Raw genomic sequence first — 72,089 nt, 5'->3', positions numbered from 1 at the left:
GACAGTTTATTAAAACATACATAAAACCAAGTGAATATTGTTCATTATTAAAAATACAGAATTAATTTGGCAATAGTTAAAGAAATCACTGGCTTTGCTCACAGAATTATCAAAAACGGACTCTCTGTATACTGCATCTTAACCCTACTGCTTCAGGTACTAAAACCTAATCAAACTAATTCTGGGACAAACTCATAATGGTTAAGGCCAGCAATACTCAGCTTAATTTAGATGCCAACAGCAGCATCTCTCACATAGAACAGTTAATATACACTTAAACATTAAAAACATGCGTATAAATAGTGACAGATAATACACCTCAAGGAATAAAGTACAAATAATAATAATAAGGCTTTGTCTGAAGAAAAACACATTTGGACATACTGCTGCTTGGTACACTGTAGCATGGGTCTTTTGAAACACCTCACAAGGTTAAAAAGAAATACAACCCACCCACCCATACTGATCATGCCGAACTTAAGGTGTTATTCATTTGCATTTATCTGCATTGGATATTTATACGACTATATACACGGAGGTATGTGTATGCTATATGGAAAGGTTATGTATGCTCACATATAGACTGTTCAAGTTAAAGTAGGTTCTAGTCCCTTCTCTCCCCCTAAGCATTTGATAGCTAGTCACTGCTGCTGCAAGGCAGCTCTTATGAAGCATTCAGGAATGGGAGTTCTCCCCATCCGCACCATATCAAAGCAGGGATTGGGGGCAGATTGATCCCCCTGTACTGGAGCACAGTGGTCTGGAGCACTGTGGTCAATTCCAGTGGAGGGGGCTGAACAACTGTCTTCTCCCCTTGGAAATGAATTGCCTCCCCTGAGTAGCCAAGCCACAGGAGTCTGCTGAGGTGGAATTTTGATGCTCAAGCAAGATGCTTGCCCCATCTGGCTGCCCCCCCCCCCCCCCCCCCACCATCCCATTCTTGTCTCCAGGGAAGAATGGCTTCTCCCATGTCCTTGCGAGTCCACACCCACTGCAGCTTTTCTTGTGAGATATACAGAATCATTTCCTGGTGCTGAACATTCCACAAACAGGTTCATCATTGTGAGCACCATGGATAGCACCAATGAAGCTCACAGGGAAACTGCAAAAGATGAGGACCCCCACTGGCACAGGAGTCACCGGCCAACTGTGCTGGTCCCAGTTCCATCCCCGAACACAGCTCCCTCTTCGTCAAGGAGAAGCAGCCTACTTTGGGGCTTGCCATTGGTGGCTGTGTCCCAGCAGGAGCAGACCACTGAGCCCGTTGGCTTCCCTATACTTTCTTTTAAGCCCCAGGAGAGCCTAAACATGTCACTGTGTGGCCAGCATCCTATCAGTCTGGATCGTGGGAGTTGAACTGCTATTCCACGGCTCCAAGGCAGTGCCATTTTCTACTCATAAGCGTTGTGAGTAGATCCTCCACCATGATCTCCGACACAAAGAGATGTTGCAAACACCGCAACTCGTTTTGTGAAGAAGAGGACAAAGAAGAAAATAGCAGCTGTAAGAAACTCCTACTGTTTAGAAGAAAGCACAGATGAAATGGGGAGATGCCCTGTGAGCATGTCATGTTTTCTAAACATGTACTGCCACCAGAGCCACTGTTCACTACTTCATCAGGGATCCCAGGATAAACATTTCCCCCTTGCCCTGAGGGCCAGGGCAGGCTGCCTGGAGGTTCAGGAGAATCAAGGCATGTGCTTCCCTTTCTGGAGATGCCAGTCCTGGTCCTGCTCACCGAAATCAGGGGGCATGTGCCTGTGAAATCTTCCAAGGGGAGCACCCATGCCCAACTTTTATGGCAACCCTAGATCTAGTGTGACATTTTTGTATCAACAGGTTAGCTCTTAAGATGGCCACTAGCCATGTGATAGCATCTCTTACGGACAGGTCATGAAGACCACTTGCTTCCAGATGAACTCAGCACCTGATACTCCCTTGCATGTCGCTAAAATCCTTCCCTTGCCATGTGTCTGCAGCTACAGCAAGCCAGCCTGGAGCTACTTCATGGATATTACATAGGAACGGGCCCTCAGATACCATCTTGAAGGATATTGAACTGGTGGTCCATCTGCCCATACATCATGGTCATGTTGTTCCTGGTTTTCCAAGCATTTTATCTCCATGTTCTTTAAATCTCTTGGAGCAGTTAAACATTTCTAGCTTCCAGCTATCAGCCACCTGCATATTTATAACGGGAACACAAATAGAAATATTTGATAGAATAGAACACTCAGTTGTATGGTAAGTGATGATAGTTAAACATGGATATCTTGGGCTGTTTTTACCCAAGAGCAGTGCTTCCAAGGAGGAGTAAAATGTCTCTGCTACACAGTCAGAGCCATCCTTTAATGGTATGTTATAGAAGCTATAAATTATCTTTAATGAGTTCTCCTGCTGCAAAACAAGAGAGCACTTACAATGAAAAGGCCCAGCCCTCTAACTTTATATGGCTCCCCAAAAAGCTCAGTGAGAATCACCCTAACAAAAGCAACACGGCACGTTGAATAAAAGCCATGAAAAGCAACAACAATTATAAATGACTTTGCTACTTTGCTTATCCTCTCACCAAAAGCTTCACTCCATTCTCATAAGTGAATAGATCTCACCGTCCTTCTGTGAATGAGTAAAACCTGAAGCTCTAAACCCATAAATGCAAGCAAAGCTGCAAGCGAGAAGCACACTTAATCCATATTTTAAGGGTTGTCACATAAGTGTTGATTCCCCCTGCTCTTTTCTCCTCACATATGTCTGTCTAGTAAAATGTCAGAGAGCAGCATGGAAATATAACGGGTAGGAGCAAGCACTTGTGTGCCATTCTTTCAACATGGCTAGGAGCAGTTGGCTGCATACTGCTGTACTTGCTTGAATCCTTCAGTCCACTGAGCAATCTCAGAATCGACACAAGGCATGTTTCACTCGTGCTGCTACTAATGAAGCTGCAGAAGGACATGTTGAAGGCAAGCTTCAGACATTACACACATGCTTGGAGATACAGATGCATGGCTTGTTTGTGTGCCCTATAACACCCAGCCTCCAATTTTGTCATGCATGATGCAATGCTTAATCCAAGACTGACAGAATTACTCCTATTTTAGATTAATGTAAACTGCACCTCGAGAATGTTGAAAAGTCACTGTGAAGGAGCAACAGAGGCTGAGAAAGTGCCTGGTGATGTGCAGAGGTCAAGAGAAACTGGGAGGTGATGTAATCCAGAGGGACCACTGGCTGATGTGCCAGGGGAAAGGTTGATGTCTTTCATATGGTGGTGTGGAGTGCTTGAGATGAGCCATTTTTCTTTACATGCAGCATTGCTAGAGCACTCTGGTATTATAATGAAATCAGTCTCTTGGAGAAACAACCCAAATTGTTTTTCACGTGAAAGCAGGTGCAAAGATGATATCTGCTTAGACCAAAGTAGCAAAGTGGGGACAGAATTTTCCAGCAGAACAGGGACATAAGACAGCAGGAAATATCAACATCAATCATTTGGTAAAAAATAAAACTGAGATTGTACACATTTTACATTTAGTCACCAATATTTTAGCCATTGGGGCTTGTATTCGCATCATTACAACACATTCGTATGAAAAAGGAAATCTTATTTACATCTTATTTACAGTTCGACAATAAAATCTAATAGCTTAGAATCAATTTTATTTCTAAAAGATTTTAATTTCCAATACAGTGTCAACAGAGACTTGTTAACTTCATTGGACTTTAATTCATAAATATCACTTTCCCTTAATAACTTAAGAAATCTGCTTGGGCAGAGAATGGACAGTCATGTATACCCAAGTAGCTTCACTGAGGTCCTATCATATGCATTTCAAGAACTACAAAAAACTTGTACTTTTGAAGAGTTTGGTCATTTGGTGACATTTTAATGAAAGGCTGATCCCAATAGCTCCATTTCCAATATGTTATATCATTATGAAAAATACTGGAAACCCCTAATCAAATAAAATATTGCAAAATGTAAAAAAAACAAACAAACAAACAAAAAAACCACTTAAAAAGCTAGAACAACCCTTACAACCAGTATATAATTAAAACCTTTCCCATGTGCACTCTAAAGTTTATTTATAAGGATGAAGGTCCATTTTTGATTTTTAACGTGACACATTTTAATAGGAGACAATCACCTTTTTCAACTTTGTGAAATTTGGGTTGGTGGAAAACTTCAGTATGAACTTACTGAATTTCAAAGTTTAAAACCAATACATGAACTGGTTATCTTTCAAAATTCCCCTTCTTATGATTTTGCAATGGGGTTCTTCAATCAAAATATGCATACAAATTATGTATATTAAGGGAAATATATACACAAAATGTGTATATTAGGCAAATTTGCATACAAAATGCATATATTAGGAGAAATGCACACAAAAATGCATATGCACTTTTAGGAGAAGCATTTTTATTAAATATCAATGTTCAGAACTAGTCAAATTTAAGTTTGAGAAAATGCTGAAAGTTCAGGATAAACTGAATTTAAGACTGAAAAGGGATGAGAAACTGAGACTGACAGGTTCTTCCTACTCTGTGAGAAATCAAGGGAAGACATTGACAGGTCAAGTGGATCCTTGAATCAGGTACAATCAAGAGGGCACATCTCTAGGGCAGAATTTTGACACCTGGGATGCGGCATGTCAAGTGGAGAGAAGGAATGGGAATTGAGAGTGGTGGGCTACTGGCAATTTTCAGCAACCCTGGAAACTGAAATTAAAAGGTGAGACCGTGGAGATCTTTCTAATCTAGGCCTTGGAAATAATCTGCTTAGTGTGTATGGAAGATGGCATGAGTAAGCACATTGGAAGAGCTGTGCCACACAAGACCAAAGGTCCATCCAGTTCAGCATCCTCTTCACACTTGCCCAGGACCTGTGTGTCACAGCATCCTCCTGCCCGAGTTCCTCAGCAACTGGTGCACACGGGTACACTGCCTCTGTACAGGAAGTGGCAGAACAGGGAAACTGCCACAATGGACAGAGAGGCGTGTTATTGGCAGATTTTGCTCTATGGTCTCTTATTCTGTGGATGTTTTCTCCTTAACCATCTTAGTGTCTGTATACTTAAGCATTATCACGGGGCATCAAGTTGAATGGTCTTTTCAGTTAACTGACCAATAGTTAAAAATTAAGGCAGAGTATATCCAGAATGGACTAATTCTTAGTACCTAGAAGTCAGAGGTATATTTTGTTTCTGGGAGATGAAAATTGTGCTTGTGGCTGCTGTAACTAGTTTGAACTTACTGATTATCCAGTTTCCCCAAACTCATTTTAAAGGCATTTATGGAAAAGATCTTTTCTGCAGTCTATGGCGAAAAAACAAAACAAAAAACCAGACACTGATCAGACGCTGTTTAAAAAGAGAGCACAAGAGTGAGGGCACATTCATGTAACTCTTGCCCACAGGCTGAGCCTCCAGATAACGCTTTTGGCTTTTCCATATAAAGTCAACAGGAGTTCCTAATCAATCATCTTGTTAAGTAAGTGGACCACAAAAAAGACATTCATCTTTTAAATTAAACATTTCCTAAATCTGATTTGGTGTTGAATGTATTTGTGGAATTCATGCAGAGGCACAGGAAAGGAGACTTTGCATCGTTCCTAGTTTGTCAGAACATGTGTGATAATTCCCCTGTAGCCACAAAAGAGCTTGCAGGAGGAAGCCTCACAGCTGTTGCTTATTAGCATTAGCGTGAATTTTACAAAGCAAATTGCAAGCAGACTTGTTTCCATAATATTTAACTTATGGCAATGAATAAAAGCTATTTTTTTCCTTCAATTCAGGCAAACTTCTGGTTCCAAAAGAATCCATTTCCAATTGCCCATGAACAAATGTGTACTGCAAAGCCCTGTGCTGGGATTTCCTAGTGCCTATGTAAAAAAGCAAAAACAAAAGCTTGTGCACAATTGAGAAAATATTTCTTATTGTTTGCATTTGTCATTTCTGTCAACACCTTTGACCTAATACAGAATGCAAAAATGACAAGACTTGGCTGAATATTGGGAAAGGTTACTAGGATTTCTCAAGCAGAGACTGGTTCCATTTTTTATGGTTTCCCCCAGTTTTGTGGGATAAGCAACTCCTACAAAACTGAAAGAACGCCATGGAAAAGCAAGTGGCTATTGCGTGACTTGTTCCCATCAAATTGTCAGCAATGTTTCTGTACACTGATCTTTGCACACACTTTGGAATAGAATGTAGATAATATAATTAAGTAAATATAAAGCGACATTTTGGCAGCTGATCATGATATGAACTTTCTGGAAACAGCGTATCTTTCTCAACTGTTTTGAGCATTTCTAAAAAATATATAACTATTTTATACTGCTTTCTTGTAAACAGCTGATGCTGTCACTTATCCCACACAATCATGTCTTTCCTGCCCATAATTTTAGCCATCCCTCACACATGGTAGTTTGTAGGTGCTTTACACACTTCATCATTCTCCAGGGCCTCTGCCATGCCTTGCAACCATTTGCACAGCTTATTTTTAGATCTCAGAAAGGGTACTATTATTGGAAATCAAAATATAAGAAGCTTATATGTTTCCCAATCCTGCTATACTCCTGTGCAAACTTATAGTTGTCTAATAGCAGAGAAAGAAAAAAAAAACCCAAGAGAAAGGAAACATGTATAAAGGAGCTGGTCTTGATCCTACAAAAGGTTAAGAAGTTGAAAAACAATCCAGAAACAGAAGCCTCAGGAAAGCTCTCATGTAGAGGAACCTCACATACAGAAATCCTTCATCTTTACAATGTTTCTGTTAGCAATCCCTCATCTGATCTAGTCATCCAATCCCACAGCATGTACTAAACATAGGAATTTGCCTCACACTGGGTCAGGCCTTTGGTCCATTGAGTCCAGTACTGCTGACTCAGACTGGCAGCAATGGCTCTCCAATTTTCCAGGCAGGGATTTTTCCAACTTGAGGTACTGGGATTGATCTTAGAGCATCTGCATCTAAAGCAGGCATTCCATCACTATACTATGCCCCTTCCCTAAACATGGACTGAGAAAGCAAAGAAGCAGGATTGTGATAAGAGGTCCTTTGTCAGCAGTTTGAAAATGCCAGGGGGAAAAAAAGCCCTCCTATCATCATATAGACCTTTGGCAGTTCCTTGTCCTAAAAAATGCCAAAAATATAGATCAGGTCAGGGAAAACTTTCAGCTCAAGGAACAAATTCAATTTTGGACAAGTTCTAGGGAGGGCACATTCCAGTTGTGAGGAAAGGCAAAAGGGATGAGCTCAAAATGAGCCCTTTTTATTCAAACATCATTTTAACTGTTAATAGTACTTATTTATTTTATTCTTTGGCCAGGGCGACTTATTTTATATTGTTAACTTGTTTTATATTGTTAATGTATAGTATTTTAATTGATTTATTTGTGAGCCGCCCCGAGGCTTCGGCGAATGGAGCGGCATAGAAATTTTCTAAATAAATAAATAATAAATAAATAAAATGCCAGCAGGTTTTATTTTAAAGCTCTTCCAATTTGTAACTAATCCTTGGCAGAGGCATTTCACTCCTTTGGAATGGAGGAACCCCTACAAGAAGTGGAACACCACCAAAGGTTCAGTCATCGGGAGAAGGGCTGTGGCAATCTGGGGAACCTGAAAGAGCCAGATTAGTACCTAAGATTTGGCCCCAGGATCCACATTCCTTCCACTTACCCCACAACCCTGTTGCACTGACTGAAGAGTGACACTTCTAACAGTTGATATGTCATGATGGGGAGCCAGGTGAGTGTTGTTCATTAGATGGCGAAATAGCCATATCATAAGCTCTTGCAAAACATCAAAATTTTTAAAGCAATTCTTTCACCATTTTTATAACAAAGATCTAACTTATTAAAATTAAATCTTAATATGTTAAACAATTTGAAGTGCCTGGATAATTGTCAAGATCCCTAGGGTTGTATCTAGACTTAATTGTGCTTATACAAGACCATGGAACTCAGGTTAATCATGATTTAATCAAGTCTAGGTACAACTCATAGTCTAGAAATACTGGAAGCCACATAGAGGTTATTCCTTCTTGAATATAGTGGCATAATACTACCTGAACTCTTTTCCTTAAATCTTTCTAAATAGATGGCTTATGTTTTTTAAAAAAGAAAAGAAACAAAACTGAAACCTTAGGGAAGCAAGCAAAGTGATCATCCTTTCCTTTCCTTTCCTTTCCTTTCCTTTCCTTTCCTTTCCTTTCCTTTCGTTTCCCTGGCTAGAGCCAGGTTGATAGAATCCAATCTTAGATCATATAGGTTTTCAACATGCCACATACAGTGTGCTGTTTATCCTCTATATTTAAAACAAACAAAACAATGCATTCTTTATCCATCAACTCCCCCACCCCTGCAATTACAATTCTGCTACAGCCTGCTGGACCAATTACTCTGCAATGCAATTTAGCTTTCCACTTGGCTTGTTGTCAGCATCAGCCTCAAGAGCTTCTACTGCTCTCTGCATGTTTTTTTTTTTTTTTAATTAAGGAAAATCTGGCATTTTTGTGAATGGTGGTAGGAAACCCTGATGCAGTTCTGTTATTCTACAACACCACCTAGTGGCTATGTAAAACAACATATAGAAAGACTTAAATAAAATAGCATGCATAAAGGAGCTGATCATATCCCTAAAAATAATATGGAAGCAGAAGCGTTGGCAAAGTGCTGAGTTAAAAGCCTCGTGCAGAAAAGCATTAAGTGCTTAACCATACTGTGATATTGCTAGCCTGTTTGACAAGCCCCTGAAGTTAAATTATGGGTCTGCAAAAAAAAGTGTGTGGGGATAACAGTCTTGTGTGTAAATTCAACCCCAGAGGAACTCTTAAAGGGCTGCCTTCCAGTTCTGGGTGGAAAGTGTGAAAAGCAAAAGGTGAAAAGTGTGAGGCCAGAACACCAAAATTCTGTTTAAAGCTCTTACTCCCAATAAGTAAGTCTAAGGAGAAGGATTTCAGAATGGTGGGCAGGGGGCACCGAAACTGGAAAACTACCAAATTATTAGGGGGTGGGAGGGGGTGGGGTGGGGTGGGGAACTGGAAACCACTTGGTGGCATGAAGAAGGGATGTAGCTTCCTATGGAATCCCAGAGAGTTTGAATGGGAGCCCGGGATGGAAAACCCCCAATTTAAACAATGCCTTTTGGCATTCTCAGGCTATTTTGGTCTACTATAAGAAACATATAAATTAATAAATGGCTCAAAAACAAGTAACAAGTTTTAATAAGAGTTCTGCCTAGAAGGAAATCAGTTTGCACTCACATTTTACAAGAGCCTGCCTTGACTGCTTAATTGCATGCTTTCTTGACAAGGGCCTATTTCTGAGAATATTGTTTGCAGTGTTGCTCAGGTGCCTGGTAGAAAAATGAATGAGTGCTGGGGCAGCAACTAAGAAGCAGTCCTTACTAAGAACTTCAAGGTGTTGGTGATGACCTATAAAGCCCTTAACGGCTTGGGTCCTGGTTACCTGAAGGAGCGCTTACGTCCATATATGCCTGCCCGCCCCTTGATATCAGCAGGAGAGGCCCTTCTCTGGGAACCCTCCATGAAGGATATCAGGAGGGTAAGTACTCGGAGGAGGGCTTTCTCTGTGGTGGCACCCGATCTGTGGAATGCGCTCCCCAGAGAGGTCTGCCTGGCGCCGTCGTTATTTGTTTTTCGGCGCCAGGTGAAGACCTTTTTATTCAAATGTTATTTTAATTGTTAACTTTATTTATTCATTTTATTCTTTGGCCAGGGCAACTTAATTTATACTTTTAATTTATATTGTTTTATTGAATTCTATTTATTTATGGTTTGTGAGCCGCCCCGAGGCTTCGGCAAATGGGGTGGCATAGAAGTCCCCTAAATAAATAAATAATAAACTTGTTGATGCAAACCTATACACACCTGCCTATAAATAAAGGTCATGGGGTCCAACAGGATTTAATCCTATATATGTGAGTGTAGGGGTTGCAGGATGAATTGCTTAAAGAGCTTGGACTGAATGGTTTACTTCTGTGCATTTATTCCCAGGGATTTTAGAACAGTGACAGAGGGAAGGGACAGAAAATTTCCCAGATGAATCTACAAACCAGAGCAGTGAAAAGCTAAAGGGTGTCACAAAATTGAAAAAGCAAACACTCCATGGGGAGTGGGGGGGGAATCCAGACTGTGGATCTCTGAAACATAGACTGGAAGTTCAGATCTGAAGCTTCTTGTACCAGCTGCCCATTCCAGCATTAGACAGAGGTCAGAGAAACAACATGAACTTTGAAAAAGTGGGAAACAGATTAATCCGTGCTTTAGTTGCAGAATCACAAAAAGGACACACAGACACCCCCTCTCTTGCATTCTGTTGGAAATGCAATGTCCATAACATTTTAAAATTGTTGTAAGCAAGAGCTCTTGATCTAGCCCATTCCTTCATAAGCTAAAACAAGCACAAATAATTGCATTGGAGGATCCAGATCCATTTAGAACAAGTTAAAGGCATGACTTGATTGGCTACAATCTGAAGTGAAAGTGAAAAGGCTGGCCTTACAAGCAATGCAAGTTATACAAGCCATGTTTGAAATAGCACCTCATTTAGAAATGAATGGTAGGAATTTTCTGACTCTTCTGCATCATTCACAGTAAAACATCTGACACATTCGTATAGAATTGCAAGTTAACCAATGCCATTTACAAGGCTCACAAGGAGGAAGAATTGCAATAATTGCTGTATTGCTGCTTGACTTTTTGGCTCTAAAATACATATCAATTTAATATGTAAGAACATGGTCCTGCTAACAGTAAAATCCATTAAAGCTTGCTTTGCTTTCCTTGGTCCAGAATAAAACTGATTCACTATAATAGTTCAACAAACCTTCACCATAGCTTAAAAGTAGCACCATTTAATGTCTGTACAAAAACAATTAAGTTGTGTTTTAAAAAATTGTGCACAGTGATTATAAAACCTGCTTGCTGTCCTACAGCTCAGAAATGTGTTTTTGTTTTCCATTGCTTGGAATGAAGCTTAATTTGGTGAATAAAGTGGACATTAAAAGGAAGGCAAAAGAGCAAATCGTTTTTATGAGAACAAGAGGCCATATACTCAGCAGTAACTAGTGACCTCTAACTACACTTCAACTTTTGTGCATATAAATGAAAAGGATTTATTTCCCCCATTTTCAGTTCATTTGAACGGAGCATTGTTTTATTGCAGAACACTGATCAAATCAAACATGGGGTGCGAGGCATTTGGATGTCAGAAGAAACATGCAAGTACAACAAAAGCTTTTGGCCTTATGAATGGTTCTCTACTTAGCACTAAAAGAGGCAGATGAATGGGCAGTTTACCAGCCTTCTTGAACCTGGTTCCCTCCAAAAGTTTTGGACTCTGGTTTCCATCTGCCCCAGTCAGCATGGCCAATGCTCAGGAATGCTGGGAGTTGTATTCCAAAACATCTGCAGGTCAGTAGTGTAGTGGTAAATTTTGAACTCCTGGCATAGCTATGTCTCCAAGGAATACCAAACACCAAGCGGCTGATTCATATCAACCAAGTGGTTGTAGCAGTTTTCATCTTTTGTAAAACGAATGACTCTTAATTGCTCATTCAAGACCAGGCTAGCCCAAAGTCCTTCCTATTGCAACAGGAAACAATGTCTTGTTGCTGGGAACAGCATCCATTGCCATTTTCCACCCACTTCTGTGGGGACTGCAGCTAAGCTAAGAAGGAACCGGGAAGGATAGGGAGGCAGGTGATGTAGTCGTCCCTGTGAACCCTGGTTCCACTGCACCACTGCTGAAAGCCACCAGGTTGGCACACACTGATCAAGTTCTAGTCATTTCAGTGGAAAACACCAATGAACCAATCCGCAAACTGGCACCTGCACTTCCCCTCTTTCTTTACTGATGATGACAATGACTATAGTATGTAAATACAACTCCAAAGCAAAGGAAGTGCTGGCATGTGGGAAAGGAGATGCAGACTGTCCCTCCTTAGACACACAGCATTAGCCAGTGGCTGGCCATAGTGAACCAACTGCTTCAGCCTCGTTCTTTTGCATCTTCTGTTTCTTGTGGCTGGCAAATAGTGCCCTGTATTATTCCTACAAAGAGCAGACCCACTGAAATGAATGTGACTAACTCAAACTTCACCTATTTCAATGGGTGGACTCTATATACAAGTAATGTGGAGAGTACCTGATAGCTCCCAGGTATGTGCACCATTTTCTTCAAAATATTGTGTGGTTTGCATTTTTCTTAAAAGACTGCCACTGCATCTAAACAGGCTCATCGGGTTTGTTTAAAGAGGTAGTCATTTCTTACCCTTGGCCTGTGCACAGGGCAGTTCTCTGCAATCATGATGCATTTTTACATTTGAGTTTATCAGGAATATATCTACTAAGCACGGTGCATTGCCCTCTCAAATAAGTATGGATATGAAGGCACCCTCAGTGTCTTAAGGCAGCAGCTGGGACCGTTGAGTTGGCAGTCACTGGGAGCAGTGAGGACTGTGGGAACAGGTAGAGTGAGAAGAGGCTTTGCAGGGCTGCTGTAGCTCCTCAGCCATCTGCTGCAAATGGGGAAGTTGCAGGTCCAGGTCCAGAGGAGACAAAACTGCTTTGTAATGCAGGGCAACAAGAAATCATTGTAATCTTGCCTTTCAGCTACAGTTAATCAGATAGGATGACATCTCACAATGTTTGGAGATGCATAGCGTTTCAGAGAAGGCAGAAAGGGATCAGGATCTGAGATCACAAACAATCTGCTATTCTTAAGGAGAGACAGAAAGCTTCCTTCAGAAAAATTGCCTGCTTTGGAGAGCGTGTAGAAGACAAGATTGTCACAGGATTTTCAGAGCACATCATTACAGCTATATTAACTATATACACTCAGATTCAAGAAGACACAGAAGATACAGAACACTTTTGTTTTACCACAAATAATCTGGCTCTTTAAAAGCAACAACTGTGCAGAACTGTACGATCTGTCCGTGTGAATATAATTAACCTATTTCCAGGTTAAAGGAATTACCCCATGTGCCACATTAGATGCCATGTGCCATTAATTGACCTAACATTTTACTGCTTTAGTAATTTTTCAAGCATTTGCTATGCCAATAACTTCATCCATACATTCCAGTTAAGCAGACATTTGCAAATGTAACCTAGATAAAATGTGCTCCCCAAAACAACTTAGGAACCCCAGCCTTCAGCATAATCACGTATGGCTCCAATCCAAGGGAGGAGGGGAAGCACATGGGAAGAGCTTGCTGCACGACAGTTGCTCCTCTCCAGGCAGCAGGCTGGTGTGGGACATATCCAGTCGTCATGCCAACAAAGTCCCAAGCCAAGCTTCTCTGAGCAACATTAACTGTGGCTGCTACCCCACCCTGAGGTTGTGCCTGTCACACACTCCAAGCAGCCTAGGTCCCTCTCCTGCACAGCATCTGTCCAGCAGCAGCAGGAGTTTAGGTAGATCCACAAGAACTATGGACTGCAGCATAAAGATGTTAACAATGGACAGCAGAATAAGACCTCGAATGAATACACATGTCAGGTTGGTTCTACTACTCTACACCAATTGTCTGTATATTCTGCAAGACATTTGGTTTCACATTTATCGACACAAAAAGAATGGAACAGCACGATGTAAAGGTTCAGGAATACATTCTATGACAAAACACCAGTTTCTTATGAAAGGTCATTGCTTAGATATACATTTTCAAAACAAGAACAGGGTAATATACATCCCCCAATATACCTCTTACAGTTCTACCTCCTGCCCTCCTCCAACCATGGCTTTATTACATATTTTTGTCATGTGAATTGGTTAAGCAATTGGGGATTGTGCATTTCGGGGACTGAGCGCTATGCATTTCAGTTTTATAGGACAGCATGTTGATTGGCAGTTAACAAGGTTTTCTTCAAGTGCAGCTTCAGTTGCAAGATAAACCTAGTCAAAACCTATAGTTCTTCTTGATTCATTGTCACTGTGAGTCTACAAAGAAGATCTTCCCTCCTTCCTTCCTTGCTCCTCCTACCTTTTCTTTCTCAAAATGCTTCACAGAACATCTGTCCAACAGGATTGCATTGAGAAAGAATGTGTCTGGTCAAGATGCTTGTTTACTTTGCGTCCTCTCTACCTCCGAGTCCTGGCAACAAGGCTTATTAGCCCTTGAGGCATCAACCCAAGAACATTCTCCAGGGCTGGAGGGCAGAAAGCCCTCTCTTTGCATCGGGAAGACTTGATGAGAGTGGGAGAGCCATTTGGTATTTGACTGAGGGTGAGAGAGAACTCAAGGAGAAGTTGCCCTTTAGAAAGCGATGCTGCCATCCGAATGCAAGACTGGAGTTTATTAGCTTTGCCAGTCCCTCTAGTGGAAAAAGCAAGGTACTTCAGTTTGGAAGAACACCCACTTCTTATTCCCCTGAAAGAATTCAAGTTTTCCAAATACTGCAAGACATCAGACAGGTTTCCACACAAGATAATAGGTAAATGGGGAAAACATTGGCTGTATCTCACCATCTCACTGTCGATGTGACAGGATCAGATGGTGGGTGCAGGATAGCCTTTCTTAAGTAAAGAGCCTCAAGGCCCGTGATGACTACTTTCTGCACCAGTAATGTGGCTAAAAGAGGAATGCTGTTAAAACTGGGTTGCAGGCAGACCTCCACAAATGTGGGTGCCAAGCTGCCCTGAGTGATCTGGTCTGTCCTGAACCAGGATGCTCAGCAGCAAGTGGGACCCTCCGTTCTCCCGAGCTATGCACACATTGCAGAGAACTTGGGGAGGGGTCCCCTGCTACACCAAGCTTTGGAACAGACAGGTGCTTAGGCGCATTCCACCAAATGTGGCTTCCTGGTCTCCTCACAGTATGAAATAGGAGGCCTTCTGCCTATCAGCGGATGCCAGAGAAATTGGTAGGAGTGGAATACTGGGGAGACCACAAAGTGCGGGTCACCACTAATCCCCACCAAAATTTGTGAAACCAGTTCCAGTGATGTAACACATTTATCAGACAATGGATTCAAACAATATTGAGTTTGCAGCTCACAGATATGAGAGGTTTAGCAGTGGCCTTTCTTCTGGACCATTTTTATTGATCAAAAGAGCTGGGTCCAGATGCTGGGGAATCCTAAATCGTTTCCTGATTTCCCATTCCTGCTTTCAGAAGAATGCAGTATACCTTGCAAAACAGATCACGTGGCTCAAAGTCTTCATATATATTGGGGAGCACATGACAGTATCAGCTTGGACCAGCAGGGAAAGATAGGAAGATCAGCACAATTGTGGAGTATCTCTCAAGGACCAGTTGCTATGCCAACATGCCCAAATGCACAGTAGGTCTCCCCTGTTGATGCATACCTATTTCATGCCTATGTAAACAGTACTCCAATCTTCATATTCCCAAGATATACTCTGTGACCTACTGAGGTCACTGAAATAAATGAAGCTGGACCTCCTGGGACCAGGAATGCCGCTGATTACATGGCAAACTTAGTTTACAAGTTGACTCACACATGTGTGCACATTACTAGATTATTCAGCAATTGATGACTTCTGCTGAATGTGCTAATAGACAGCATTGAAAAGCTATGTGTTTGGGGTTTATAAAAGTCCTGTGACCTTTATTACACATTAACAAAGGCAAGTCACCTTGATGCTGGGCCGATCAAGTGAAGAACTTGCGAAGCAGCTCAGAGAAAGGTTTGAGAACACCTTTCAAAAACACCTTTCTCCAAAAGTAGCAAAGTTCTTTTTGTGTCTGATTTTCCACTTGTGATTACAAAAATAGGACCTAACAATAATAATATTAACGATAATAACAATATGAATAATACAAAATAATCATCATTATATACTTCTTGGAAAAATTATTAACACAAACCAGCAAAACAGATTCCTTGCCCCCTTGCCCTTCTGTTGGATAAAAAAAGGTGAAGATGTGCATTTGTATAAAGACCAAGTTCTTAGTACAAAAAGAGGAGGAAACAGCTTGAAAACGGACATCTTTGTGTAAGGCAACATGTTACCTTCATCAACTTTCTGGAGTTATCTTGGGATTGTTTGTTGTTGTTGTTTTTAGAAAATGTCAGAACTTAGCTTGCTTCAGTTTATCGATGTGATAACAGAGTTTCAGTGCCGGTCCCAACTTCAGGCCCAAATATTTCATGATCATGTCACTTTTCAGTAGCAACAAAGCATTGCCATCGATTTCCTATTTTAAAAAGAAAGAAAGAATCAAAAGCCAGGGACTATAAGATTGAGTTATTTTGCATGGAAAGAAAATGGCTGTTGCAATGAACACAAGACTGGTTTATTTTGGCATTTCTGGATGTCAAGCTATCATATATTCAGTGATGAGAGTCTGACTGAAGTGAACCTTTGGAAGAAGGTGACTGGCAGTGTATCTGGACTTCTTCTGAACCATTATCAATCAATACTAATATAAAGGTAACACAATACAGAGTTCTCAGTACATGGAACATTATCCAGCAATGCTTCACCTGATACAACTGAACTGTTGTCAGTCTTGTTGGAAAGGGTGGGGACAGATTGGTTAATACTTTCATCTTTGGTGGGGATATTCAGCAGTGCAGGTGCTTTGGAACACAGCTGCTGTGAGGAATGTTTGCACCTTAGATTGGTAATTCCTAAAGTGATACTCTTTAACCTAATGATCCCAGATTCCTGCATAAAGTCCTTCTTAAGCGACTGTATACAGCAGCAAAGTCATGTTTAGCACATAATTGGGTGTTTCCAAACCAAGCAAGTAAACTGTGGCGGGAGACAATGACTATGCTTGGCAAGTGCAGCAAGCAAGAAATCCCAATTTTAAGAAAGAAGCTGTGGCTCCATGTTCTCCATTTATTTCCTATGCTGGAGCCTTTCAAACTTTAATCATATTTTAATCAAGTACAGTTACCAACATAATTTTCTTACTAATGTATACACACATGTACACACACTCATATACACAAAATAGCACAGCACTTATATGAATTCCTTATATATGCTATTTTCATTCTTTCATTAGATTGTGCAGTCCTACATGGGCTGTTTTACTGTAGATGTTCCACAAGCATGATAAAGCAATATATGTTTTAGTTTCTTTAATGATCTTGTTATAATCTTCCATATGGGTGTATGTGAGGAGGGGGGTGGCCTTTTTATCTTTAAAATAAAATACAATTTCATAACCAAAGAAAATGGACTGGCTTGAAGTTACTCAGATGGTGTCGAGGTAAATGAAATGTTGGTAACATTTAAAATAAATAAAATCATTTATTAATTGATTGGATTTTCACCCAGCCTTTCTACCAAGAAGGTGGGAGAAATCTAGCAAATGGAAACCACACATTTGTGAACTGGCTGCTGCCTCTCCTATTGAGATACTATGAATTCAAAGGGGATTTATTAATTTATTTAGAATTTTTGTATGCCGTCCCATTCGCATGAGCCTCAAGACAGCTTACATACAATAAATAAACACAGTACAAATAGTGCACATAAAATCCAGATTCACCCTGGCTGCAAAATGAAAACCTATAGATGATAAGAAATTAGTTTTATCCCTTCTGTGGTTAGCACAAGTTCAAGGTTGACTTCCAAAACCCTTGTAGAAATGTAGACTGACACAAAGACAAAGCAATTCTCCTTCCTCCATTATATATTTCTAAGCTCTTCCTTATTCATTATTTTTGTGTATTAGTGTGCATTATTTGTGTCACTTCGGCATAAGTCTCATAACTGGCTGCAATTCAGTGTAGATACAGGTTAACTACAACCGCTCTCTATGTCAATGCATTGTTAGATGGTTGGCCCCACATTCTAGAATATTTTCTCAAGTGATTAAGGCTGATGGAAGGTGGTAGAATTATTTGCATTTGCATCAAAACAATCACATAACGAGTTCTCTGCACCAGTAAGTTAAAACACAATGATCAAATTTAGTGAAGCTGTATAAACAGAAACAACAATAATATCAAAATTCTAAATATCCATGAAGCCACAAGCAAGCAATGCACACGTTTTTATTTCAGTAATTTCCCCGTGAAAATTGACACTTGCTGCAGTCAGAAGAGCGCAGGATCTCCACCCATGTATATTTTTAAAGGGCAAATGCCACAAGGTAAGCGTGGGCATACTCTCTCTCTTGATGGGTGATCTATTGTACACCCAGTATTAATATACCTATAGAAAAAGGAACATCTGAAATACCTTCCAAGTACATATTATCATAGTTTCCTGATCACTAATTGCATTCATTCCTCCATCTGTTTATGATATATATAACCTTTCTCCAACTGAGCTTGAAGCAGCTAATACTCATGAATTAATACAAAGGCAACAGTTATAAAATAATAGATAAACCCTAAAACAGCAGAATAAAAACATAAAAAGTACATCTAGCTGTTAAAAACATCTTAACCAGGCAGCACTTAGAAAGTTATACCATTTCAGGGCAAGCAATCATTATACAAAATGATTCCTCCCCTACAACCCAGAAAGGAATTTTAGCTGCCTGGAAAAAAAGACATGAAAGAGGAGGCAGGTAAAGCTGCCCCTTGGAGGGCGCACTGGGCTGTGAGCAGCTATTGGCACAGCCCTGCCTGTCCCTACTGCCAACTAAGTGTACTTCTGAGGATGATGGGACAAACTGAAGGGTCTCTTCATTTTACTCAGGACTACATGGATTTTAAATGGCGTATGTTCTGCAAAATATAGCCATGCACAGCACTCACTTGATAGACATACACATGCGTTTTCTAAGATTCACGTATATTATCTCAACCAGAAAATCAGAGTGAGTAACAAGGCTAACTATGGCTGTGTGTAATGGTCCCAGTACTGTGTTTCAAGATGCAAAAAGCAGGGTAACTACAGGGTTGGGGAATGTATGAGCCTCCAGATGTTGCTAGACAACAATTAGCCAGTCTAGCCAGTAGTAAAGGATGATAGGAGTTGCAGTGCAAGAACATCCGGACTGCACACATCCCTGTCTCACAAAGCAGAAAAAGCACAGCAATCAAGAACTCACCGTAGACTCCCCTGAGAAAGGGTTGGTTCCATTATAGATCTGATCTGTATTAATAATTTCTGCAGTCATTTATAACTGCCACCAGGACTTATGGCCAATGCTAGTTTCTCTTTGCTGGGAGACTGCAAGAGTATACAGCAGCTGGAAATATTTCATGTGGCTTTATTAAGATCTAATCCTGTGAACGCTGACCACAGAGCCAAACATTTCAAGCTCAGTGTTAAGCACTGTGAAAAAGCCCCACTGACCCGCACAACCAGACACTAAATCAGAAAGCTGTCTTCACTGTGACTACTTAAGGTACAACATACTATGCTGGTAATGAAACTGAAATGAAAGGATTGCTCTGCCAAGGCAATTTCTTTGTCCTGTTCTCCTGCTCCCATTTTTATAGGAACTAAATAGGTTGACTTGTCCAGTGGTAAAAACACAACTCAAGAAAGAAGGTAAATGGCGGTCAACTAATTGGAAGAAAGCTACAATAATCAATACAGAGATAGCTCAGCTGTACGGCACTCTATGCTTTCTCTTCTAATATCTGTCCTTGAAAGAGGCAGGACAGAATTGTGAAAGAGCCATTTAATTGGCCTCAGCTACAAAGCTTCACTCTTCCTTCAATATTCATTGCCCAACTACAGATCAGAATTAAAGGAGCAGTCCAGCTGCACTGCTTTTGCTCACTCGTGGGCAGGCGTGGTGTAGGGAGGAGGTTCGCTTGGGCCGGAGCCCCAGACCCTCTCACTGGAGCCCCAGACCTCCAGGGGGGCATCAGGCTCGCCACCTGGCTGCCAAGGGCGCTTGCTGAGATAAAGGCACAGAGCCGCTGCTGCTGCATCTGATCCCACTGGACTCGCTGGCATTTTGCCCACCCCTGCTGCCCCCTCGGCTGCCCTCCCTCTTTGAACTGTCTGCCTGAGATTCTTTCTGAAATCAATGCCTCCTCTCTCCTGCCCATATATCCCTCTTTACAACTGTGGATGTCCTTAGTTGGCAGAGTATTTTAGAGACACATGCAGAGAGAGACTTACGAGCATGTGCAAATGTGTGCCTTGCTTGCTTTTTAATCTTGTGGGCCTGAATCCCAGATTCTTTTGGCGCCTGGCACCACCTCTGCTCTTGGATTGGCTTTCCTGTTCATAATTCCTCTCTGACCTTAATCCAAATTCCTTATTCCTTCCTTTATAAATTTCAGGTAGGTTCCTTTTCTAGATCCAAACTCTCTTCTGTACCTCCCTCAGACATGGGGGCGGGGGCAGTTACCTCACCATGAAAGCATCCCTGGCCGAGGCTGTCTCTGTTTGCATCCCATCCCTGGAGTAAGGAGACATGACTTGATTTAGAAGCATTGCTACTAACATAACAGAGAGCTTCTTTTGATAAGCACAACAAAGAGTCTTGTGGCACCTGAAAGACTAACATAAATGTTTGTGGGTGGTGTACACTTTATCAGATTAAATGTGTACAGCTTTAAGGTGCTGCAAGACTCTGTGTTGTTTTTGCTGCAGCAGTCTAACACGGCTACCCCAGTGGAAATTCAGTAAACAGGTTGTTGGTCTCTAGTAAGAAACACTGGGGAGTTACATTCAGAGGGGCCATAACCTCTTGTTCTGTAATCCTGGCATGTCAGGGCCAAATTAGCTGGCTGAAAAAGCAAGGATTTGGGGTGCTAGCTGGGAATGTCAATCAGTGCCCAGGGCTTCAAACTAAATTATGCACCCGCTCAGTAGCATCATTTAATTCGCAGGAAGACGTAGCTAAGGTTAATGGAGTAATCACTTGTCTCTCACCTCTGGAGTCTTCCTGCTAATCCAGTTTAGATATGAAGGCTGAACAATCGCAGGGAAATGAGTAATTCAAAGGCATAATTGAGCTGAATTGTGTGATGGCCTTAATCAAGCATCAGACCTCTTGTCTGTTTTCCTGTGAAGCTAACTGAATTATAAGCAGCAGGTTAGTGGGTGCTTCAGTATGGAAAATTTAGAACCAATACATCTTTTAATCCACAGCACAGTGATCAAGGGTGGTGTTGCATCCAGTACTAGAGTTCTGTCAGGCTGCTTTCAGAAGATCATAACAGAGCCTTGCTAGGGAAGGCCATCTTGTTTCACAAAGTGTCCAGTGCAATGTGTCTGGGAAGCCCCCAAGAAGATTGCGGAGGGAGTCACTTTCTCCTTTAGTGGGTCTTTGATGGCATATTGCCCTAGAGCAGACCTGGGCATTGTATGGACCACGGGCCAAATTCGGCCCAATGGCTGACCCTGACTGGCCTGCAAAAGGTCACTGACAAAGTAAAAGTCAATGCAAATATATATCGTCGTAATATAGATGCAAGCAATACAACTGCACTGCTTTTATTTTGAAGGATCTGCTAAACTGAATTGAATTTATTGCTTTTCATGTAATGTTAATGTTTTTGTGAATATTCATTAAATAGTGCTGTTCTGTGCTCCACTTTTTCATTGTTTCATTGTAATGTTTCATTTACTGTTTTTATAGAGATATATATTGAGCAGAGCTGTAAGTGTATTGGTCCGGCCCTTAACAACTGTCAAAGTTTCTCATGTGGCCCCATAGGAAAATTAATTGCCCACCCCTGCCCTAGATCCTCTGTCTGATTACTGCAGCTAATACCCACTGATAGATATCTCCCCCAAGAGAGCAATCCTCCTTTTTAAAGCCCTCTAACCCAGTGGTTATCCCACATCCTGTGGGAGTGAATTCTATACATGAATGATGCTTGTGAGAAATAAAACACTTTCTTATTTCTATCCTAAATCAATTGCCTGTCAGCTTCAATTAAACTTAATGATAACAGGTTCTAGTCCTCATCATTTTGACTGCTCTTTTCAGCATTCCCTATTTTTGCAACAGGAAAACAGAACTTTTCTGAACATGGTATTCTGTTTTCTGAATATTCTGAACATGACAGTTTACTAGAACAATTGCTATTTTATTTTTAATCCCTGCCCTAATTATCCTTAGTGTGGCATTTGTGGTTCCCTTGCATTGCTGACATGCACTGTGTTGTTCCTTTAATGCATCCCAGGACCCTTTCAAGTTTCAGATTCAATCAGTTTCAGTGTGCATTGGGTACTTTTCCCAACATACATCACTTTTACACTTAATTGAATCTCATTTGTCATTCTGATGCCCATTTACCCAGTTTGGAGATATTCTTTTGGAGATCTTTGCAATCTGCTTGGATCTTCAGTGTCTTGCATAATTGGTTTCATTTGCAAGCTTGCTTTCCTTACTGCTTATCCCTGATTTCAGATTATTTATGTGCAAGTTGAACAATACTTTGGGAGATCTGTCCTACTTACTTGCCTTTGTTGTAAGATCTGTCCCTATTCCTCCTAATCTCTTGGAAATAGTGCCTGTTACTTTATAAGTTCAAATGCTGGAGGACAGTGTTCAGTTCTGCCCCACTTCTTTGTAGAGTATCCTGCAGCTAAATTCTATACACACAATGGCATAAGATCGCAAGAAAAGAAGAGCTTGGTTGGACCAAAGCTTGGCTACTTAACACCAGCATTCTAAACAGCATCTGATGCTGCCCACCTGCCTGTAGGACCCACCATTAGTCCAATGGAAAGTCAGCAGTTCCTCAGCTGACTGAAAATGAGTCAAAACGCTTCTCACCAGAACAGAACAGATCAATGGAATACAGAGAAGGGAGTTCTGATGATCAAAACTCTGCTACCAAAATGAATCTTTAAGTTCATTTCCAGGTGTGCTTTAGGAAGAACTACATTGATAATGGATGCCACTTGCCCAACACAATCAGTGGATGTACAATGACTTTCTTTGTTTGTTGATCAGTCTTGTTTATATTCCACATTAAATGCTATAAAGCCATGAAGGCAGTGTGTGACAATTTAAAACAATAATATCCTGCAACAATAAAGGAAGAACAATAGAGGTGGTAAAAACATTAAACATTAAAAACTACACATTTTAAAAGGCAAGATTGAAAAGATGCATCCTTACACCCTTTCTAAATTCCAGAAGAGGAGGGGCTGGTTTTTGTAGAAGAGCTTCCTACAATTGAGGGCAGCCCAGGAAAGAACCTTTTCTTGTATGCTTGACAAGCAGAACTCTGTGAGTAATGGTGCTCTCCGAAGAGTTTACTACTCAAGGAAGTTCATAGTGGTCCTTTAGATAGCCCAGTGCTAAGCTATCTAAGCTTTAATGCTTAAGACCAGCATGTTGAATTAAGACTGGAAAGCAATTGGCAACCGGAGCAGGCCTTTCAGGACAGGTGTAACATGGCCATAAGTACGTAAGAAAAGCCATGCTGGATCAGACCATCTAGTCCCGCACTTCTTACAAATAGAAACAACCCAGCTCCCCACAGGATCACTCAAGCAGAATGAGTGCAAGACCTTTGCCTGACTAAGCTCCTTAGCATGCCAGCTCTGGTGAAGGAAGTAGCATTTAGCCAGAAATGCTAGTGGCCACTGATAGCCTCTTCTTCCATGAATCTGTCCAATCCCTTGTTAAGCCACCAAGATTCATCACCATCATTACTTCCCGTGGCAGCCAATTCCATAGCTCACCTATATGTCATGTGAAGCAGTGCTTCCTCGTGTCTGTCTTAAACCTTCCCCAGTCGCCTTCATGGGATGACCAAGTGTTATGGGAGAGGGAGAAAAATGGCTCCTTCACCATTTTCTCTGTGTACTAGTTAGCAGCCTAGCTGCCTTATTTTGCACCCATTGAACTTTCTGGGCATTTGCCAGGGGTAGCGTCATAGAGCTCATGCTGCAATAGTTTAACTGTGACAAACCCGAGGCACAGATAACGATTGCCAAGTCAGCTCTATTCAAGAAGTGTTGCAGCTGGTGCACCAAGCGTGGTTGCGCAAGCCTGTTCCACCTGAAGATCCAGGGACAGCATGGGCTCAATGCTCCTCACCTACCAACTGATCCTTCAGGAGACTGGAACCCCTTCCAGAACAGGTTGAATTTCTGCCTCCAACTCAGGCTTTCCAGTGACCAACAACATTTCTATCTCATCTGAGTTTAACTTGAGCTTGTTTACTGTCAGCCAGCCCATTATGGAACTGACACAAGGTTCAGGGGTTCCATCTACTTCCTTAGTGTTAGATGATAAAGAATAAAGTTGGGTGCCCTCAGCATATTGGTGGCACTTTATTTTAAAGCTCCAAATGAGCGCTTGAACTAGTTACATGCTATAATGATCATCAACATGGGGGCAAGATAAAATCCTGTTTGATACCACAGACGAAAGGCCATGGAGTTGAGCAGTGAAGCCCAGTGCTGCTGCCAGAAAGGGCTGGTACCACTGCAAAATAGCATCCCTCAGGGCCAGCCCCACCAGCTGTCTCAGAAGGATCCCACAGTCAGTGGTGCTGAAAGCCACACAAATGTCCAGAACAGGGTTGCACATTCTCCCCATCCAGTTTCCAGTATAGGCCATCCATCAAAGTGACCAAAGCAGTCTTGGTCCCAAATTCTAGCCCCAAGCCAGGTTGAAATAGCGAGTTGTGGGACCGAGACTGCCACAGATAATCAAAGACAGATGCAGCAACTTTTTCCATTTCCTTAGCCATCTGTGGTACATTTGGGACTGGCCTACTGAGAGATTTCCTGGAGTGCTCTTTTTATGTTCTTTTTTAAGCAAGACAGAACAGCCTTCACAAACAGGCACTGGCCAGTCCTCTAGCTATGGCTTCAGTCCCACTTCAGCAAATTTTGTCAGGCAAGAAGGGCAAGTGCCAAGCGCAGAGATGCTGGCCCTTGCCATTCCGGATATCCTGTTCATAGCCTCAAGATCCATTGCTCCTTGAGGTCACACAGCAGCTCCTGGGAATCCCACAAGGAGATGAGCACAGCAGGATCCCTCCTGCCCACATTCCTGAGCAACCGGCACATAGAGACATACTGTCTCCCATACCAGAGGTTGTATTTAGCCATTATGACTAGCAGCCATTGAACACATCCTCCACAAATTTGTCTGATACCCTTATGAAGCCTTCCAAGCCTTCAATACATCTTTTGGTCACAAATTCATTAACTGTGTGCTGTCTGAAGAAGTACTTTCATTTCTCTGAGCTGAATCTCCCACCACTCAGCTGAGAGACCTTCTCTATTGGAAAGGCCTACAAATTGCCCAGACAAGAGGCCTCTGCCCTTTAGCTAATACTAACACAAGGATGATTGGGTTGAAATAGCATATAGCAAGAGCAGCCACATCATTTTTAGCTGCAAGTGTTGTGCCAGCTCAGAGATCTATGGGTTTCTTACAAACCTGTGCAATTTCTGCCTCCATGACCTAAATGCAGCCCCTCAGTCATATATTGTGGCCCGCCAGGGGCTTCATGTTTTGTCTGTTTTCACAGTCCCAAGCAGAGATAAAACCAGCGAGTTTATCAATGATCTGGTAGATTGCCATATTCTCCAGGCTTGGCGCATCATAGCTTGTGCAAGCCTGATTCATCCACCTGAAGATGAGATTTGGATAATCTCACTCCAACATGGACAACTTCCTACATACATGTTTTCTGAAGAGTTCCACGTGGGGTCCTAAAGCATGAGGGTCAGCATCCTTAACGAACCAAACCACATCATCAACAGTCCAGGTCAAAGGATTCTTGCTTGTGGGCCGTGAGGCATCTTGTCTTTCTGGTGAAGGACTTGAGGCTATTGGTGTGAAAACAAACAAACAAAATCTGTATTACACACTGGCAGACTGATGGAGGTGTTCCACTAGCAATGTTCCACCTTGCTTGTACAGTAGAAGCAGATTTGTCATCCCTTTAACCAATGCCATGTTCACCAAAAGAGTGCTTCAAGATGAGGTTTTTATCCCAGTACTATCCTGCCTCATTCCCAAAAATTTATTGGGAGATGACAATGTCTTCTAATTTAGACAATGGAACAGCTTCCCCACTGTTTTTGCTGTCTTTTTTCCTACCAGGAAAAATCCATCAAGGAAAGAAGACTGTGTGATGCTGTCCTGTGCTTAGGATAACTTTGCCTAGAAAAACCCTAAGTTTACTAACGTAATCATAATATTCTTCATTCTTGAGCTTTTCAAATGAAGAAGTTCAAGTTGTCCTCCAGAGCCTCTCCTGTGTTTTCCAGCCATTTTCACAGCTTTTCTTTAAAGCAAAGAACGTCCAGTATTTTCCTAGCTAGAGCTATTATTCGTTATAAAGGTTAGTGTACTTTTGCAATTCTGCTCCACCTTGTGTTGCATAATGCAATACCCAGGAATATATTGGAAGGCATTGAGGACCCCCTTCCCAAGGGGAGAAGCGTTCCTTGTGAGGAAAACAAAAGAAGAAGCTTCAGTAAAGTGCCAGGTTCTATGTCTCCTGCAGAGAAGCCCAGAGGGAATTAACTAAATCTTTTAAAGCACAGACAGTCCAATCTCCACTCTTCCAGCTTCCTGCTTTCCCTTTTGCCTAGGAAATAACTTGCTGCAGGGCTGTTTTAGGTCCCCTGCCAGGGAGCCCCATAGAGCACTGTTTAATGCGTTCCTTATGTTACTAACCCCTGTGAGAGCCTGCCTGAAGATTTGACAAGCAACACGGAAGGGAGTCCAGGGCTTCCACCCACTTCCTCAGTGCCTCTGATTCAACATGACAAGAATGCAGTATTCTTTTGCTAGGTTAATTCTGGCACAGCCATTTTGGCTGGTGCAGCTTGTGACAAAAGCCACAGGAGTTTGTAGCAGCATGGCGAGTGTTATGGCACCTGAGAGAAGGCGCACAGTGAACTGCGTGGTAAGAAGAGCCGGGAAGAGCTCTGGGAAGGCTGCACGTGATTTCTTCCAGTGTGGTCTTCCAAGAAAGCAGGAAGAGCCACCATTAAAAAGGGCCTCTCGGGAGTCTCCAAACACATTTAAATGAACTTTGATTTTTCTGCTTTATGGTCCATTCCTATTCAAGTTTTCTTGAATTGTCCTATGGAATCCGACAGGGCTTACTTCCAAATAAGTATCTATGGCAAAGAGAAGGCAAGGGGATGGGAGGAAGGAAAACGGAGAGGAAGTTGGCCATTTTGTATCTGCTTAGCTGAGGCCAAGCTGCTCACTGGTGAACCAGGTTATAAAAATATAAAGGCCTCAGTCTCCTGCTGGGGAAGGAAAATATGCCAGCTGCCATCTTCTTAATGGAATAACCCCTGCTATCATAATGAAAGGCAGCCGGAATCATGGCACAAGAGAACAACATCTTTCCATCTGGAAGTAAAAGCATGACGATGTGAAGCAAACCAAGAAAAGTTAGCGGGCAAAGTTAAAAGACAAAGCAGAGCTTTAGTCAATTGAGTCTTTTGGTGTGCTGGTAACATTTGGGCTGTTTCACAAATTATATTCTTTTCTTGAGGAGAACAGAGAAAAATGACCTGGGTATGAAGTCGCTTAAGATATGTTTGTTTTCCTTGTTTATGTATGTGTGGAACTTTTGATGAAAAAGATATTTCCTGGATTTTCTATACGTGATGGGATCCCTGTGGGCACTGTTCTCCTGACACTGATGTTTGGTCTGTTAGGAAGGAAGGAAGGAAGGAAGGAAGGAAGGAAGGAAGGAAGGAAGGAAGTCTTCTCCAACTTAAGGATGTTTTGCTGCTTAGTAGCCTCCTAGTCACTGGCTTTTACAAAGACGTGTCCCCAAAGGATGCCTATCTGGAGAGCTACTAACACGGCACCAAGAAGAATGCTGTGCATGTGACGTTTTAGCGGCATCAAGGCAGGGGTGATTTAAGGTCGCAGCAGCCACCTTCAGCATTAAATCAAGTTGATAAAGCATACTGGGACAGAAGAGCATTTATGTTTTTATGTTTAGTCTCTGTAGAATTATATATTTTGATTGCTATATCTGCACCTGGTTCTCTTCCTGAATGCTCCCCCTGTATGTGTTCCTCTGTGCTTTCAAAGTGCTGTGTTATGTCAGACTGAAGAATGCCTGCTTGGTTTTTGTTTGTATGTCAGACATGTCTGTCTATGTGCGTGTGCCTGCCTGGAGAAGGGAAGGTGGATGGACTCGGAGGAGGGGACATAATGTGAAAAAGGCCTTGTTTGTTTGGCATGATTTGCTCCATCACTCCTTGCTATCATATAAGTAAGCAGCTGCTGGAAACAGCAAATGCAATTTGCACAGGGCAGGGGCATGGCGTTTGTCGGGATTTCTGCTATGATTGCTGCATATATTAGCCTTGTACTTCCTGTGGCTGGCTATATGGACTGCCGGGGCTCAGCAGATCAGCACAGGGACAGGTGGCTTACAAGAATTACAAAAAGGCTTTGGCAGAGCATTTATTATCATCACCTCCCCACCACCACATTGCACTGCAAGGAACCCGAGGTGGCTGAGGTCTCCTCTCCATTTTATCCTCACAACAACATTGCAAGCTAAGTTAGGCTGAGAGGCAGCGACTGGCCTAAATTCACCCAGTGGGTTCATAGCTGATCTGGAATCCACTCATCCGGAATCCCAGCCCAGCACCCCACACTGGCTACAACATTTTGACTGCAAGAGCCACATCGAGTAACTGCTGGGGTGCCGGTGGCTCTCTATCTGTGTGCATGTGTCCACATGCATACACACATGTACACGCACACTCTCAGTCACACTCACACATGTATGCATGTACCCACAGGTTCATCCACATTTCCGCCATACACACCCCCAGGGGTTTTCCTTGCTAGCCCCGGCAAGGGAAACAGTTCCCTGGTCTTCCATTTCTGATGCGAGAATAAGGAGAAAAGAGCTTCGCCTGTTATTGTTTGCCCTAGTAAAGGAAATTCCAGGCTTCCCCCAGGGAAATGCTCTCTTGGGATGGCTGAGGGCTGCATGCGGCACACGTGGCATAGCAGCCCTGGCATATGCTTTGCATGCAAAAGCTCCTAGATTCAATTTCACCCTTTCCAAGCAGGACTGGGAAAAACTCCTCTCTGAAATGCTGGGCAGCTTCTTCCAGTCAGTGGCAACAGTGCTGAGCTAGATGGACCTCTGCTTTGATTCAATATAAAGCAGATTCTTCTGTTTCTTGATGCAACAAAATACCCAAGCTGAGCAACACCAGAAATGCAATATGGTAATGTCATAAAGTCATTTTTTAAAAAAGAGCCAGCAGGAATGAGAGTATAGGCATGCCAGACTCCTAGGCATGGACAAATTGTTTCACTTCAGTTTCTCTTATTTTCTTAGTTTTAGTTCATACTTATCTTAAAGCATTTTTAAAAATATGCATAAAATATGTATGCATTTTGTGTGTTTCTTTTAACAGATGCCTTTATGCACACAATTATGCCACATATACAAGCAAGCACATTTTGTAACATATTTATAACATTATATCCATGAATGTATGCATATTTGTGCCCATTTTCCCTTTTTTATTAATGGTGAATTCCACAACAAATTTAAAATTGTAGGGGAATATATATATTCATCTCAATAAAGGAGAGGTTCAGTAACTGGTATTCTTCTCATGTGCTTACAGGGGTTTGAAACCTTTATTATTCTCAGCCTCCCCTACAAATAGAATTGATGATATATAGATGGTTGTGAATATAAACATATAAATAACTGAAATTAGTGTAATGAACAGTTTGTGTACAATGATATACCTCCATAGTAAAATGTATGATGCTAGGCTGGTGCACACTAGCTGAACATCTGTCTTAATGTGTTTAAGAACCATCTTATGCATGCTGCAGTACTATTTTGCTATAATAACTAACATTAAAGCCAAACAAGTTATATTTTTGAATTAACTGAACGTGCTGCTGGATTTTGCAGTGCTATGGATGTGCAAATATTGACCGATGGCCCCTTGTATTGGGGACCTGAAGAGATCTCTGTACTAGGAATAAAGGAGTGGCTGCAAATCTTTTCATTAGAGAGCTGTGAGTGCTGCTCACATTGTGGAGTTAGGTAGTTCTCCACGATCGTCAGAGAACTAGGATGCCCTGCTCGAAGACAGTCTGGGGTTGTTGCCATTTAGCTATCAAATAAAGAGGAACCGTTTAAAACTAATGCCACCACCTGATCCTTAGTAATACTAAATATCTCTAAAAGTCTAATCCGTATATTGAGAGGTGGGTAAGGGCAAGATAAACTTTAATAAAATGGGTAGTTTATCAATCTACAAATTGTACCAATTTTGCTAGCATCAGTATTCAAGGGGCAATTTATTTCCAACAGGCTTAATGCTATCAATTGCTAATGCTAGGATTGTGGGGATATTTTCTGTAGGTAGGTAGTCTGCCACTGCACTTATAAATAGAAGCTCAAATTCCACTTTATTTTTCTTCTATAAATATGTAATGCAGCTCAAGGAAGAGAGAGTCCTTCAACTTCATATGAATCTGTAGGAGAGCAGCATGCAACCCTCAAAATGGTGCTAAATTACAGTTTCCAGAAATGTAACAAGGGAAATGGAAGCAGGTGACTAATCAAGATATTTTTCAGAAGCTGTAGAAAATTTAAGCATACAAAGAAATCTTGTATAAGGTCATTTGTAAGCTAGAATTTTTGTATTTCAGATCCAAGTAAAAATTTTACATGTAGAACAGAGACTTTGACAATTGCTCATGGTTATGGAAATCAAACATTTACTACTTTTTCAAGTTTACACAGCAGTGAGCAATATGCTAATATAAATATATAATCCAAGCCCAGAGTTAAATATACTCTCTTCTTCCAAAGCATGTGCCAGTACATATAATTATAATAGTCAGCCATTCACTGACTATTATTCCTCAAATGCCTATAAACAGGGCCAGCTTAACAACCTTTCTAAATTTCTGCAGGAATGTATTAAGAGAGGACTCAATACCTGAGTATTTCTAAGAATCAGAGCCAACACAAATAAGTCTCTGCCATATTCCTTACTGAACTCATGGAAACAAACATTTTTAAGTGGGGGCTTCCCAGATAAATTGTCTGTAAATTGTTCAGATGCCAGATATATTGGACTGACACCATAAAATCAAGTTAAAATCAGAACCTTGAATTGGGTTCAGAAGAGAAACCAATAGAACTTCTGAAAATTGGTTAGTTCCTTAATTCTTCTTGTGCAGTTTATGTGGCTATTTTTTCCTGGAGGAATACTATCTGCATATAAATCCTGGAATTTATGCATCTGAAATTATTCACACCACGGATTAAATACATTAATAACAATCTCATCTCTCACATGTCAAAGGTATCCTCAGGCATTGTGTCATCAGAATTAATCAAGATGATAAAGAATGCTCAGATTACAAAGGGAGAGAAGTGTTTGGTACCAATAATTATCCTTAAAGATAATAATTTAGGTAAAATCCAATTTCCTGGCTTTGGCAGGTGGCAAGAAAAAATGTAAATGAACTGTAGGATGCTTAGAAACTCAGGAAGCATTTCAGAGGGAAAGTGAACCTATTTCATTGTTGAGTTTAAACAGCATGGTAACATCTGGTACTGGTTGGGGAAACATTGGATCTTGGTCACTCAGCAAATGCCATCTCAAGACCTGATGGAACAGCTAACGCTAAGGAGAGCATTTTCCAAATGATGTCATTTGCCTTTCTGTAGTTAATGCTGATTTTATCTTAGCATTTGGAGACTATGCAGCAATAATGAATGAGCAGCTCCCCTGTCATCCCATTCCTCAGAAGGTCCTTCTATTAAAACTACTTGGAAGCAAGTTCCACTCAACATGAATTCAGTGGACCTTACTTCTGAGAAAACATGCCTAGGATCAATGGGCATTTTCCACACCGGCATAACCCCAACTTAACCCATTTTCATTATTGTTTGTTTATTACTCATGCAGTTATACCATGAAATAGAAAACATTAAGGAACAAAGGAGATCACTTAGGTGGTGGGAGAAAGGATCTCAAGGCTCTTTGGATCTGCACTGGGTTCAACGGGTTAACAAGGGGGAAAAGGAGGATCTGAATTGAATGTACTTGTTTACTAGAGTTGGGGGAAGGAACTCATGTGACATTAATAACTTGAGAGGGGAGAAGGGAAGGGGTGATGTGCTCTGCTTTTAGCCGTATTGGATGTGCTGTGGATTGGACACACTGAAAATCCAGAAGAAAGGTGTAAAAGAAGACCGCAAAGGTCTGTTGTTATTACCAAGGGTCTTTCTAGTCCAGCATCCTGTTCACATAGCATCCAACCAGTTGCCCACAGGATTCCACTAGCAGGACATGAGCGCAACAGCACCCTCCTACCCATATTCCCCAGCGACTGGTTTACACAAGCATACTGCCTCTGATGTCAAGACTAGTAGCCATTCATAGTCTTCTCCTTCAAGAATTTGTCGAGTCCCCAATACCTGTTCCACTGCCTTTTCCCTAATCTGGAAGATGATTGCTGATTTTGGAAGTTATTGACCATACTCTCTATATATAGTATGAGCAGTGTGTGTGTGTGTGTGTGTGTGTAATTTTTTAAAATAACTAATTGCCATAATTTGAATTTTTTGCCATATTTTATTGTTGTTTTAATTGTTTTAATTGTGTTTTATCTTGTGGTTGTGAGCCACCCAGAGGTGCTGTGACACAATTGGGTGGCACACAAATGTTTTAAATAGTTAAAAACAGCAAGATGTAGCTCAGATTCATTCATCTGCTCAATAAACTGCACTGTTTTCTCTTACAGAAGAAAACTGGTTTTGTGAAATTCCACCCATCTCAGTTTTCTGATTCCCTCTTCTTTTTTTGTAATAGTGGGGTCTTAAAAGTGAAACTTTCAATTCTAAACCAGACAACACTGAAGCATGTTCCAATCTCCTTAAATTTAGTTGCTCAGTTTAACAACCGCTTTCCCAAGAAGGTTCAGAAGAGAGTCCATCACGTTACCTACCATACTTCTGACTTTGCTCCCAAACCATAATCCTGATCCCACGTGCTCTCAAAGCAGCAGGAAGCAGCAGCACAGGACCAAGTCTTACTTCATAATAAAAAGTTCCATTAGAATTCTGGTCCTCCAGGAGAATGTTTTAGGATAATGCTTCCACAAATATTTGGAGAATTAAATTGTAATTGCACCATCACACTGATAATAATGTGCATCTCTGGCCAACATCTGTCCCCACAAATCATGTATAAAATATAAATTACTAGGATTAGATCTGGGTGCACATTTTTATGCATGTTGCTGCTAAGCAATGGAACAGCCTGGGCTTGCAGCCAAAACCAAGTTGTATCAGTCTAATTGAATGGGCAGTGGGGATGCGATGGAAGACCCCAAACGGCCTCCATCACACAATGGAGTCTGACTGACTCTGCAGCAGCACAATGATGCAGATTCGGATCTGCTGAGATTACAAAGCCCTTTCAAGGGAAAATAAGCATGCCTAAGTGGGGAGCAGTGGAAAGGGACAAGTATAAGAAACGAAACAAAACAATGCAAGGAAAAGTGGCTTTGGTTTGTGTTGTCTTGCAAAGACTGTCCTCCCCGTAGCAACTTTTCTGATAAAAACTGAACCTCACAGAAATTTGGCACAGTGCTATGCTGGAGAAGAGTCTCGTGCCAGAATTCAAACACTCTTGCTACTAAATTAGGTTGTTTTTGTTTTTATTCTATTTCGAAGTGTTTTACTTCTGCTTCCTCAAAGAATGTGTTCTCATTCCCTCCTCAGATGATTCATTTCATTACATTTTAAATGGATGCCACACTGAAAACTCAAAAGATTTTGGTTAAAACCTTGGGATTGTATACAGCCTGAAAACTCCTGCAAATATTGACCATCATCCTACTGCAAATATTGACATCAGCATCCTAGAATATGTGCCAGTCCTTGCCAAGAATGATCAAGCACATCCTCTGCCCTCTGAGTTACAGCTCAGCAAATACCCCGGCAGGGAGAAGGAGAGGTGGCCGCCTGCAGGGTCTCTGCCAGCCCTTCAACTGCGCCTTGCTACTTTAAGGTAAGGGAAACTCCACTGCTCGTGCTGTGGGCCACCCGTGTGGTGGCCGCTTGGGCCCGACGGCACAGCCTGAGGAGGAGGACTCCTAGTGAAGCTGTCCTCACTGGCAGCTTCTTGTGCGTGGACTGCCATAGCCCCCTGCCTTTCTCTGCCCGTTCCTTCAAGGTGGACAGGTTCAAAGGAGGAGGCCTCCCACCCGGAAGCTAGCACTCTGTCCCTCCAACAGCTGTGTGCATTGGCACTGCAGGTCCATGAGGACGGACCACAGGCTGGGTGGGATGGCCTCCTGCTGGTTAATGAGGCCGGGTCACTGCTGGGCTACAGGGACATGGCACCTGCTGCTGAGCTCTTCCTGTGCACAAGTTTCTTGCACATGCTCCATAAAGGTAGAACAAATGCGTATAAGGACAGGGAGTTGTTGTGGTAGCAGACTCCACCCCTAACCTGGGCGTGGCTCTAATAGCATCCACGAACTCAGTCTCTCTTCAAATGTTTGTGTGAATCCATGTAAGTCGGAGTTCCCCAGCTTGCTGCCCTCCAGATGCTTTGTGTTACAATTCCCATCATTCCAGACTACTGGCCATGCTGGCTGGGAATGATCCAGGGAGTGGCAGGTCAAGAAAGGCTGATTCAGGTCAAGGTTGAAGAAGGCTTCTGCCATCCGCCCCCCCCTCCCCTGCTGCCCCCTCGTCCTGCCCGGGTGCTGCATTTGAGGGGGAACTGAAACGAATCTCGCTGAAACTGGACAGAAAAGGAGCCTTAAATCTTGGCTGGGCATTCTGAGAGAACAAGCCTTTTGCTGCTTTCCTAATTACACTTGTAACTACACACCCCATGATCAAACTGAGGGCAAGACAAGCCTGTGCTTTCCCTAGGACTAAATCAAGCACCGGTTCTCAGGGAACTGCCTTCAATGTTTAATCACAGCAACCTGTTTCAAGGAAGCATCCACCTCATTAAAACTGAGCAACGTGGAAACTGGTGAAGAGCAGTAGTGCTCGGGAGGAAGGTCTCCATGTTCATTAATAGCATGACTTCACTGGGGTTTCCTTTGGTGAATTTTCCTTTGCTCGTGCTACATGTAATTCCATCAGATTTGGGGAGGGGGGTAAGCTAATAAATAGAGTGATAACAAAAAGCCATTTAAGTTCAGCATAGAAAATGGCATGTCGAAAGTGAAAGTTGATGCTGTAATATTAACTTGGTGTAATGCTATTTCAAAAATCCAAGACAGTTTTTTTTTTCTTTTTAAAGGTAGGTATTGCAGTTGGGAAAGGAGGTGATATTGTTGCCCTCTCCCAATTGTGCCCGCCCGGGTATCTGGTTCAACACTGTTCACGCCCACAAGGGAGGGGAGGGGGAGTCGCGTTGGTTCACAGAGCCTCCATCTCTCTCATGGGTCTTCCGGTCCCTTTGAGACCAGAGCTGGAGTGCTTCTACTTGGTGTTGGGCGAACGAGACAGATTGGGGATTCTATTGGTGTACCGTGCACCTTTCTGCCCAGCAGTCTCCCTATCTGAGCTGACAGAGACCGTCTCGGACCTGGTGTTGAGGACCCCCAGGATGTTGGTCCTGGGGGACTTCAATCTCCATGCCGAGTCTGGACTGACCGGGGCGGCTCAGGACTTCATGGCCTCTATGACGGCCATGGGCCTGTCTCAACATGTCATTGGCCCAACCCATGAACGTGGACACACTCTGGACCTGGTATTCACGACGGGGCAGGTAGAGGATAACCTGAGGGTGAAGAACTTATGTTTGACTCCCCTGTCATGGTCAGATCACCTCCTGGTGAGGTTTGTGCTCGAGAGCGGCCTCTCCCTCTATAAGAGTGCAGACCCGATTGTATGGGCCCGCCCCCGGAGCCGGATGGATCCGGATGGATTTCTGAAGGCCCTGGGGGAGTTTCCGGCTGACAAGACTGGTGCTCCTGTCGAGGCTCTGGTCGAACTGTGGAACGGAGAGATGACCAGGGCTGTGGACACGATCGCTCCTAAGCGTCCTCTCCCACCGGGCAGAGTCCGCTCTTCCCCTTGGTATACACCTGAATTACGGGCGATGAAGCGAGTTGGGAGACGGCTAGAGCGTAGGTGGAGGAAATCACGGGATGAATCTGACCGAACACACTTGAGAGCCCACTATCGGGCCTATGCTGTGGCGGTGAAGGCGGCGAAAAAGAAGTTTTTTTCCGCTTCCATTGCCTCTTCACAATGCCGTCCAGCGGGGCTTTTTCAAGTGGTGCAAGGCCTGGTTCGCCCGGGTCCTAAGGAAGATCCGATGCCACCCTCGAAGGCCTGCTGTGACGACTTTGCCAGGCATTTCAGGGAGAAAATCGCTCAGATTCGTCACGAGCTGGACTCCACTAATGAATCAGAGGTCTCTGAGGAGTCGCCAATGCCACCGTCTGGTCCAAAATTATTGGAGGAATTTCAATTATTGCGGCCCAATGATGTGGACAAGGTGCTTGGAAGAGTACGTCCCACCACTTGCCTATTGGATCCTTGCCCGTCTTGGCTAATAAATAACTCCAAGCACGGTATTGGGACCTGGATCTTGGAAGTGGTTAACGCTTCTCTGAGGGAGGGTCGAGTGCCTGCCCCTTTAAAGGAGGCGGTAATACGACCAGTCCTGAAGAAAGCGTCACTGGATCCAGAGATGGCCACTAACTATAGACCTGTGGCCAACATCCCGTTTCTGGGCAAGGTGTTGGAGCGAGTGGTGGCGGGACAACTCCAAGCACTCTTGGATGAAACTGATTATCTGGATCCTTTTCAGTCCGGCTTCAGACCCGGGTACAGTACTGAATCTGCCTTGGTCGCCCTGTACGACGACCTGTGCAGGGAGAAGGACAGGGGGAGTACATCCCTGTTGGTTCTTCTGGACCTCTCGGCGGCTTTCGATACCATCGACCATGGTATCCTTCTGGATAGACTTGCGGGATTGGGGGTTGGAGGCACTGCTTTGCAGTGGTTCCGCTCCTATCTCAACGGTCGATTCCAGAAGGTAGTGCTGGGGGACCATGTCTCTACGTCATGGCAGCTATGCCATGGGGTACCACAGGGCTCCATTCTATCCCCTCTGCTATTTAACATCTATATGAAACCGCTGGGAGAGGTCATCAGGAGGTGTGGGCTGCGGAATCATCAATACGCTGATGATACCCAGCTTTACCTCTCGTTCTCCACTAATCCAGGTGAGGCAGTGGCTGTGCTGAACCGGTGCTTGGCCGAAGTAAGGGAATGGATGAGGGCCAATAAACTGAAACTCAACCCAGACAAGACGGAGGTCCTGTTGGTTGGCGGATCGGGTTTCGGAGAGGGTGGATTTGACCTGGTCATGAATGGTGCAACACTCCCTCTTAGGGATAAGGTCCGCAGCTTAGGAGTACTCCTCGACCCGGAGCTTTCTTTGGAAGCTCAGGTGACAGCGGTAGCGAGGAACGCCTTCCTTCAGCTTCGGCTGATTAATCAGCTGCGCCCCTACCTGGAGTACGACTGCCTGGCGACAGTGACACACGCGCTGGTGACTTCCCGCCTAGACTTCTGTAACGCGCTTTACGTGGGGCTTCCCCTGAAGACAGTCCGAATACTTCAATTGGTGCAAAATAGAGCTGCCAGGTTGCTGACGGGGATGGGGCGTTATGCTCACATGACTCCAGTCCTCCGTCAGCTTCACTGGCTTCCCATTGAAGCCCGGGCCCAATTCAAGGTGTTGATTATGACCTACAAAGCCCTAAACGGCTTGGGTCCTGGCTACCTGAACGAGCGCTTACGTCCGTATATGCCCGACCGCCCTTTGAGATCTGCGGGAGAGTCCCTTCTCCGGGAACCCTCCATGAAAGAAATTAGGAGAGTAAGTACCTGGAGGAGGGCTTTCTCTGCGGTGGCGCCCAACCTATGGAATTCACTCCCTAAAGAGGTCCGCCTAGCACCGTCGTTACTGGTTTTTCGGCGCCAGGTAAAGACCTTTTTATTTAAACATCATTTCAATTGTTAAAACATATGATCTGGCCAGGGCAACTTCTTCTTCCTTCTCTTTCTCCTCCTATATTTTTATTTTATACTGATAATTTTAATTTTATTTTTGTAAATCAATGTATTCTTTGTATTTTTATATTTAATGGTAATTTATTATGTACTATTGTATTTCAATGTATTTTATCATGTTGTAAGCCGCCCCGAGGTTTTGGCAAGGGGCGGCATAGAAATGCTATAATCATCATCATCATCATCATCATCATCATCATCATCAGAAAGTCCTCTAGGGCAGCAACCAAATAAAGCAACTGTATCCAGGTCCCCACTGGGGCCTGCCTAGCTAGTCTCATCCAGGGGAATGGGGTTGTGGGGAATAGGCCTAAGGAAGGTCACCCAATAGCAGATTCCTCAGAATGCTACTCTTGCGGCCTTTGAATAGTCTTAAGCAGGAGCTTAGCTTGCGGGTCTGGATCCCAGAAATTCCTGGACAGCAGAAACATTTCCTCTTCCCCAGATCAAAATAGCAAGTGGGGGTGAGCACATGTGGGCACGCCTGTCTCACATAGCCTCTTGGACCAAGGCTTTGGGGAACTGTGCGCTTGCACAATGACAGGGTTGGCTCTCCTTAGAAGAGCAAATATTTACTGCTTTAATATTTATGCAGCACTTTACATCTTGAAAGAGTTTACTGGATTTGTTGTTGCTATGGTTAACAGAATACTAGTATTTATTTAGATTTTACATGATTGGATTGAGTAAAACTGCCCAAGGCCATCCAGTGGCTCCACAGCTAAGCTTATATTTGAGTACAGTACAAGAACCACACTGATTCAAAAAAGGAAATGAATGAAGGGTCAATTAAAAATAGGTGAATAAAGCTGCCATGGCAATTATGAAAATAAGCAAATGTAAGATTGATAGTGAGGTGAAAGGCAACAGCAAGCTACTGCCAACCAGAAGGATTGTACGGTACAAGCAAGACATTTTCCTGGATATGCTTTCAATATATCTAATAGGGAAGACATATTAGGTGTTCTAGAAACCTGTTAATAAATTAGGAGAGAGAAACAGGAATGACTTAAACATGGCTAAGCAGGATCTCGTAGCTCCAAAGCTGCTGTGCCTTGCCCTGCACTGCCCCTGAAATGCTCCTGTCTGGGACTTCCCACCGGCACACGTTTATTTATTTATTTTATTTATTTATTAAAACACTTTTATGCCACCCCATACGTTCCCTGTATGTGCACAGGGTTCAGTCCTGTGACTGCATATAACTTAATGCCGTGCTCCCATTCCCATGTACACACATCCATTGTATATGGAAATCATCACTGTCTTTAATCCTTTCCCATGAAGCAAATCATAAGATATATGAAACTCAAGGACATGGGACACAACACAACCTTAGCATCATCAGAGAATATGAATATAGTATGTTACCACTTATGTTTCCTTCTAGATAGGTTCCATTTCGGGTTGGGCTTGATGTCTGATGCCTCAAGCTAGCAGTTGATGGCCCTCCAGAAGCCATCTGACCAGAACGATGGCTACAAGAGGAAGATGATCCACCACCATGACGTCCATCTGCTGAACTTTGCCTCATAGAATACACAGATCCCATACAGTTAAAGGCAGAATCTGAGGGATCTGCGCTGTAGTGCTTTGTGGTCACTGAATCAACCAGGTAGTCTTCAGGTATAACTGTTTCTGCTCCAAAGAAAAGGATCAAGGGTTAATGAAAAACAATCATTGATTTTCTACCAAAGCAGAATGAAGGGTTTGTTAAATTATCTTTTTCTGTTTTCATTCAGTTTTAATATCAGAGAGACAGCTTAGATCCATTAGAAAACTGAAGTGTGAACAGAATAGAAAATACTGTATTATGCGAAATTTAATTTATCAACGAGGATTTATAATAGGAAACGGATTTAAATTAATTTCTGGGACAGTAGCTCTGTAGTTCTGAAATTAATTAATAATATATGTAAGTCAACTTAACTCAAGTCTTTGGTTGACTGCAGTGCTTGGTTTCCTTCTGAATGATTTTTATATAGTTAGAGAAAGTATATTATGAGAGAATTGTGTAAACTGAGAAGGTTCCCAGGCAGGTGAGACACAGCTCAGATTTATCTAATGACAGTCTAAATCACAGTGTAGCTAGCAGATTATTTTACCAACATCTGCCCCACTTGTTTGCACTTTCAACAGGAAGGTAAGGATAATATGATAAAGATAATAATGATACTAATGATGACAATGGTAATGACAGCTAGGAGGAGGAGGATAGGACATGCAATTTATTGGTAAAGGACTCCTGCTAACCAACGAGCTGCTGCAAATACTAGGAGTATACAAAAGGCTCTTGTGTAATTTTCCGTGTTTCACCACACCAACTATACTTAACAGGGTTCAGAAAAGTCCGCTTTGGCTACCTGAAGGGACTGACCAAATTTTGAAGGAGCATCAGATTTTTCTCTGCTTTCAGTAAACAAAGCATGCTGATGCTGTGACGGCAGGCTTTACAGCCTATCACACTGCCTGGCGATGCTGGCCACCCCTGCGTGGGGCACAGTACCCCATTTCTGTGGGTGAGCAAGGCTCAGGGCCTGTTGGGTGTGGGCACCACACATCCTGCAGAGATCAAACGTGCTAAGCTATCACAGTGGATTTCTGAACCCCCCCCCCCCCCGCCCCGGTATGTGACCCAATGTGTGCAGGAGCCCAGTCAAGCCTGGCTCCCAGCCTGGCTACCCGGCAGTGCTAGCAACCAAGAACCAGATTAGCTATAACATTAAATGTGTGACTTGAAGTACTTCCCTTGTTTGTTAATTAGCGAGAGCTGCAGGGAGTGGGAGCAGCATTTGCACTGGAAACACAGAACAAAGGAAGGAGAAGAAAGGTCATCCTTTCCTCCCTCCCAAGGTCCCAGTGAAAATCAGGCACATCATTTAATAGCTGCAGCACTCCAGGTTTAATATCATATTTCATTTGCCCCTAAACCTGAAACTTTTTATGAGAAAAATCTGCATCTTGCTGCTGAACTGTATTAACAAACAACCTGGGGGTTTGGCAGAGGGTTTCCCTGAATTTGGGAGACGGGCGCTTCAGAATCCAGTGTGTGTCCCTGTGGTAGACCAAAAATTATAAACTTGTCCCAGCATGAGAAGTTATGCCATCTGATGGGAATGGCCCCCACCATGATGTTGGTATATCCTTACTGATTGGCTGTGGGCAAGCATGGTCGTATCGCCAATGTGCCAAAACCTTTTGGATCATAACAAATGGACATGGCACACAGAAGCAGGGAGGAGGAGATGGGGCAGTATTCTTTACTGGCAATTTGCCAGCGCTAAACACACTGCTCTAGTGGGCAATTTGCCAGCGCTGAACATAACCACTAGTGCAATGGGAAGCTGGCATTTGCTTGTGCAACCCAGCAGACTAGCCCAAATTACCATTCCTGGAACAGGTAAAGAGAGCCGAGCTCCCTTCTGTCAATTCCGCTGACTTGTTCCATTCCCGAAGGGCAGTTTCAGGAAGTTCCTGGTTCTGCTACCCAGCACTAACTTCCCATTGCACTAGCAGACATTCATGTTAGTATAATGTGCTTAAGGACCAGCAGATCGCTAGGCCCAGATACTGTCCTATGTCCTCACTTCCCACATCTGTCTCTTGAGATTTTTGTACACGAGGCATGCATTTGGTGCTCTTGATTCCTTACTCCTGGTTGTTTGCAAGTTCTTTAGAAAATGGTGTGCTGTCCAGTTTGGCAGCTGTTGCTACAATTTCTGAGCACTTCCCCATGGAATTCATTTATTAATTTATTTATTGAACAGGGGAAATGGGGTATTCATTTAGAAATGGGGAAATGGACTGAGAGTAGAATCAGTCAATACAGGTTTGAATAGAAAAGCTGTCAGGCTTCTGTTTTGCTGTCTCTTATACTCCCCTCTCTCTCTTTCACTCACACACACACACACACACACCTCCAGTAGGCAACTATGCTGTCTAATGCATGGACATCAGGGAATGAGGCATGCATGCCAGAGAGGGGTGGCAGGTGGAAAAAGGCAGCGCTTCATCACACGTTTGATCAAATGTGTGCATAAGCAATATAACTGTACAGGGCCAAATGGCCACTCTTTAGTGCTCTGCTAGAACATTAGAAACTGTCCACTGCACACAGGAAAAAAGTCCCATGCCTTCTATTTTCATTTTGTTTATCTCAGTTTTTGCAGTGTTTCAATACTCCAGCTATCTCAGTTCAATGCCTCATTAATATTTGTTCAGGTCATTTTCTTTCTTTTTTCCTTTCTTTCTTGTCAGTGACACTGCTCATATTATTTCATCCTGAAATCACCCCATGACCCCATCCCTGTACCTTTTTAAGTGCTATAATATTTTTTCTTATAATGGGTTGACCAGATGTGACCCATCCATTTTCAGCATCATGATCTCACAGTGCCCAACCTTTTCTTCTACCTTAGTTATGCTGCGGGTTCATCTAACTGTCTGCCCTGCTTCCTAGTCATTGCTGAGTAGCTCCTACCAGCCCTAAAACCTGGTTTTAAATCTGCCTGAATAATTAATACTTTTCATTGTGTATGTAATGCTGAGACTGATTTAGCATCTACCAGGTCTGATCTTACCCTAGGACAGACAACTCCCTAAAATTCTCATCAGGCAATGCTCTAGAGAAGAAACACCTGGCCATGTTTTCCCTTTCATAACTACAAACATCAAGTCCAACTGATCTTTGCTGGTGCTTTGAATCTTCCAGGAAGTACATGACTTTGACCTGGTAGCCCAGATGTACCAGAACTGATTCTAGCCACCCAGAGGACATTCCTCTGGAACTGCAAGAAGAAAATATAACTGGGCAGCTTCACATGTCATGCTAACCCACCTGACAATAAGACATGGTGAACTGGTTGGTGTCTCAGCAACTCATGGTATGAGTCTGACCAACAGACAATTTGTCTCCCTGTGGCTTTCTCCACATTTCCCCTCTGGGAACCCAACTGTCAGAGGTGGAGGTTTCTTTCATGACAGGGATTTTGACGTGGCTTCTCAAGGTGGTTTTGGCAGGGAAGTATACAGATTTCATATGTATGCTCCTATGTCCAATCCAACCTTCCCAGAACTGCCTAAATCACTGTGTTCAAAGAAGCCTGTACCTTTGATACCTTTGACTGATGTCAAAGACAACTGTTAATGAAAACGGAGTGTGGAAATATTTCTGCCTTCCTATCCACCTAGTTTTGGGAATGAATGGACCAGCTGGAGGCACTGGAACCTAGGAGACCTGCAAAACTCTAAGGATCTCATTGCCAAGCGGGTGATCTACTGGCCACTTCCTTTTGTGAGCAAGGATCACTCAGCATCATGTTGACTGGACTGCTTCCATTTTGACAACTGTCAGGGAAAAGCACAGTGAAGAAAACAACACCACTATCAGGGCTCTCGCAGGGTCAACGTCCAGTTTACTACCTGCTTCACTTTGACAGCAAGAATACTCAGGACACTGACAGCCCCTTCATCCAGGCACTTTCAAGGGGCTGTTACTGAATTTGAAAAAAGTTAAAGAGGGGAAAAGCTGTGGTGAACAAAAAAGGACTCATGATTAAGGCAGGGGGCACTGAGCCAGTGGCGGTCACCCCAAAGTACTACTTGGGCATTTGTGGGGTTGGTTGCTGCTGGTGGAAATGCGGATGAGCTTGGTGAGAGTGGCAAGGGGTTTTTGCGCTTGCTAACAAGCTCACTAACCATGCCCTGGCGTCCATGATAGGGTTGGTCACCTGGGTTTCGTGTGTACAGTTCCATCCTGGGTTTGGCAGTGGTTTGGGTCCACACGAAATGACAACCCATCATGGCTGCTCTCCCATGATGTGTCCTCATATTGTGCGAGTGCAGTCATTTTTTCTCCCCGTCCCACCTGTCTTATTTCAGGTTTTCATGTAAGGCACCAGATGAATGACCCCCCCTTCCCACCCAGGATAAAAGTATAGCAAATAAAATTAGTTACTTCAAGAGGAGAATTCTAAGATCCTGCTTGTTTACCTAATTAAAACGTTTTAATGTCACAATTCAACCAAGTGCAATACCCCCAAAGTGTAGAATAGACAGGCAGGTAAAAGCACTCCAGCATGTTAAAAAACCTGGGCAATGAATCCCTGAATCTCTGGAATCATCTACCCTACCAACCTTCTGTCATGGGCACTTGCGGAAATAAAGTTTTAGGGGCCCTAAACATTGGCTTAGCTGGCTTCTTGCCCATGTGTGCTGCACCTCTTGCTTCAACTTCCTGGAATTTTCAGCCTGAGGGGGGGTGGTTTCTTGAAATCAGATGCCCTGCTCTCTCCTGTTCATATGTCCCTTTTCATGAATAGGGATGTCTTTTGCAGATGAGGACCATTAAAGAAGGACAGAGAGAGAAATACTTTTGAGCATATCCAAAATAGCATATGCAATTTGTGGGAGTTTCCTTGTGCACCTGAGCTGCAGATTTTTTGGGCACCTAGCACTGCTCAGCCTAAATGGAAAAGTACCTGCTTTGCATGCAGAAGATCAAAGGTTCAATCTCCAGCTTCTCTGGCTTAGGGATGGAAAAAAAACCCAGCCTGAAGCCCTGGTGAGCTGCAGCCAGGCAGTGTTGACAATACAGGGCTAAATGGACCAGGTCAGCTTTCTCTGGTTCTATGACTATTGAGGGTAGATCGCAACATTCAGTCCCTGCATTTGAACACCAAGTGTCTTCTTCCCTCCTATGTCCTTGGTCTGCTGCCTTCCTTGCCTGCTGGATTCCCAGACAGGTCAGGAAGCACTTTGACAAGAATCTTGCTTGGGAAGGAGTGATTAGTCTATTTCTAGTTCAGTTTTGCACACGTTGATTCATAAATCCATTCTGTCCTGTTTTTGCTTTATTCTGTGAATATGCACACACACACACAGACACACACAAATGCACAACACAAACAGTTGCATTTAAGTACATATTTTGAATATTTTTCCACCAAATATGCATTTTAAATGTATTTTTCTCGAAGTATGACATTCTAAAAGTATTTTATCTTACAATATGCATTTTCATGCACATCTCAGTGTGCTTTTTAGCTGAGAACTGCAACATTCAAAGAAGTGGGAAATTGGAGGAAAAACTGCACTTTTGAGCTGCATGTTGGTCAAAGAGATGGGAAATCGATCAGTTTGTCTCAAAATCCTTGGGCATCCTTCATTCCAGCCACCAGGAAATAAGGAACAGTCACTGGTTATACTAGGGCAGGTGGCTGTATTGGCCAGAGGAGGCCCAGCAAGCTAAGATGACACAGGAAGAAAGGACTCCTTTCCATCCCATGGGCTCGCCTAACCATCATCCGTGCAGGGGACTCAGCTGCCCCTTGAACTGGGCCAGCCGATGTATCAGAGTTCTGTTGCCCATGACTAGGTGAAAGAGTCAGCCCTGCATTCCTGCAAGCATCCTTATCAGCTGTAGTGGAGCCGATGTCTCTCGAAGGTGGGATCATGTACGCTGCATGACGGCATGCAGTACTGGCATTCTGTGCAGTACTGAGCACATGAGCTGTGAGCCAAACCCAAAAGCTGGGCCACCTCAGGGCTTGCTATTAACAGTCCTGCCTGGTTTGAAATCTACCAGGGAGCCTCGCAGTGTGGCTCTACAGAGACATAAGACAGCTGTCATAAATTGAAAGCAGTGCAGTAAATAAATGCCAGTTTCTACTTTGTGCAAAGTAGATGTTTACAAATGGTATATTATGCTAATGTAATGCCTCCTTCACTGAATCACTGTCAACCGGTGCCTGAATTGGGGGTGTAGAGGCGGCAGTGCCATAACCCCACTTTTGACTGTAGCTCAGCTGTCAAAAAGAATGAAAAATCCATGTATACAATCATCACGTTCCATCTCATTTCAAATGCTGCAGACAACATAATGACCTCCTCGCCACAAACCTTTTTAGATCAGGCAAATAGTTTTCTATTAAATTTTGTTGTGGTTGAGTGGATTGCACAGATCTTCCATTCCCCCTTTAAATTTGACCTTAATATTTTATTTATTGTTTAAGGGATAATGTTCATGGCAGAGGAATATATGAGGCAATAAATGGCTTCTGCAGGTAATTAAATGCTGAACCAAAGCCGGGACTACTGATAACCATAAAAGCCATTTATTTTGACTATGCTCCAAAGAGGTGCACTGCAGTTGTTATATGGAGGAAGGCAGGATAGAGTCTGCCACAAAACTGAATGAGAAAAAAGCAGACACAACGCATTTATTGCATTTGAGGGATTTTACTCTTGTTGCTTTTTTCCCTTCAGAAGATCACTTCGAAAACAGGAAAGAGACATCCATGACTATTATGTCCAGCCATTATAATGTTTTTAATGAAGTCTTTGATGGCTTTTAAAAATTAATAACTTTTTATGATAGAACAAAATATTCAATGACATTACAAAGCTTAATTCTCAAAGCACATTTTCTTAGCATAGGCTTAGAGATACAAGGGTCTGAGAAAAATCCCCAAAGTGAAGTGGAGGTGGGGAAATAGGGGGGAAGGTTTTTCTGTGTGTTTTTCCTGACATTTTTGGGAAGTCTGGGGCAAGAACACACACCCCCTCAGTATTTTTTTCTAGGTTTCTCCCAGATTTTAAAAAAGACCCTTCATATTTCAATTTGTGCCACAAAGTTCCAACATTTGGCAGATCTGAAGGACTAAGCACAAAAGGCGAATCAAAATTCATACTGCAACAAACTGAAAGCATCTTTTCATGCTTGCAAAACAAGGCTGAGCTCTTTTGTATTGCTGAGGATTATAATACATCACATGAGGACAAACCTTAGAGAGTTACATGGAAGAAAGCCCATATAAAATAGAAAGCAATCAAAGGAATCTGAGCAGCACGCTCAAGAACCCACAGAAGTGGCGTGGAAGCAGACTTTACGCAAACTGTCTGGCTCCCCATTCCTGTGTTTGTCTCACAGCACTAATATGGGATATTCTGGGAGAGAGAATCAAGAGGGAAACTGCTGGGCAGGAGGAGGTGTCTATCCTTCCCCGCAGCCAGGGTTTCTCTCCTCCAAATCTCCACCAGTCCTATTTTGTTTTTCCCTTTCTGCTTTTCTCTTGCTTGGTCTCTCTGTGAAGAGAAACATCATTTGCTGAAGAGCCGGCACTTACGGAGAAGAGCCAGCACAGGTGGGAAGGCTTCAGCACCCACTGCCTGCTCCTTCACTCTTGAATGTGCCTCTGTGTCCATGCCAACCCATTCTCACACATATGGAAAATGAGTTTGCAGATGTATATTTTGTTCTGCAGGAAGCAGCCTCTGATTTGGGGGATATACCTGTGATCCTGAAAACTACTTACGGATATTCATGCAGGATACTCCCTATACCCCCTCATCTCTCAGTAGTTTGTATTGCACATTTCCCCCTACCCATCTCCCAGATGGGAAGACTGATACCTCTATTTATTATATGGCACTTTTATTATTGAAAACTACCCTAGTTTCACAGAGAAAGGTAGGTGCATGGCTTTTGAATAAATAAGGATGAGAAGGAAGCGAGAGTGCAGCCTTAATACATTGTTCTGTCTTTGTATATCTGCTCCTGAGCCTCCTGTGACTTAGAAAAGAAATGCGTTCTTGGAAGTGGCATGCAACATTCCTTAGACATTAAATATAAGAGCCAGTGCGGTGTAGTGGTGAAGAGCACGGGACTGGGACTCAGACGATCTGGGTTCTAGTCCCCGCTTGGCCATGGAACCAGCTGGGTGACTCTGGGCCAGCCACAGACCTCACAGGGTTGTTGTGGGGATAAGATAGAGGAGGAGATGGAAGCTGCCTTGAGCCCTTTGTAGGAAAAAGGCAGGATATCAATCAATCAATCAATCAAATATTACAGCTGGTAAGCTGCATAAACTTTCATGATTTTTTTTTCTTACACAAACTGAAAGTCAGCTTTAAAGTATTTCCTTGATAGCGGACAAAACCTACCTGATTCCATTCGCCCATTTTCATACTCTTCTGGGTTTTCAGAAGTGTTGTATTGTGGAAAAGGCTGATTACTGAAAAGATTGTCACACAATAAGCTACGGCAAAGCTTTTTGAGGAACCGCAAAACATAGCCAATGCTGTTCACCACTGGAAGGCTCAAGAGGTGCTGTTTTCCATCAAAAGAAGCAGAAACTGGAGAAACAATGGGAAAACATTAGAGGGCTGTTCAATGTACACAGGAGCACCACATATAGAACAGAACTAGTACTGTCCTCTTGTTGGCCTCACTGAAAGTTGCATGGCTTTCAAGCAAATGCTGATAACTGCGACCTCTTGGCCTCTGGGCCATTCGCTACATAAATACATGAAGGATGAAAGTAGCCCAGCTCGGCATTGATTGCTGCTGCTCTAAACGAGTGATTCTGAACCTTGTCCATGCCCCGCACCCATAGAAAATTTTTGATTTATGTTCACACCCACTACAAAAGCAATATCGCAATTGAAGATGAAGAAGTCAAATTTCTAACTTTTGAACCACAAATTGAGCTGCATGCAGGACTGTGGGGCAACCAACTAAACTTGAAAAAAAGAAGCTTTTAACTCAGTGCACAAAATTCAAACATAAATTGATAAATTAGAAAAAATGTAAACAGTAAAATCAATCCCAATTGTGAACATAAAATTCAATGACTTCTTTGCTCCTTATTCTAATTCACAATTTTGTCAAAATGTGGAACTTTCTTGCTGATTGTGATCTGCAAGTCTCCCTGTTGATTCAGGCGGTTTCTAGATTTTAACCTGATTGACAAAAGAGAACTGAACCCAGTGCAAACAAAATAATAATAATTTTGATGAATTGCTACGCAGCCTTCCTCTTTCTTGCACCCTCTGGGGATGCAGGCAACCCAGGCTGGGAACTTCTCTCTAAACACTTTGCCAAAAAGGGTGAGTCCAAATTTTCCTTCCAATGCCTCAGGGTGAATTGCCTCCAATCCATATACAAACTTAGCTGTTAGTTCATCTCTTTGTGCTGAGCTAGACTAAATCACCAGAATCTGATGAAAACTGTAGTCAGAATGTGCTTCCCTGCAATCTTGCAACATGGACTAATTTTCACAATTAGAAATTACTTCTGTCCACCCTCTCCAAGCTGTAGTGGCATTCTTTTTGTTGTTCACATAGGTGACAAATAAAAACATGCCACTACTAATTGCCTTTTTGAAGAATTTGTGGTGAACAATAAATCAGAGCTGAAAGCTTTGCAGAAGCTGGCTAGTGTACATATACACACAGCCTCTATTTCCCCCTTACAGCAGAAAATGTCACAACAGAATGAGGAACCAGCCCTGTAATAGGTTGTGTCTAACATTTCAATGGTTGGGCCCACACCTGAATTGGGAGCGAGGAAAACCTTGTATTTTTCATGTAGTTTAGATTAAACCTATGCCAACTACCATTGTAGCCCTGCAGAAGTCCATAATGTCTGTTTAGACACACAGGAAAGTAATTCTGTTTTGTTATTGTCACACTAGCATCACTGCGATTGCATGTGTCCCGTGGAAGACAAAACACTGGCGACAGCTCCCGTGCTTCCTATGGTGCCAGAGGAAAACTCTGATCGTAATAAATGAATTTATCTTTCAGCTTTGAGTCTAGTCTTAGGGACCAAAGCAAGTGCATTTGGTGCCTGATCCCATGAGTCTGTCAATGTATTAATGGTAATGGTAATTCAGTCATATTCATACTAGAGAAAAAGAGTGAAACCAGTTGGACTCAATGGATTGGCATGTGTTCAGGAATTAATTTTCAAGCATTTTGGAGCATGTGTCCTTCTGTTACTTTAACAAGGGTATAAACTGGGATCAGAGAGCCTTCAGGAGAAACAGCATTTAAATGTTGCACAGCAGGATAAAGGTCGGGGCTGCACAGCAGGGAGGGCCCCAGTGACACAGTAGAAATGAGATGCTTGCTGCAGCAGAACAGGCTCTATCTACATCCACTGTCTGTGAACCCAGTAGTTATTATCGTTCCTCATATTTATCTTCATAAGATGTCCTAAAGCTTTTAATCCCTGATTTCAAAGCAATTTGATAAACATGGACTGCTGTGTGTGTGTGTGTGTTTAAAGCAAATAAGCAAGAACCCATAACCCAATACAAAGCAAAAACACATTAGCAAATGAACAGTATCATCCTAGTTTTATTTAACTACTTATTGCATTTGTATACCATCTGATAGCTGAAGCTTTTGGGGTGTTTCTCAACAGTGATACTGTGGACTGTGACCCTGTGATACAGAGGTGCAGACATTTCAATGTAAGCCATGTTCTATTCATCTCAGAAAACTTGTCTGCACTCACTCAGATTAAAAATAGGGAAGAGTTTTATAGCACTTAGAAAACCAGCAAATCAATCATCACACGAGCTTTTACGGGTGAGTGTCTTCTTTATTAAGCAAAGTGTTATTCATTGGCATAGACTCATGAGAGTAAAGGGAGAAAAAGTTAACAGTGAGATTGATCAGGTGGAGTGCGATGTGAAAAATCTGGTGTGTGACATGTATGCAAGATACACACAGTGACCACCCCGAAGAAGAGCAGTAATTGATGGTGACACAGTTGTCAATTAGGAGGCAATCCTATGCAGGTTTAAGCACAGAACAGACCTAAAACCCACAACATGCTGGCTAGGGCATGCTGAGAGCTGTAGACTTTCTTCCTCTCTGAACTTGTATAGGTTGTACCTTCAGTTATTCATAAAGTTGTTCGCTGTTACTTCATTTCTTTCTCAAAGCAGGACACACATGGCTTGGGAAGAGCCCAGAAAGGAGCCTGGGAATGTCTTCTAGGAGGCCTGGGCCTTCTAGAAGTCTAGCCTGGTCTTCCATTCCAGAACCTGCCTTACATTTCAGCTAAGGGACCATACCTAACTGGTGGAATGAAGTGACACCTCTGCTTTGGTTGGCCATTTTGCATTCTATTTGTTTGTCTGCTTGCTTCTAATGCAGAAACAACACTGAACAGTGATTTTGAAATGATGTACACAGTCAAGGCACTACTCTATGTTGCAAGTTCAAATACTCGATCAAGCCACTCAATCTTCGCCAAATGCAAATTGCAATACAACACATGCCCCTTGAAGTCTGAGATATTAGAGTGCTCAGAATACCATTGGCATTTCAAGAATCAAGCACAGCTCGACCTCCCCACACGTATTTCCAAGGGAGACATGAGGGATGCAAAACATCATGCCATGTGGTAGCTTCTTTGAAGATTGCAACATATGAATCTTGGTGTCCATGCTTGGAAAGACATCGTACAATTCATGTTTTCAAGGGTTCAAGATACAAGGCAATACCACATCTGAAATGAAGTCCCAGCCTATGGCCTTTGTCAATGCTTCTACAAACAAGGATGATACTGTCACAAACACTCTTGTGTGGTTTTACCTGACACCATTTCACCTCCATAGCCCTGTTTGACAAGTGAGAAGACTGTCTTTTGCTGGTGTGCACAGTCAATGCAAGCCTGAACTGCCTGCTGTAGCACCATGGAAGGTCGTTCCGGTCCAAAGTGGTCTGGAAGTTGCTGTACTTTCTTTCGTTCGAGGTATGGCCCCACATTGGCTTGCTTGTTAACATAAATGCAGACTGCAGGCAAAAAAATCCCAGTGGGGTTATCAAAAGAGGCTTGAAAAACATCAACAAATGACATCTCCTTTGTTGTTTGCATGCATGGACAGGAACAAAGGGAAACAGCACTGGGGTAAGTTGGGGCCAGGCATTCTTCCATGCACTCTTCTCGTAAAAGGAGCAGGTGCTAGCAGAGTCACAAGATCAGAGCCCAGAAAGCAAATAATAAATACTGAATTAAAATGCTAAAAGTGGAGGGTGCACTATATTACCCTGTGGTGCCTACTGTTTCCTAAGTAATTCAGGCTGAAATCCTATATCCACTGGGAATAAGCCCCACTGAACTCAGTGGGACTTTCTACTGTAAATGAAGCACTTAATTTGTACAAAACAGAGTGCAGATAAGACTGTTGATAGAAGAATATATGGAACAGCAAAACTTAATGTACTGCTCACCAAGGTTGCTCACCAATAAAAGTACACTGCCTGGACTTCAGTTCCTGCCTGTTTCCAATATATCCCATATTCTGTGGCAGTCCTATCACGTTTAAGTAACTGGAAATTAGTCTTTTAGTTGTTTGAAGTCATTATCTTCCATCAATGTTCTGCATGAACTACATCCAAGCATGAACCCTTCCCTGCAAAAGGGCTTTTGTAACTGGTAGGCACTGGAGTTCAGTTACAAAGAAATTATCCAGTTCAGCAAGGGAGAATTTCCAGCTGTGGCCAGAAACGTCTATGTTTATAGAAAGCAAGCTGTATATTCTCATTTGTTCAAGTGTGGAGCAAGGGCGAACAATTTCAGTTTCAAAAAATGAAGACGTCTAGAAAAGGATTTAACAGTGCCGTGGCACTAGTGCTATTAACATTGTGCTAGCATAAACCAGTACTAGCCACATAAACTTTTCTGGCTTTTGTTTTCTGGCTTCTGTTTTCTGGCCAGGTTTACTGTAGCATATCATCAACAGAACAGCACTAGCACTGTGACACCATTGGATTCTTCTCTGGAAGTATACACTTCTGAGAGCCGATAAAAATAAAGTGTTCAAGAAAAAGATCAAGGCTGGCCTCCGGTTGAGTAGGCAGCCTTGTAGTCCGAGGGTCACCCTATCTTTGATGCTTCCTTACACTTCACAAAAGCCTGTACAGTAATTCCATCTTCATTTATCGGTTTGTTCTATATTATGTCCTTTCAGTGCTTAACAGAGGACTTAATTAAGGCTAAAAGGACAGAAATACTTCAATCTAACATTGACTCAGTAAATAATTAATCTGATAAAATGTTTGTAGCACAATTGTGCTTCTTCTGTAACAAGAGGACCCATGTTAACATGTTACATATCCGAATCTTCTTTTTTAAAAATGATAACAGAGATTCCAGAGGGTCTGGTTTGTGTGTGCTTATAGACATGGTCTTAGTCCGTCTAAAGTAAGACACATTATTATTGCTGGCTGCAAGTGTGCTAGAGTTGTCATCTTTCAGAACATATAGCATTACCCTGTGACAGAAATCAGATAGGTGACAAAAGAAATTATAACAGAGCGAAGGACGTGGCTGATGGCTGTGCAGTGTTGGGGATAATATACAGTTAGTATCACCATAATGAAAATCTAGTGCTTGAAGTGTTAACAGCCACTCAGGCTGAACAATAAAAAGACTCAAAGCAATCTATTCTGGGTAAATAGGACTATAATGGCAATAATAGTTAGCATTACATGGCACTTTAAGCCATCAAAAGGCCATACAAACAAACAGGAGAAACCATTACATGCACGAATGAGGGACACAAACTGAGTTACAGAGATCTGATGACAAATTTATTAATACAGAATAGCATAGACTTTGCTTTGGTCCACAATGCAGTATTTCTTAATTCAGAGTCAGCGTGCATTGCTTATGTATGTACTGTTGTTCTTCTGCCACACATAGCCATGATAACAAAAACCAAATCCGAGACAGCAGAGAGAGAAGACTTCAGATGGACTGCCAGCAAACAGATTCACTGGGTCCAATGAAAACAATATAGTTTTGCATTTTAGAAGGTAATCAATCGTCCTACTTTTGTAAACTGCTCTGGGCAGAAATTTATTAAATAACTACAGTTTTACACAAATGTTCCCTTTTTGAACTATTTGTTTCTACATACCTGTGAGAGCTTGTGGAGCTGCTGAATTGGGGATTGTGGCTGCATCTTGCGGGATTGAACTAATATCTGGTTCTGGTGTGCTTCTCGGTGGGGAGATTGCTAAAGGAGTCATTAGAACACGAGATTTCAGCTGGAAGACAGAACCAATTTGGGTAATGAAAACACATTCCGAATCTGTTCTATTACACGACATATTTGAGCTTCTTGAACTCCCACACTTTAGTAAATTGCTACGGTATCACATTATTTCTAGACACATTAATGCTTCCACGGAAAATGGAATACAGAAAATGGAAATAGTTTGCATTATGCATTAACGTTTATGTTGCAAGATACAAAGTATTAAATGCAATTCACAGCATAGTTGTTTACACCTTGGGAAATAACTAACACAATATTGCTTATTAAGAGCTTACTTACTTGCAGAAGAAAGTGCGATGCAGAAATATTAGATACATTCAGGGTGCAACCCTTTTCAAGCTTAGAGAGAGAAAAGCCCTAGAGCTCCCAGCTGGGACTTTCTGTGAGCAGAAGGTCTTTTTTTCTGTCTAACCTTACACAGGACTGCACCTTAAATGATATAATGTTCTCATTTACTATTTGACCCTTAGCCAGACAAGTGTAACTATTACACAGTTAAGCAATTGCTTTGATAAAATGTCTCTGTATTTACACCGTTTCAACTACAGGCTGGGGGGTGGAGTGCATTTTGTAATGAAGCCTTTACAGGATGAACAGAAAGATGGTCTTAATTGAGAATTAGTCCCAATTAACTTTAGCTGGATCTGGACCTTAGTCTTTCTAACTTGCAATGGGCTGGGTTCAAAGGATGCCTGCTGAAGCGGAAGGCACTTGAAGGTTCTGAAATTTTTGCCCATTTCCTCTTGAGCATCCTCTCCCATGCCATGTCCCACTCCATTCCCAGAGGACTAGTCACATCCAGGATCAACTGAGAGGGGTGGGGATGGACAGTCCTGGTCTGTGAGCACAATGTCTCTCCTTGTGATTGAGCTCTAACCCAGAATGTTTTAGAAGCATACAGTAGCCTGAACACCAGTTCCCATAAGATCATGCCATCCCTGTGGCTAGCAATGCAAAATAAATGCTTGTGTAATCCAATGTCAATTAGTCATTTCACACTTCACATGAGATGGCTGATCTCCTTTCTTCTGAAGTTCAAAGCTAATTCACAGCATGGATTGAACTTTTTCCAGCATTTCTGAGAGTGAATTTCACATTCATTCTCAAATAACCTGTTAGCAGTTGATCTTCGTCATTTATTACAAATGACAGAATAAATGATGTTGTGTGACACACGCACATTATGTTTGATAGCAAATTTCTTATGCATTAAATGTAGGAGAAATATTGCACCCATAAGAGGTCTCGCACACCTGACAGGGTAGCAAAAGCTGGTCATCTCGAAATACTGTTCAAAAGAGAAAAGTACATCCCTACACAGTGCTAAGTTCAACTTAACTTTTCACTGCCGTGTGATGTACTGACGGCTCCCCACGTGGACGCTTTGAAGGAGGATTGGAGAAATACATGGCGGATCAGGTGAGACGTGACTACTGGACTTGATGGCTGTATATTGTCTCCAGTATCAGAGACAATGGCTCCCAATTCCAGGTGGCTCCCAATACCAGGTGGAGGACACCATAAGTGGGGAAGTCCAGTGGCACTCAAGCCCTGTGTTTGGGTTTCTGCTTTCTCCCCACTGCCACCACAGCAGAAGTGGTGAGGCAGTGCAGGGTGCCTTGTGTGTCCCATAGATTGTGTGTTGACCACTCTGGATTTAAGCTACGAAGAGTTTAGGAGAGTGGTGTATAATCGGCAGGCCCTCAAGGCTTTAGCTGTGGCTCCCGCATGGTCTTCCTGACCTTCCCACCAGCACGGCTGAATTCCCTCCCTGTGTGATTCTGTTAGAGGTTGCAGTCCGTATCAGGGTTGCTGAGGGAGAGGCAAAACAAACCCTCCCCACTTCTTTCCTTCCTCAGCAATCCTCATGCAGACTATTGCTTCTTCTCTGCTGTTGACAATGAGGAAAAGGGCAGCCATATTGCAATCACTGCAATTGGTGTGTGTGGCTGTTTATATGTGCGTACAGGTATACATTTTTGTGTGTACACAGGCATGTGGTGGGTGTATGTGTGGGTGGGTGAGAGCCCCAACTCCCAAGCCATCATATGCAGTCCTCACACTTGAAAAGATTGTGCACTCTTACTTTGAAGTTGGCTTGTTTCTCTAAACCATAGTTCAGCCTATTTCTTTTAAAAACAAATTTCCTGCCTTATTTCCAAGAAGAACTCAGGGAGACTACAAATCAGAAAAATCATTTACTGTGTAAACAAGTGAATATATTGCTCCTCATTCCAAATAACAATTATCCTAAAGCACAATATCAATGCAACTGAGCTACAACAATAACCACTTAATCAGATCCGCCTGGCACCATTGTTATATGTTTTTTGGCCCCAGGCCAAGACCTTTTTATTTAAACAGCATTTTAATTGTTAGCTTATTTATTGATTTTGTATCTTTGGCCAGGGCATTTCCAATTATATTGTTTTTATATGATTATATGTATTTATTTATTGTTGTAAGCCGCCCCGAGGCTTCGGTGAGTGGGGCGGCATAGAAGTTTACTAAATAAATAAATGAATAAATAAAATGATGATGCAGTCAAAACTAAGGAAACATTAAACAAGCCAGGGAAATTTTAATCCAGATGCATGTTTAAAAACCATGCTTTTGCCAGCTCCTTAAAACAATAAATTAGCAGAACTCAAGGATCCTCAGTTGGCCAGGCATTCCATGGGTAGGTGCAGCTGCAGAGGAAGCCCTGCCGTGTTAGCTGCCCATCACACTTCTTGAAAATCAGGGCATGTGGGGAAGGACGTATAGAAGGAGGCTGCCTTTGTGGCAGCCCAGTGCCAAGCCAGGTTTGGACAGAAGAGCTAGTGAAAAATGGAAGCAAACATTTCTAGTCTCCTCCTGGAGGCTGCACAAGCACACAAGCTCAATGCTCATACATGTAAGGCTAAACTGCAGCTTAGTGTTACGTATGAACAGCCCCTCTTGTTGCTTTGGGCACATATTCTCAGGGGCTGTTGGCTGGGCTTCAGCAGAAGAAAAGATGCTTACTCAAGGCCAGACTCCCCAGGAGGACAGGTCATCTTGGGAAATAACCATGATGTACAGTTGGCAAAGAGGTCCTGGAGCAGGGGAGTTTCTCAGACACAGATCTAGTGGCCCTGACTCTATATCCCATGATGCTTTGATGGCAGAGGAGGGTGGCCCAATTAGAGGATCAGCATGCAGAGAGGAGGTATGGTCATCCCAAAGGGATGGGACCCAGTCATGCTCATAAGGAGAGTTCCTGGAGATGAATACTAGATTGAGTTCAACAAACCACTCTGTGCATGCTCAGAGATTCCTTCTGCATGTTTTGTGCTTTTGGTCAGTAAAGAGGATTTTGCAAGGAAAAGGTTTGTGCTTTGAATGTGTGAAGGAGGACCCTCAGTTCTCAATACCTGTTGGGACGGGCACTTATGGATCAGCAAAAAAGAGGCCAACAGTAGATGTCAGTTTGCATAGCATTAGCCTGTGTGCATATGAATAGGTGCAAGCTGAGAAAGAATTAAAGAAATACAGTCCCTCTTGCCATAGTGCAGGAACCTGTCACCAGGTGACCCATGCGACTGCTCTGGAGCTCCCTGCTGATGGGCAATGGCTCTTTGAATCTTTATCTTTAAACTGATCATGGACTGGTCAGCCCTTCCCACCAAGGATGGTCATGTGGCTGTTTAGCAACTTTTGCTTAACATATACCACGAGTCCTTGCTTACTCTTCCATTGTGTGTAGCCATTTCAACTAAGGATACCAGGTTGCAACTCAGAGATCCCTAGGGGTTTCCAAATCTCCAGAATCAGCTGCAGAGTTTCAAGTCCCCAGAATTAACTAGCTGTTCCCTTTGTGAAGCCTCCTGCCTCAGCGCCAGAATAAGCCATGCTCAGGGTATGCTACAAGCACCTGGCAGCCCAGCTCTTAAGGTTAACAGTGCCATTTCCTATAATTTCTTCCTTCTAACGCTTGGTCTCCTACAGGAACGGGGGGCTCCCCACCCTAATGACTGGAAAAAACCACACTTTTCCAAGGGAAGAAAAGAGGCTAGACGAAGCAGGCCCCTGACTGTTCCTTTCTTCCAGCCCTGCATCTCCCACTGAGGACAGGGCTATTTTTAATCTTAAAAGGGCCCATTCCATCCTTCAGGACCTTAAAAACCTGCTGTACAAAGTGCACTTCTAAACACGAACTCAAGAGCTACTGTCAAAAGCCCACACAGAAAACGCCATGCCGTATTTCATCTTATTTTCCCCATCACTTTGCTGTCATTGCCTGACAACAAAATTTATGCCCCTATTTATTACCCATTAAAAAGTAATATTACGACAGATCATATGAAAAGGTACATTTAAAAAGTCAATTGTCCGAAATCTACAGGTTCAAAGGCACGTTCCATCTGCCCCCACCCCCAACCCCACACACGCCTTTCAAATGCCGTTCCTGGCACAGCATGTAAAGGCCACTCTGCATTTCTCAGAGCAAAAACATCCCACTCAGCTGAAGTTCATGTGCTTAAAGTGGGTACACACAAACCACGCATCCTTCTGAAATGAAAGCTCCTGTGAGCATGTTTCACCACACCCCCACAAGTGTCAATGTCAATATCGGGAATGCTCATGTGATTAAACCCCACTTGCTTTTCTGAAAAAGCTTCAAAGTGACGGTTCCTTGTGAACAGCAAGGAAGATATTTGAGGCACTTGGTGATTTATCTGGATGGAATGTGGCAGCAGTTGGACACAGATACACCGAGCCCATTGCTAGAGGCTTGTCCACGTCCGTACACACATGCATGCACGTACACACACGCGTGCTCGCAGCAGTGTAGTGAGCCTGGACTTGCACCAGTGCTTTTTATTGGCAGCAAAACTGGTGTTACCTGGTGTCAACCCCATCCAGCCCCAGACAGTTGAACGAGGGGGATGAATTCTCCAATAGTGATTTATGGTTCCCTGTTGTAATGTAAACTACTCTGGAATGGTTTAGTCTGAAATGGACAATTAAGATTGTTCCAGGACTGCTAGAACTAGTTTGTTGATATGGCTCACAGCAGCTGCCTGCAGTTCTGGACTCTCCTGGAGGGCATGGCTGTGGGGCTGGCCCTGCTAATTGTCTGCAAAACCTGTTCCCAAAGGAGAAACCAGGATTCATATTCTCAGCCCAAGCAGCAATGCTTCTTTCAAAACACGTTCAGTTTCAGGCAGAAGGGACCTTTCTCCAACTTGAAACTGCTATGACCTAAAATGGTTATGGTAAATTAAATAGCTGTTACTGAAGATGTATTCGCATCGAGAGCAGGGATGTGTGAGGAATCAATTTTGTGCAGAACATCCGTCGGATTCCCTGCTTTCGGCTTCTTGGACTCCGGTGCACTTTGCAGCAGCCCAGACTCTGAGTTCCTGGCAAGGGCACCCAGCGTCTGTGGGGCAGTCACCAGGAATCGAGCCCCACATGCTCGTAAGGCAAGCAGCACCTTTCTTCCATGGCACCAGCAGCGAGTGGGGAAGGAGGTTGACTGCCAGGAATGGTGGATGGCGCAGCCACTCACTGTATCCCTTTTCTGACTTGTCACCGTTGCTGCTGGATGTGGTAGAAGGAGGTTGGTCACCGGGGAAGGAGGTTGGTCGCCAGGAATGGCAGCTGGTGTGTCCACTCACAGCTCCCCCTCTTGCATCCTGCAGCCACTCTGAGAAGGACAGTTGACATTGGCACAACCAGAGCTCTGTGAGCATCCACAGCCTCCCTTTTGGCTCGGCTCACTTTGTAGGACCAGGCCGAGCATAAGAGGAAGTTGGTAGATTCTGGAGGGAGAGATTCCAAAAGGGTTCATCCCAACCCTAATCAAGAGCAAGGTGGGAAGTGTATGCCTATCAAAGAAACAACCTCTTAATTTTGTCCTAATGAAAAATAGTAAAAGGCCTGAACTGAAGTCCAGCAGAAGTCCATTGTAAAGGTTCCAGATACAAGTTTTGTCTATCATTTAGGTCCTTGTCTTTCTTGAACTCCAGAGTGGGATTTGGAAGCATGTGTGTTTTTGATTTAGTGTAATAATATTCTGTTAAAACCTTCTAGCAATAAAGGTGTATCTATACAAAGCTGGGAAATAAGGTGTCTGGTGTAAAAAGAATTTTCAAGAAGACAATCAAAAGCAATGGAGGAGAAAATTGCATGTTAGAAGTTCCAATTTTGATCTGATTACAGAACACTGTAAGTCGATAACTGAAATGATCCTTTTGTGTGTGAACATGGAGATCACCAGATATAGGTGATCCCTATTGCATCGGCTATTGTGTGCTCCCTCCCACTTCTCAAATACTTAAAAAAGACCCCAAGCACAATATGCTGAGTTAGCCATGTTTTGCCTTTGTCCTTCAGTCCAGTGAGATATACAATGTTCCCTCTGGGGAGATCCATAAGAACTAAACAATATTCTGGCTACTTGAGAACTTACTCTATGACTGCAATAATCCTACAGAAAGTTCAGTTTGGCCACACAGTGAGTGATGCACTAGTCTAGCACGTGACTTCATTTCCTTGTATTTATCAGAGTTTGCTGGAGTGCTGTGGTGCTTGGCTCACCGTATAAGCAAGAGCTATTAATGAGCAGATCTGCACGTAGGTTGATATTTGAAACTGTAATTGTGTGTGCTCAGAATCTGTCAGATACATTTTATGTTACAAAATTTCCTGACTATAACTAGATAATGATTTATCTCTTCAGGATTATATTTATTATGTTTATTAACAGATTAATTAATAAATATGTCATTTTGACATGGCCCCCAATGAAGACGGTGGAAAATAATGGTGAGTCTAATGTCATAATCGCTGCCCTCTTTTGTGCTCTCTAAGGCACATGTTTACACCAGTGGGTCAGCAACAACTTCTCTTACTGCGTAGGATGGTGTTTGTTTGAGACTCCAACCAGGTGGGAAGAGACACCTCCCACTGTATTCCACATTGTTCAGGAGAAAACAGGGAGACAGACACATTGCTCAGCCAATGGGAATAAAGCAGACAGTGACCCATCTACCACTAGGATGCTGAGGGAAGTAGAGATTGGAGGCTAGAAGTGGCCACTTCTGTGTCCTCTGTCACCAGGTAACTCTACGGTGTTCCCATACCAACAATAATAAAATCGTAGTCCCAGCCTGGACAACCAGAGAAGCCCTGGTGAAGTGAGCAAACCTTAGAACAGACTGTTGACTCTCTCCACTGGAATTCTATCATGCAGGAACTCAGAACTGGGTCAGACAGACTCACAGCATAAGATTTTACCATGGCTTCTTGTGCCATGAGAACCTGCCCTTTTAGACTCCCCCGCCCCCCGCCCAAAGTAGAAGTAAGCAACACAGAGTGCTATGACTATTAGGAAGTATGCAAATAAATAAATAAATGGTAACTACCACAAAAATATATGGGGAAAAAACAAGATTCCTGCTGGACATTCACAAGTCATAGTTAGCCCATTATAGGCAATGTCACAAACGGCATTGTCTTCCTAATTTAAAAAAATATACAGTATTTAGGGAGCCTCACATACATACAGAAATCTCTTCCTTATTTTTGGGTGGCCCTGCTTAATTTCCTCACTGACACTAGCCCAAACTCCAACTGGAACATCTATTAAACCTCTCTAACATGGCTACCAAGCAAAATGAAGTGTGTGTGATGCGTGGGCAAAGCACCATATGGAGGGTGGTGTCAAAAACAAGGCCTCATAAATACGTGGCACCCCTTATGTAGATGAAAGCCATCAGTGAAAAAATACAAAAAGTGTCATCTCCAATACTGTGTCCATGAAGAGCCACCAGAACGAGCTTTGGTAGCACAGCACAAGTTAATGACCCCAGCACTGGGTGGAAGACTTCTCCCACCACTTGAAAGGGCTTATCTTGCTGTTTTAATGCTGATGGGATGTAACTTGTGATATGTTTATACTATGAAGGAAGTGACAGCACAGAAGATGACACACAGTACCCAAGGCACCTGATCCAGTCAAGGGGAAGAGCAATGTGGTAAGGGCAAGAAAATGACACATAGCAGAAGCCGTCAAAGTCAGTGCATTCCTCCAGCCTCCGTTAAGAAAAGATTTAGGCAACAGAGGGAAATAAAAGCCATGAAGCCAAACAAAGGCAGACTTTTACCATGGTTATCTATTAAGGTAAACAGGAGCAAACATTTATAATTGTCATCTGAAGGAATCTTGATAAAAATCTTGTAACAAGGCCGGTGCCAAAATGAGTAAGTATTGGAGCCTAATATCCTGTGGCTGCTAAATAAATGTTAGCTAGAAGTAAGCGGCAGTGATAATAATGTCAGTGGCCAAAGCTGATACTTTTTGTGCTGCAAAAGGAAAGAACTGCTTGTGTTTTTGTGTGTATGGTGGGACTCATTCCCGATTCTGTAATCTGCACAGCCTGCCTATTTGTTCCCAGCCCAATTTAAAGGACAGGTGATATCCTTAAAGCTCTAAATGCGTGTAGCCAAATTACTGCAGAAACTGCCTGGTCCATAAGTGCCTGCCTTGCTCTTAAAATCAGTAGCAGAAACCCTGCTTTCTGTCCTGTCAGCCACCCATAAGATCAGGAAAAAGTGGGCCTTGTCAGCAGCAATGCCAGACTATGGAGCTCTCTGCCAGGGGAGAGCCATTCTGTCCCCTCTTTACCTGTTTTCAGGCATTTAGGGAAGATCTTTTCATGTTATGATGCTTTCAGAGTATGGCCCAGCCTTTAAATCCACTGCTGCTGTCATGTCTTCACTGATACGTTGTAATTATTTTGATCCCTTTAATGCCTGATTGGTAGTTTTGGGGATTATTTGTTCATAATAGTTGATTAGTTAAACCTGGGTTTTATTTTATACTGCATATTACACAGTTGTAAATACCAAAGTAGGAAAGTATTGCACTGAGTTGAGGTACAATTAACTTTAAGGGCACCGTTCTGCTGATTTCAGTGCATCTAGTTGTTGGGGAATTCAGATAAATCCTGGTAGAAAAAGATTGCTTATATATGCCTTTGTGTTATAAAATCAATCCTGCAGTTCCACTGCACCTCTTTCTCAGAAAGTACCAGAATTCCAAGACAGGCTTTTATTTAGCATTGCTACTTTAAGAGACTGGAACTCAGCTAACCTGAGATGCTGCAAGGGAAGTTAATCCCTTGTTTTATTTTATTTTATTTTATTTTTTTACTTTTTTAAATTTTATTTTACTGTAAATATTTTAATTGTTATTGTTTTAATGTATTTTGTATTTGATGTTGTAAGCCGCCCCGAGGCCTTGGCAAGGGGCGGCATAGAAATGTTTTAATAAATAAATAAATAATCCCCACCTATTCTTTTCCTAGCAACAGCTGATAAGGCTGCCATGTTAGTTTTCAGGCAGCATTGCAATCACCCTAATTTGCATGATCAATTATTGTAAGATTTACAATAATCTCTGCCTTCCTGAATTGTTGTCAATCTCCTGTAATCAACACTATTGTGTTAAGTCCCCTCTGCAAATCTCTCACATTCTTTCGACTGTGTTCCCCTTATTTCATCAACATCTGCCCTGCTGCTGTGTACACCTGACTCAGAACCTATAAAACACTCTGTATATGTTTTAGAAGCTGGTAGTTGGTTTCAGCCTCTCCTGTTGTTAGTTTACTGCAGGGGGCTGGGCTTGCCTCACCAATAAAACCGCTGACATTCAAGACAATTAAGTCTTCCCTACAAATCCGAATGTTCATTCCTTGTGACTGGAATTCAGGGCTTCTGACATAGGCTAAGTCTGACTAAGGTTCCAACCTGAAATGTGTATTTAATTGTATCAAGAAATGGTAAATAACTGTTTCCAGCCATTTAGAACTGGCGTAGCCTGGTCCCCGGTCAGAACTTGCATATACTTTTAAAAATGCTCTGAAGCATTATGCAAGGCTGTAGCCCCTGTACCTGCATCCTATGAAGCAAATCCTAACAGCATGGAGGAGAGATACTGTAGGGATACTCCTCACTTGCTGCCTTTGTGCCTTGGAAAGGTAGAAGCATTGTATCTGGATGAGAACCCGGCAACACTACCTGGAATGTTTCTGGAATGCACAGAACTTCACTGGAAGTCACAGTAACCTGCAATGGAAGGACTCAGTTGTTTGCTCTCTCGAGAGAGACATTGAAGAGCAATTTGGTACTTTTTGCCATACAATTTCTGTTTGGTGGAAGAGACTGAACCAAACTGACTTTGGAAATTAATGTTGTCTTTATTTGGCTGCTTGTGATATATTTCCATAGTATATGCCTAGCCAATACATTTCTCACATAATTACAAATACACTATCAGTCTTCAGCGTCTTTTCCTCCAAAGGAAATTGATTCAACAATATCTGATATATCTACATGGGTTTTCTTGGAGATCAATTACCTGATAGTCTCCATGGAGATCAGTTAACCAACCAGCTGAGGAATGGAAGGTATGAAAAATATCAGCTGTACCCTGATGGAGAATGTAAACAAATCCAAATGCTGGAGCCGTGACTCCATTCAATGTGTAGGGTTAGTAATTATATCCATGAGCTTCATAGGCTCCGAAGTTCATGTAGATCATTTATCTCAGCCCCTGGTGGCACATCAAGGCTATTCAACTTTCACCAAGCAATAGGTTCCAGCCTAGGTTGGCCAGGTGCATGCAGGTATATAGACTAGCTCAGAGACACTTTTCAGGGAACACAAGGACAAAAGCAGAGATAATTTAAAAATCCATGTCTGTCTCCGCATCTCTTAAAAGAGCTGATTATCCCACACATGAAGGTGCAATGACAGCTGGGAAAACATCAGAGAGATATATTGGGGACAATAAAGATTCCTTTGTTGGCATCTTTAGAGATACAACAAATCTCCATCGAAATAAATTTTAAATACAACTGCAAATTCATATTTTTTCATAAAAAGCAGGGACAATATGATCCATCTGTTCTCTAATCACCCAGCTTCTAGTTGTCATAAAGGCGTGAGTTGCCTGCCATTTGAGTGAGCCAGAGCCTTTAGAAACGCACATAAAAGTCTCAGAGTAGCAGGAGCCCATGCCATTTGTGAGCTAATTAAATCAAGAGAACTACCCATCACAAAATATAGTCTCTGACTCTAGCTGTAAGAGCATTTTGATTGAGGGCTGTATGCTTTAACAGTGGGGACCATAAACAACAGAAAGCTTTCTTCCAGAAATGTCGCTTCGGTGTTCAGATCTTCCGATGCTAACGAAAAGCACAAAGTCAGAGGTGTCGCGCATTACAGATTGCCTGTGTCAGGCTCAGAACCTGAAGCTGTTGCTTGCTAAAGGATGTCTTACTTCTGGTTTTCATTCATCAAGAAATGGCCTCACGCCTGAGCATGCCAGTCTTACATGCTGGATGACAGGAATGATTGCATTAAACCAGACCCCATAAATAATGAATGATCTTCAATTTACTGCTTCTCCTCCCCCTCCCTCCTCTCTTTCCTTCCCTTCTCCTACAGTTGCCGGCAAACCCAGTGCAGAAAGGAAATGCATCTCTGTCAGGCTGTACTGAAACAATTATGTAAGATATCTCAAACTTTCTTTTTGCTGTAGAAGTTGAAATATGACCATGTACGGGTTTGTCCCATCTCTTATTATTATCAAAAGAGTACAGGAAAAGTCCAATGTACTCAGAAAAGGAGCAGCGATGGCTTGGGTTTGTCATACTCTAAAGCCCAGTTGGTTATATAGGACAAATGGTTAGGATCAAAAAGTGCCTTGAAAAATTAAAGATTAAAACACATTAAATAGAGAACTAAACCAAACAATGAAAGAGCATTGGGAATAAGGAACTAATCAACAAAGTGTGGGGTGGGGAAAGATCAAGAGAGAGAGAGAACGCAAGCGCCTGGCAGGGCAAAACTTCTTAATGGCAAAAAGCACCAAGTCCGGTTGGCCTCTATTAACAATGCTGCCAGTGAAGAAACAACAGGCCTAATGCAGAAACAGTAACTTGAAAAGTCATCACGCATTCTGGAGCACCGGGCTATCAGCACCATGCTGAGACCAGGCTACCTACGTCTCCTTGATGCTGCCAAGCACTCCATGTTCCCGAGCAGGGAAGTCCCAAAGTTTTGGACTTCAGCTCCCAGCGTTCCTGACTATTAGTCCTGCTGTCAGGGGCTTCTGGGAATTGAAGTCCAACACATCTGCAGAACTGCTGCCTGCCCACCTTGTGGTGCAGTAGGGCTCACCTTGAGCCAAAATCCAGTGCCCTGGAGCTAAGCTGGGCCAAATAATTACAGAGAGCAGCAGGTGAAAAGGGCATTAAGGCTGCACAAGCAAACTCCATTTTATCCCCGCAGTCATGAGTGTGCTCTGCTGCAAATCAGCTTGAAATGCAAAACTCCACAAGCTCAGAGTATTTCATTTTTACAGGAAATTTAGAACTGGCAGTTTTGTTGCTATCGTACTAAAATATCAGGAATGTAGCAGCAGTTGTAAAACATGGAATGGCCCTTTGGAGACCCATGAAAAATCTCAGCTATGTGTTTCACAAGTGGAGGAACACACACGGCCATCTATGCACCCCACCTTAAGACCATTCACTTCAAAGTCAAAAATTACCTAGACACACACCTGTCCTTACCCTTTTATAGAGTTCAACCAGATGCATGTAAAGTATATTTTACCATTTCTAAAATATTAGAAAACTCTAAGTTTCTGGAGATCTTTCTTCTAAGACCAATAATACCCAGGTTGATGCAACCTTTTTTGCAGTGCCTTTTTTCCCTAAATACTTTGGCCATGATTCAGAATAAATGCTTTGTGTAAACAAGGACAGATTAAGAGACGGTTCATTTGACATATTCTGCTACCTCCCCACTGCAAAGGGATGAACTCCTGTTCACTTTCAAGCAGTGACTCATCTTTCCAGCACTTAAAGCTGCTGCATCAGAAGCACAGGCACCCCAAAAAATGGAGAATAGGTTGCTACACTGCATTTGCAACAGCATCTTCTAGAAGGCTGCCCTGACATGAGGCTTCCCTACATGAGAGGTCTAAGCTGCTGCTTTCCTGAGGCAGCTTCTTCCTTCAAGAGGGAAAATGTGTCCTTTGTACATGATTTTTTTCCCCTGGCATTTTTATTTCTCTGCCTTTCTATATATTCTATGAAACCAACTTAGAGCTGTGGTATAGCAGTTTTCAACTTTTCACAAACCTTCTGCTCCAGTTTAAAATTTAATATTGGACTTTCCTAACTCTTTAACCCCCCCCCCCCTGCAAAATGGCTAGAAAACACAGGAGAGTCCCTGGAGGAGGAGGATGTTGCAAAAAGGCCACACAAGCACCCCAGAATGAGGGACGCACGATGGATGCTGCACGATGAAAGCCTGAGTGCACAATGGGCCGCTGAGACCCCAAGTCTGAACAGCTGCACCGCAATGCAGGACTGGCTCCCTTCTCCTCAACCACTCACTTGCCTGTGGCAACTACTCTGGTCTGGGTTGCCTTCATTTATGTGACCAGAACTTGCCCCATTCGTTTATCTGGACCAGGAAAGTCATGGAAGCCATCAACAGGCCCACGCAAGCTGGAGACGATGGCAAAATGTGAAGATGAAGGCTTGAGTCAGTGAGATAGCAGGCTCCCCCTTGCTGTGCTATGTCACTGCAGCAATTGGCATGTCCAAGCCATGTATCTGCATGGATGCACTGTATCTAAAGGGAAAGAACTACAACCAGCAACTGGAATGGAAAAAAAGCATACCTTGTATCCAGGTTTTCTCCCTCGCTTCTTTGGGATCTTCACAACTGGCAAAGAACCAGCTGGTCCAGAATAAAGGTTATGAACAGCCATTTTCATAGGAGAAGAATGGAGTGGGGGCCTTCCTCTTTTTCTACCTGGTATTCTGGGAGACTGCATGTCAGCAGTGTCCAGTCTTGGAGGCAGTGATGGCAGGTGATTCATCAGTAATGGGGCTGTAATTTTAAAAAGCAAAAGATATATTGTTGAAATCTGGGGAAAGTCCAAACCCAATTTTTTTGTTAATTTGGTCAGGTGCCAGTAATCTCATTTACTATCAACAGGAAGGTATATGGACCGACACTTGCGAGGGAATATGTCTTATTGAACATACCAGGGAATCCTGGTTTTGCAGCCTGCAAGAATGGACACTCAGATCCACAGGGAGCCCTTTATGTTAGGAATCTCAGCAGTTTTATTGGTGAGAACAGCCAGGAACAACCCCCACCCCCCGCAGAGACAAACCTGCAACAGTGCAGTTGGGTAGAGGTGCACAAACCAGCCACAAGTTTCCAGAACATATGCAGAGTGTTTTATAGGTTTCTAGTCACACAGGAACTGATGTTGATGATGAGCAAATAATGGGCACATACCAACAGATAATGTGTTCATGAACAAAACAATGTGAAGAAACTACAGAGGGGACATGACATAGTGGTACAATAAATATAAGTGATTACAGTGTATTTATTTTATTTATTTATTTATTTATTTATTTATTTATTTATTTATTAAAACATTTTTATGCCGCCTGATTCGCCAAAGCCTCGGGGCGGCTTACAACAAAAAATTAAAATAACATTTTAAAATATATACAGTAAAATACAAATATATAATATAAAACATACAATATAAAACAAGCCGCCCTGGCCAAATAAAATTCAATAATATTATTGATATGGCACAGAGAAATGCACATGAATCATAACCCAGAGAGGTCCGCCTGGCGCAGTCGTTATTTGTTTTTTGGCGCCAGGTGAAGACCTTTTTATTTAAACATCATTTTAATTGTTAACAATATTTGCTTATTTATCTGGCCAGGGCGACTTCTTTTACATTGTAATTTTTTTTATATTGTTAATTTTATATTGTTATTTTTGTATTTTATTGTATTTTATTGTGTTGTAAGCCGCCCCGAGGCTTCGGCAAGGGGCGGCATAGAAATGGTTTAATAAATAAATAAATAAATAAATAAATAAATAAATAAATAAATAATAGCAGGGTTTGGGTGTGGGTATTGACTTGCAAGAAAACCAGTCAGGGCTGTTTGCTGCAGCTCAGCAGATCAACAGACCAAAAGCCTCAATGCAGTGAAATGCTAACAATGTAACAAGCTTAACTTTGCAACTAAATGTAGCAGCTCCCTAGAAGAATGGAGAGTCTTGGTCTCTTAAAAAAATAGATTACTAATAAAGCTTCAGGGGAAAAAGTCTGACTGGGAATTCTGGTTCTTTCTGGGCAAGAGGAGCAGGGACCGCAGGTTTGGGGTTTTACCAGAAAGGAACATATAAGCAACCTTTCTGTATAAAGATTTATTTGGATTTCCCCAACAAACATAGTGGAACTTACTTCTGAATAGACTTGTACAGGATTATGCTGTATATATTGTTACTGATAATTGAAATTCAGAAATTCTCACTACTGGGGGCTGTGCGTGCATACAGACTACTTCATGATTATACAAATGGCTAGGTTTGTAAAAAAGGTCTTCACCTGTGCATCCCCCTGAAAGAAATGAATCACCACAATTATACATACCAATATATGTGTACAGAAATGACACACCATTTAGACAGACTATTTAGAAAGACAGGCCATTTCAGCCCAGTGTGGAGGATTGTGCTTGGTGGCCTGCATGCCCACCTGGTCCACCTGCCATTCCGATTTGAACCCTGATGGGCAACAGTTCTTACAGTTCTTTATCTTCAAAGAATTAAAAGATAATTGGAATTGGACAGGACAACCTTTCAAAGAGGGGACACCTATATGTAGAGCAAACTGAGACTCAGGAGCCACACGCAGCTCTTTGAGTTTATTTTGTGGCTCACCGCTCGCTCTCACGGGTAGCTATGGGTGTCCACTTGCCGCCAGCCACCACCCACAGGTGCCCGCTTGCAGCTCTCAAACATCTGACATTTACCAAATATAACTCCTCTGCTGAACAAGTCTGGCTACCCCGATACAGAGGGTGGTGTTCTGACATCCCTTAAGCTGTCAGAGAAGACACATGCCTATCCTAGCAGTTTGAATATTTAGGAAATCAACAAAGCATAATATTTTTAAAGCCCTGTAGACAAATTCCTGGTTTTAATATGCAAAACAATCAGTTCAAACCATGCCACTAGCCCACTAGCTTTTACAAGACTGTAGCAAGGGAGAACTCCATGTCGCCAGACTGCCTTCATTCAGAATGTCTGACCCTGGACCACACTACAGTTCACGACTGAACCATTAACTGAGGAAAAGATTCTGTTTCTCCACTTCATTGCAATATCTCTGTGCTCTTGCTGGAGGAAGATGGTTAAATCCTGCACTAACAACATTAGCATATGCTATATTGTAGAAAATCGTATGGAAAAATCTTAAACCTTAATCCCTGGATTAAGGAGATATCTGTAATGCAGATCGTACAAAGCAATACAGTAATAAATTCTACTTTAAGAGGGGGAGCAGTGCCACTTTGGAAGAGGTAATATTCAGCCACTCCTAAAGAAACAGCCTCAGAAATGGAGAAGATTTATATAACCATTGTTAACATCCCCTTCTTGGGCAAGGTGCTCAAGCGAGTGATGGCTGAGCAATTCCAGGCAATGGAGGACGAAGCTAATTTTCTAGATCCATTTTGATCCAGTTTCTGTCCTGGCTTTGTGAGAAATTGGCTTGGTCATCATGTCGGATTATCTTCGTCAAGAAGGAGACAGGGTTTCTACAGCTCTTGACCATCTCAGTGGCTTCTGATAACATAATTTGTGGTTTCTTTTTAGAGCAATTATCTGAATTGGGAGTAGAAGGCATTTTTTTACATGATTCACTTCCTACTTAGATGGCTGTTTCCTAAGGTGTTGCTGGGAGACTGCTGTTCCATTCATAACAATAATGTAATGGGGTTTCTCAAGACTCAGGTTTATCCAGACCCAAAAGGATCTGGACAGACTATGGAAGTGGGCCAGGGATAACAGAATGGCGTTCAATGCAGATACGTGCAAGGTCTTGCACTTGGGGCATAGAAATGGGCACCATAAGTACAGGTTAGGGGACAAGTGGCTGGAGAACAGCACTTGTGACAAGGATCTTGGGGTGAACATGAGCCAGCAGAATGACATGGCAGCCAAGAAGGTGAACACCACCCTTGGATGCATAGCCAGAAGCATGGCTTCTAGGTCGAGAGAGGTATTACTACCACTCTATGTGATTCTGGTGTGCCTGCAGCTGTGTTCAATTCTGGACCCCTCATTACGAGAGGGATATAGCAAGGTTCTGTTGGTTGGCGGATCGGGTTTCGGAGAGGGTGGATTTGACCTGGTCCTGAATGGTGCAACACTCCCTCTTAGGGATAAGGTCCGCAGCTTAGGAGTACTCCTCGACCCGGAGCTTTCTTTGGAAGCTCAGGTGACAGCGGTGGCGAGGAACACCTTCCTTCAGCTTCGGCTGATTAATCAGCTGCGCCCCTACCTGGAGTACGACTGCCTGGCGATGGTGACACACGCGCTGGTGACTTCCCACCTAGACTTCTGTAATGCGCTTTACGTGGGGCTTCCCCTGAAGACAGTCCGAACACTTCAATTGGTGCAAAATAGAGCTGCCAGGTTGCTGACGGGGACGGGGCGTTATGCTCACATGACTCCAGTCCTCCATCAGCTTCACTGGCTTCCCATTGAAGCCCGGGCCCAATTCAAGGTGTTGGTTATGACCTATAAAGCCCTAAACGGCTTGGGTCCTGGCTACCTGAACGAGCGCTTACGTCCGTATATGCCCGACCGCCCTTTGAGATCTGCGGGAGAGTCCCTTCTCCGGGAACCCTCCATGAAAGAAATTAGGAGAGTAAGTACTCGGAGGAGGGCTTTCTCTGCGGTGGCACCCAACCTATGGAATTCACTCCCCAAAGAGGTCCGCCTGGCACCGTCGTTACTGGTTTTTCGGCGCCAGGTAAAGACCTTTTTATTTAAACATCATTTTAATTGTTAAAACATATGATCTGGCCAGGGCAACTTCTTCTTCCTTCTCTTTCTCCTCCTATATTTTTATTTACTTAATTTATACTGATAATTTTAATCTTATATTTGTAAATCAATGTATTTTTTGTATTTTGTATTTAATGGTAATTTATTATGTGCTATTGTATTTCATTGTATTTTATCGTGTTGTAAGCCGCCCTGAGGTTTCGGCAAGGGGCGGCATAGAAATGTAATAATAATAATAATAATAATAATAATAATAATAATAATAATAATAATAAGGTTGGAATCAGTGCAGTGAAGGGCCACAAGGATGGTGGCTG

General features: G+C 42.7%; 1 protein-coding gene across 1 annotated transcript; it reads right to left on the bottom strand.

The window, feature by feature from the left end:
* Positions 1-16,068: 16,068 nt before the first annotated feature.
* Positions 16,069-67,756, bottom strand: SCML4 (Scm polycomb group protein like 4). Its single transcript, XM_044449228.1, has 7 exons — positions 67,556-67,756; positions 53,683-53,812; positions 51,353-51,553; positions 47,906-48,097; positions 39,335-39,601; positions 25,537-25,682; positions 16,069-16,194 (listed from the first exon to the last, which is right to left on the bottom strand). Exons 1-7 carry the CDS (start codon positions 67,754-67,756, stop codon positions 16,069-16,071), a joined length of 1,263 nt encoding a protein of 420 aa, XP_044305163.1.
* Positions 67,757-72,089: the final 4,333 nt, after the last annotated feature.

The sequence above is a fragment of the Varanus komodoensis genome, unplaced genomic scaffold (genome assembly GCF_004798865.1).
Source record: "Varanus komodoensis strain SLA01 unplaced genomic scaffold, ASM479886v1 scaffold1, whole genome shotgun sequence".
NCBI lineage: Eukaryota > Metazoa > Chordata > Lepidosauria > Squamata > Varanidae > Varanus > Varanus komodoensis.
This window is presented reverse-complemented; position numbering and strand designations above follow the sequence as displayed.

What these genes read in the sequence shown, in the direction of transcription:
- SCML4 (XM_044449228.1), bottom strand. Translation starts at nt 67,756, where the DNA reads ATGAATCACCTGCCATCACTGCCTCCAAGACTGGACACTGCTGACATG. An exon ending in AGCTCCACAAGCTCTCACAG is followed by an intron (nt 51,554 to 53,682) that starts GTATGTAGAAAC and finishes TTTTGCCTGCAG; the next exon opens with TCTGCATTTATGTTAACAAG. An exon ending in AAATGGGCGAATGGAATCAG is followed by an intron (nt 39,602 to 47,905) that starts GTAGGTTTTGTC and finishes TCTTTGGAGCAG; the next exon opens with AAACAGTTATACCTGAAGAC.